Source organism: Rhinoderma darwinii, chromosome 11, assembly GCF_050947455.1.
Source record: "Rhinoderma darwinii isolate aRhiDar2 chromosome 11, aRhiDar2.hap1, whole genome shotgun sequence".
Lineage (NCBI taxonomy): Eukaryota > Metazoa > Chordata > Amphibia > Anura > Rhinodermatidae > Rhinoderma > Rhinoderma darwinii.
Genome location: NC_134697.1, coordinates 90,242,424 through 90,314,512, shown reverse-complemented (window position 1 = coordinate 90,314,512; position 72,089 = coordinate 90,242,424). Strand labels below are relative to the sequence as shown.

Below are 72,089 nucleotides of genomic sequence, written 5' to 3'. Positions count from 1 at the left end.
CCCTGAACTACATACACCCAGCTCTCCACTATATACACACCCAGCTCTGAACTACATACACCCAGCTCTCCACTATATACACACCCAGCTCTGAACTACATACACCCAGCACTCCACTATATACACCCAGCACTCCACTATATACACCCAGCAATACACTATATACACCCAGCAATACACTATATACACCCAGCAATACACTATATACACCCAGCAATACACTATATACACCCAGCAATACACTATATACACCCGGCAATACACTATATACACCCGGCAATACACTATATACACCCGGCAATATACTATATACACCCGGCAATACACTATATACACCCGGCAATACACTATATACACCCGGCAATACACTATATACACCCGGCGCTCCACTATATACACCCGGCGCTCCACTATATAAACCCAGCGCTACACTATATACACCCAGCGCTACACTATATACACCCAGCGCTACACTATATACACCCTAGCGCTCCACTATATACACCCAGCGCTCCACTATATACACCCAGACCTCCACTATATACACCCAGCCCTCCACTATATACACCCAGCTCTCCACTATATACACCCAGCTCTCCACCATATACACCCAGCACTCCACCATATACACCCAGCACTCCACCATATACACCCAGCACTCCACCATATACACCCAGCACTCCACTATATACACCCAGCACTACACTATATACACCCAGCACTACACTATATACACCCAGCACTACACTATATACACCCAGCACTCCACTATATACACCCAGCACTCCACTATATACACCCAGCACTCCACTATATACACCCAGCACTCCACTATATACACCCAGCACTCCACTATATACACCCAGCACTCCACTATATACACCCAGCACTCCACTATATACACCCAGCACTCCACTATATACACCCAGCACTCCACTATATACACCCAGCACTCCACTATATACACCCAGCACTCCACTATATACACCCAGCACTCCACTATATACACCCAGCACTCCACTATATACACCCAGCACTCCACTATATACACCCAGCACTCCACTATATACACCCAGCACTGCACTATATACACCCAGCACTACACTATATACACCCAGCACTACACTATATACACCCAGCTCTCCACTATATACACCCAGCAATATACTATATACACCCAGCAATATACCATATACACCCAGCACTCCACTATATACACCAAGCAATATACCATATACACCCAGCACTCCACTATATACACCCAGCAATATACTATATACACCCAGCACTCCACTATATACACCCAGCACTCCACTATATACACCCAGCAATGAACTATATACACCCAGCTCGCCACTATATATACCCAGCAATACACTATATACACCCAGCAATATACCATATACACCCAGCAATACACTATATACACCCAGCAATACACTATATATACACCCAGCAATACACTATATATACACCCAGCAATACACTATATACACCCAGCACTCCACTATATACACCCAGCACTACACTATATACACCCAGCTCTCCACTATATACACCCTGCACTCCACTATATACACCCAGCACTATACCATATACACCCAGCTCTCCACTATATACACCCAGCAATACACCATATACACCCAGCAATAAACCATATACACCCAGCAATACACTATATACACCCAGCAATATACTATATGCACCCAGCACTCCACTATATACACCCAGCAATATACCATATACACCCAGCACTCCACTATATACACCCAGCAATATACCATATACACCCAGCACTCCACTATATACACCCAGCACTCCACTATATACACCCAGCACTCCAATATATACACCCAGCAATGCACTATATACACCCAGCTCTCCACTATATACACCCAGCAATACACCATATACACCCATCACTCCACTATATAAACCCAGCAATACACTATATACACCCAGCTCTCCACTATATACACCCAGCACTCCACTATATACACCCAGCTCTCCACTATATACATCCAGCACTCCACTATATACACCCAGCACTCCACTATATACACCCAGCACTCCACTATATACACCCAGCACTCCACTATATACACCCAGCACTCCACTATATACACCCAGCACTCCACTATATACACCCAGCACTCCACTATATACACCCAGCACTCCACTATATACACCCAGCACTCCACTATATACACCCAGCACTCCACTATATACACCCAGCACTCCACTATATACACCCAGCACTCCACTATATACACCCAGCACTCCACTATATACACCCAGCACTCCACTATATACACCCAGCACTCCACTATATACACCCAGCATTCCACTATATAAACCCAGCGCTACACTATATACACCCAGCGCTCCACTATATACACCCAGCGCTCCACTATATACACCCAGCGCTCCACTATATACACCCAGCGCTCCACTATATACACCCAGCGCTCCACTATATACACCCAGCACTCCACTATATACACCCAGCACTCCACTATATACACCCAGCACTCCACTATATACACCCAGCACTCCACTATATACACCCAGCACTCCACTATATACACCCAGCACTCCACTATATACACCCAGCACTCCACTATATACACCCAGCACTCCACTATATACACCCAGCACTCCACTATATACACCCAGCACTCCACTATATACACCCAGCACTCCACTATATACACCCAGCACTCCACTATATACACCCAGCACTCCACTATATACACCCAGCACTCCACTATATACACCCAGCACTCCACTATATACACCCAGCACTCCACTATATACACCCAGCACTCCACTATATAAACCCAGCATTCCACTATATAAACCCAGCGCTACACTATATACACCCAGCGCTACACTATATACACCCAGCGCTACACTATATACACCCAGCGCTCCACTATATACACCCAGCGCTCCACTATATACACCCAGCGCTCCACTATATACACCCAGCGCTCCACTATATACACCCAGCAATACACTATATACACCCAGCGCTCCACTATATACACCCAGCAATACACTATATACACCCAGCAATACACTATATACACCCAGCAATACACTATATACACCCAGCTCTCCACCATATACACCCAGCGCTACACCATATACACCCAGCGCTACACTATATACACCCAGCGCTACACTATATACACCCAGCGCTACACTATATACACCCAGCGCTACACTATATACACCCAGCGCTACACTATATACACCCAGCGCTACACTATATACACCCAGCGCTACACTATATACACCCAGCGCTACACTATATACACCCAGCGCTACACTATATACACCCAGCGCTACACTATATACATCCAGCGCTCCAATATATACACCCAGCGCTCCACTATATACACCCAGCTCTCCACTATATACACCCAGCAATACACTATATACACCAAGCCCTGAACTACATACACCCAGCTCTCCACTATATACACCCAGCACTCCACTATATACACCCAGCACTCCACTATATACACCCAGCACTCCACTATATACACCCAGCACTACACTATATACACCCAGCACTCCACTATATACACCCAGGACTCCACTATATACACCCAGCACTCCACTATATACACCCAGCACTCCACTATATACACCCAGCACTCCACTATATACACCCAGCACTCCACTATATACACCCAGCACTCCACTATATACACCCAGCACTCCACTATATACACCCAGCACTCCACTATATACACCCAGCACTCCACTATATACACCCAGCACTCCACTATATACACCCAACACTCCACTATATACACCCAGCAATATACTATATACACCCAGCGCTCCACTATATACACCCAGCTCTCCACTATATACACCCAGCAATATACTATATACACCCAGCTCTCCACTATATACACACAGCAATGTACCATATACACCCAGCACTCCACTATATACAACCAGCGCTCCACTATATACACCCATCAATATACCATATACACCTAGCACTCCACTATATACACCCAGCTCTCCACTATATACACCCAGCAATACACTATATACACCCAGCCCTCCACTATATACACCCAGCTCTCCACTATATACACCCAGCTGTCCACTATATACACCCAGCACTACACTATATACACCCAGCACTACACTATATACACCCAGCACTACACTATATACACCCAGCACTACACTATATACACACCCAGCACTACACTATATACACCCAGCTCTCCACTATATACACCCAGCAATATACTATATACACCCAGCAATATACCATATACACCCAGCACTCCACTATATACACCAAGCAATATACCATATACACCCAGCACTCCACTATATACACCCAGCAATATACTATATACACCCAGCAATATACTATATACACCCAGCACTCCACTTTATACACCCAGCAATACACTATATACACCCAGCTCTCCACTATATATACCCAGCTCTCCACTATATACACCCAGCAATATACCATATACACCCAGCAATAAACTATATATACACCCAGCACTCCACTATATACACCCAGCACTCCACTATATACACCCAGCACTCCACTATATACACCCAACTCTCCACTATATACACCCAGCAATACACCATATACACCCAGCACTCCACTATATACTCCCAGCAATATACCATATACACCCAGCTCTCCACTATATACACCAAGCAATATACCATATACACCCATCAATATACTATATACACCAAGCAATATACCATATACACCCAGCAATATACCATATACAACCAGCACTCCACTATATACACCCATCAATATACTATATACTCCCAGCAATACACCATATACACCCAGCAATATACCATATACACCCAGCAATATACTATATGCACCCAGCACTCCACTATATACACCCAGCAATATACTATATACACCCAGCAATATACTATATGCACCCAGCACTCCACTATATGCACCCAGCACTCCACTATATACACCCAGCACTCCACTATATACACCCAGCACTCCACTATATACACCCAGCACTCCACTATATACACCCAGCACTCCACTATATACACCCAGCACTCCACTATATACACCCAGCACTCCACTATATACACCCAGCACTCCACTATATACACCCAGCTATATACCATATACACCCAGCACTCCACTATATACACCCAGCAATACACTATATACACCCAGCACTCCACTATATACACCCAGCTCTCCACTATATACACCCAGCACTCCACTATATACACCCAGCACTCCACTATATACACTCAGCACTCCACTATATACACCCAGCACTCCACTATATACACCCAGCACTCCACTATATACACCCAGCACTCCACTATATACACCTAGCACTCCACTATATACACCCAGCACTCCACTATATACACTCAGCACTCCACTATATACACCCAGCACTCCACTATATACACCCAGCACTCCACTATATACACCCAGCACTCCACTATATACACCTAGCACTCCACTATATACATCCTGAAATATACCATATACAACCAGCACTCCACTATATACATCCAGCAATTATGTCCCTGTTCCTTCATATTACCGGCTTTATGTTCCTGTTTCTTCATATTACCGGCTTTATGCCCCTGTTCCCTCATGTTACCGGCATTATGTCCCTGTCCCCTCATATTACCGGCATAATGTCCCTGTTCCCTCATATTACCGGCATAATGTCCCTGTTCCCTCATATTACCGGCATAATGTCCCTGTTCCCTCATATTACCGGCATAATGTCCCTGTTCTCTCATATTACTGGCATTATGTCCCTGTTCCTTCATATTACCGGCATAATGTCCCTGTTCCCTCATAATCCCGGCATTATGTCCCGTGTAGGAGGGCACGTTGTCACGTTTGGTGCTCGCTAATTTAAACTGTGGAGTTTAAGGAATCTCCCTCTTCCTCACCTTTAACCCCAGCAAGGAGGTATTGATTTTCCCGTTCGGATTCCTAGGTTGCAGTCCCGAGAGTTATGACAAATTGACAGCGGAGCGTTGCATAGGGATGTTAGTGGCAAGATCAGAGGCGCAGTCCGGAACAGAGCTAAGGGTCATCACTAAGAGAGCAATGAGGATATGACAAGACGAGGACGTAGTCACAGTACAGACCAGGGGTCAAAACCCGGAGTAGTGAAAGCCCGGAGTAGTGAAAGCCCGGAGTAGTGAAAGCCCGGAGTAGTGACAGCCCGGAGTAGTGACAGCCCGGAGTAGTGACAGCCCGGAGTAGTGACAGCCCGGAGTAGTGAAAGCCCGGAGTAGTGAAAAGCCGGAGTGGTGACAACCCGGAGTGGTGACAGCCCGGAGTGGTGAAAGCCCGGAGTGGTGAAAGCCCGGAGTAGTGAAAGCCCGGAGTAGTGAAAGCCCGGAGTAGTGAAAGCCCGGAGTAGAGCTACATGTACCAGACAAGAAATCAAAAGGAGCGAGAGAGAGGCAGAATACAGCAACAAGCTGATGATTGACGTCCAGAACAACCAGTGAAACACAAGGAAGTGCCTTCATTTGCAGGTAAGGGATGGCAGGTTGGATCCCTCTTTAAATGGGCCGCTGGGCTTGTTTCAATGGCAACTTAATGTGGCTGGAAGCATGGAACTGTGGCCCCTAGCAGGAAGACATTGCTAGTGTGAGTTGGGTTGCTTGGCAACCTGCTGTAACTACAAATAGAAATCCAACACGAATCGGGACACATGAGTAACAGTCCCGACCCTCTGAGGTCCCCTCTAGGAAAGAGTTCTGGGAGACCTGACAGGATGCTTTGAGTAAGTTGTGGAGCCTGAACTTTCTTCAGATTCCAAGTTTTCTGATGAAATAAAGTAAGTTGTGGGTCAGAGCTAGCCGCGCTGTGTGATGGTCGCCTGATTCCAGAGCTCTTCACCAACATGCCGCAATCCTCCAGCTAAACGGGTAAAACCCGGCCACGAAGGGTGGAATCGGTGACAAACGGAGAACTACTGGGCCGCACAAAACCCAACCTAAAAATGGATACGTTCCTCAGAAGGGAAAACATTTTTTCTCACCGGACGAATCCCATTCTCCATCAGCAGACGACTCCGAGTGTACAGGAGCTGTCATTTCCAGACACAGTCCTCTCACATGTCAATCTCTAGAGCATTCTTTCATAGTATGACATGAAGCAGATAGACCAGAGGGTGATGGGACTGGAGGACATAATGCCTGTAATAAGAAGGAACAGGGACATAATGATTGTAATATAAAGGAACAGGGACATAATGCCTGTAATATGAAGGAACAGGGACATAATGATTGTAAGATGAAGGAACAGGGACATAATGCCGGTAATATGAAGGCATAGGGACAAAATGCCGGTAATAAGAAGGAACAGGGACATAATGCCTGTAATAAAAAGGAACAGGGACATAATGCCTGTAAGCTGAAGGAACAGGGACATAATGGCTGTAATATTAAGGAATAGGGACATAATGTCGGTAATAAGAAGGAACAGGTACAAAATGCCTGTAAGATGAGGGAACAGGGACATAATGCCGGTAATATGAACGAACAGGGACAAAATTCCTGTAAGATGAAGGAACAGGAACATGATGCCTGTAATATGAAGGAACAGGGACATAATGCCGGTAATATGAAGGAATAGGTACAAAATGCCTGTAATATGAAGGAACAGGGACATAATGCCTGTAATAAGAAGGAACAGGGACATAATGCCGGTAATATGGAGGAACAGGGACGTAATGCCTGTAATAAGAAGGAACAGGTACAAAATGCCTGTAATATAAAGGAACAGGGACGTAATGCCTGTAATATGAAGGAATAGGGACGTAATGCCGGTAAGATGAGGGAGCAAGGACATAATGCCAGTAATATGAAGGAACAGGGACATAATGCCTGTAAGATGAGGGAACAGGGACATAATGCCGGTAATATGAAGGAACAGGGACATAATGCCTGTAAGATGAGGGAACAGGGACATAATGCCGGTAATATGAAGGAACAGGGACATAATGCCTGTAATAAGAAGGAACAGGTACAAAGTGCCTGTAATATAAAGAAACAGGGACATAATGCATGCAAGATGAAGGAACAGGGACATAATGCCGGTAATATGAAGGAATAGGTACAAAATGCCTGTAATATAAAGGAACAGGGACATAATGCCTGTAAGATGAAGGAACAGGGACATAATGCCGGTAATATGAAGGAATAGGGACATAATGCCTGTTATATGAAGAAACAGGGACATGATGCCTGTAAGATGAGGGAACAGGGACATAATGCCTGTAATATGAAGGAACAGGGACATAATGCCTGTAATAAGAAGAAACAGGGACAAAATGCCGGTAATATGAAGGAATAGGGACATAAAGTCTGTAATAAGAAGGAACAGGTACAAAATGCCTGTAATATTACGGAACAGGGACATAATGCCTGTAAGATGAAGGAACAGGGACATAATGCCTGTAAGATGAAGGAACAGGGACATAATGCCGGTAATATGAAGGAATAGGGACGTAATGCCGGTAAGATGAGGGAGCAAGGACATAATGCCGGTAATATGAAGGAACAGGGACATAATGCCTGTAAGATGAGGGAACAGGGACATAATGCCGGTAATATGAAGGAACAGGGACATAATGCCTGTAATAAGAAGCAACAGGTACAAAATGCCTGTAATATAAAGGAACAGGGACATAATGCCTGTAATATGAAGGAACAGGGACATAATGCCGGTAATATGAAGGAATAGGTACAAAATGCCTGTAATATGAAGGAACAGGGACATAATGCCTGTAATAAGAAGGAACAGGGACATAATGCCGGTAATATGGAGGAACAGGGACGTAATGCCTGTAATAAGAAGGAACAGGTACAAAATGCCTGTAATATAAAGGAACAGGGACGTAATGCCTGTAATATGAAGGAATAGGGACGTAATGCCGGTAAGATGAGGGAGCAAGGACATAATGCCAGTAATATGAAGGAACAGGGACATAATGCCTGTAAGATGAGGGAACAGGGACATAATGCCGGTAATATGAAGGAACAGGGACATAATGCCTGTAAGATGAGGGAACAGGGACATAATGCCGGTAATATGAAGGAACAGGGACATAATGCCTGTAATAAGAAGGAACAGGTACAAAGTGCCTGTAATATAAAGAAACAGGGACATAATGCCTGCAAGATGAAGGAACAGGGACATAATGCCGGTAATATGAAGGAATAGGTACAAAATGCCTGTAATATAAAGGAACAGGGACATAATGCCTGTAAGATGAAGGAACAGGGACATAATGCCGGTAATATGAAGGAATAGGGACATAATGCGTTATATGAAGAAACAGGGACATGATGCCTGTAAGATGAGGGAACAGGGACATAATGCCTGTAATATGAAGGAACAGGGACATAATGCCTGTAATAAGAAGAAACAGGGACAAAATGCCGGTAATATGAAGGAACAGGGACATAATGCCTGTAAGATGAAGGAACAGGGACATAATGCCTGTAAGATGAAGGAACAGGGACATAATGCCGGTAATATGAAGGAATAGGGACGTAATGCCGGTAAGATGAGGGAGCAAGGACATAATGCCGGTAATATGAAGGAACAGGGACATAATGCCTGTAAGATGAGGGAACAGGGACATAATGCCGGTAATATGAAGGAACAGGGACATAATGCCTGTAATAAGAAGCAACAGGTACAAAATGCCTGTAATATAAAGGAACAGGGACATAATGCCTGCAAGATGAAGGAACAGGGACATAATGCCGGTAATATGAAGGAATAGGTACAAAATGCCTGTAATATAAAGGAACAGGGACATAATGCCTGTAAGATGAAGGAACAGGGACATAATGCCGGTAATATGAAGGAATAGGGACATAATGCCTGTTATATGAATTAACAGGGACACGATGCCTGTAAGATGAGGGAACAGGGACATAATGCCTGTAATATGAAGGAACAGGGACATAATGCCTGTAATAAGAAGGAACAGGGACATAATGCCTGTAAGATGAAGGAAAAGGGACATAATGCCTGTAGTAAGAAGGAACAGGTACAAAATGCCTGTAATATAAAGGAACAGGGACATAATGCCGGTAATATGAAGGAACAGGGACATAATGCCTGTAATATAAAGGAACAGGGACATAATGACGGTAATAAGAAGGAACAGAGACATAATGCCGGTAATATGAAGGAATAGGGACATAAAGCCTGTAATAAGAAGGAACAGGTACAAAATGCCTGTAATATTAAGGAACAGGGACATAATGCCTGTAAGATGAAGGAACAGGGACATAATGCCTGTAAGATGAAGGAACAGGGACATAATGCCGATAATATGAAGGAACAGGGACGTAATGCCGATAATATGAAGGAGCAGGGACGTAATGCCGTTAATATGAAGGAACAGGGACGTAATGCCGATAATATGAAGGAGCAGGGACATAATGCCGGTAAGATAAGGGAACAGGGACATAATGCCGGTAATATGAAGGAACAGGGACGTAATGCCGGTAATATGAAGGAACAGGGACGTAATGCCGGTAATATGAAAGTACAAGTAGAAGCGGGAAAAGAGCGGCCGGTATTGTAAAATGAGCTTGCAATTCAAAATCTGAGTTAAGCCAATCAACGGGAGGGGGAGGGATTGGTAATGTAAATTAGCTGAGAGAAACGCCCCGAAAGTGACATGAATAACAGTTCTCTCTCTGGTCCACCCAAGGTCTATATAAAGACGCGCTCCGCGGTTCTCGGTACAATATTTCTCTTTAGCTCCAGCTTACAGGATGTCTGGTCGCGGTAAAGGAGGAAAAGGCCTCGGAAAGGGCGGTGCCAAGCGGCACAGGAAGGTGCTCCGTGATAACATCCAGGGCATCACCAAGCCTGCCATCCGCCGTCTAGCTCGCAGGGGAGGCGTCAAACGCATCTCCGGTCTCATCTATGAAGAGACTCGCGGCGTCCTGAAGGTTTTCCTGGAGAACGTCATCCGTGACGCCGTCACCTACACCGAGCACGCTAAGAGGAAGACTGTCACCGCTATGGACGTGGTGTACGCGCTCAAGCGCCAGGGCCGCACTCTCTACGGCTTCGGAGGTTAATTCCGCTCCTGTTCTGCTCCATCTTACACAACACAAAGGCTCTTCTCAGAGCCGCCACATCCTCTATAGATCAGCTATGATGTCTGCTGGTGACCGCTCGTGTTTAATCTGAGCAGTGACCTTCTACTTCTATATACACGGGGGTAGGGGCTTCAGTATCACGTCGGTCTTCCAGTGAGGTGCCGGATATGTGGACTGCAGTGTGTCCCCTAATAGCGTCCTAGAAGCAGCAGACTGAATTGGGTCTTGGACCAGGGAATGTTAATGTGAAGGGAAAGAGTACCTTAGTGCTATACTTGCTGGCGAGTGATCCTCCGGCAGGAAAACACATCCTCGTAGCGGCGCTGTCGGACGCCGTTTGTGCCGATGCCTGCACGTACAGGAGTGGCAGAAACTCACCGCTGAATATCCGCTCAGTTGCTCATAGCGCTGTATAAGCGCACGAGCAGTGGATCAAACAGCGGACTTGCGGTGTTGCTTCTTCGGCGTCCAGCTTGCTGCTGGGCAACGTGCTTTCCGCAATCCTTGGAGAGAGGGCCAGTGTTTTCTTAGCTGCTGTCACTGCTACTAATGTTACCAGATTCTTACAACAAACAATAAATCTGTTACTGGGACCAACTTTGACACAAGTATCGGCTCGGCCCGTATCTCATTCTGCCGGACGGCTGGGATTAATAAGGCTGCTGGCAATAAATCTGTTAACCTCTAGTACTAATAATGAATCTGTCTGCTGTCCCTATATAGGACTCACTTTATTACAGTAACGCGTGCAGTTTCTTGCAGAGCAACATTTAGTGAGACGCATTCAATGATTGAAAAAGGACAAAACTGATGCAGCTGATACGGCATTTTTCAAGATCAAAACCCAATGTTGGAGGGGCCGTGTTTTCCAAGCTTCTCTCATTGCTACAAATGTTACGAGATTTTCAAAACAAACTAGCAATTTGTAGCACCAAGTTCCACATAAGTATGGACTTGCATTGTCTTGTATGTCACTTTGCCAGACTGCTGGTATAATCGCGCTGCTGGCAATACAATGACAGGAAACAGAATGCACCTATTTCTACTTCGTACTAACACTGTGCGTTGTCTATACTTAGGACTGACCTCATCCCACTAACGCATGAAGTTGCTGCAGAGTAACATTTACTGAGACGCATTCGAAGAATCCAGTGAGACTGGAAGATATAATTTAAGATATTATGTAGTCGGGGGCGGGTTGTAGATCGTGAACATGAATCACTGGAGTAGTTGTACTATTAATGTGTCCTGTACAGTATAGTTAGTGCACCAATGAGGACAGCGCCACCATCTGCACGAGGCAGTAGTGAATGTATAGGTCATGAGTAACGCGGTTCTACACCCACCCACCGTACGGCTTCCTCTTCAATGTGAAACCCCGCGGTATATGAATTCATATGGGTAGATCTCTGTACAAGCAGAGCCACTTATCTGGCGCAGAACGTTTACATATCGGAGATCAGCGGTGAGAGCTCTGTTCTAAGGATCACGTGGGCGGCTCTTAAAAGAGCCTTTGTGGTTAAATGTGGGATAAGCGGCGCTCACTTGCTCTTGGCGCTTTTGCTGCTCTCGGTCTTCTTGGGCAGCAGAACGGCCTGGATGTTGGGCAGGACGCCTCCCTGAGCGATGGTCACACCACCCAGCAGCTTGTTGAGCTCCTCGTCATTGCGCACGGCCAGCTGCAGGTGACGGGGGATGATTCGGGTCTTCTTGTTGTCCCGGGCGGCATTTCCGGCCAGTTCCAGGATCTCAGCGGTCAGATATTCAAGCACAGCGGCCATGTAAACCGGAGCGCCGGCACCGACCCTCTGAGCGTAGTTGCCCTTGCGGAGAAGTCTGTGCACACGACCGACAGGGAACTGCAGTCCTGCCCGGGATGAGCGGGTCTTGGCTTTAGCCCGCACTTTGCCTCCTTGCTTTCCTCTTCCAGACATGTCTATTATCTGATCAGATCTAACGGCTGCGCTCCCACCGTCACTTCTTATACCCGGATGGAGCAGAGAGCTTCTTCTCTGATTGGCCGCATCTAAAACTGATATTCAACGCCAGACACTATAGCCAATGAGGAAGTAGAATATTTCTATAGACTCGCAGATAACACCACGCCCCCTCCTCTGTCTCTACCAATAGGAACATCTCCCGCCTGAACTCGAATGGAGCAGGAATAAAGCAGCAGCGGCGGATTCTTCTCATTAGGCGCCAAGTAATGTGCCCCGTCCCCGCAGGAAGGACCCAAAGGCTCTTCTAAGAGCCCCCCACCAAGTCTACAACAGAGCTGCCGCCTCCATCTTGTGCTTATTCGTGCGCATGTCTTTATTCCCGCTGGTCTCCCATGTCTGGAAGAGTCGTTCAGTCCGTGCAGCCGCTCCTTCATGCTGCAGGATATGGGGGGACATTCCCGGGTGTGATAGCGCAGAGCTGCTGCTGCATTAGGGTCTTATCTGCGGGCTGCACGGGCTGATTCTTCTCCATCCAACGATACCGTGAAACGCACAATTCCAACGTACCAATCTCCAGTATAAAGGTGGTGACGTACAAACATGTAACACGTCTTTATTACATCCGTATCGTTCCCGAATTACCGGCATTATGTCCCTGTTCCCTCATATAACTGGCATTATGTCCTATGTAGGAGGGTACAGGGACACAATGCCGGTAACATGTCCCTGTTCCCTCATCTTCCAGACATTATGTCCTTGTTCCTTATTATTACCGGCATTACGTCCCTGTTCCTACTTATTACCGGCATTATGTCCCTGTTCCTTCATATTACCGCATTATGTCCCTATTCTATTACAACGTGTAGAAGAAACCAGAGACTGCTCCAATAACCAGGCATAGACACCAGAGTCTGCTCCACCTGTATTAAAAGAAGCCCTCACAGACAAGAAATAGAGTCTGCTCCTCCTGTATTACAATACCCGGCAGAGGAGACACCAGAGTCTGCTCCTCCTGTATTACAACACCCGGCACAGAGGAGACACCAGAGTCTGCTCCACTTGTATTACAATACCCGGCACAGAGGATACACCAGAGTCTGCTCCCATGGCCGCCATCAGGGAGGTACTGCCGGTACTGCTGTCAGGGGCCCGGTCAAAATTTGAAAAAACGGGGGCCCGTGCTCCACTGCCGGAATGCATTTGCTCACGGGCCCTTATGATTTCACTTTGGTGAAAGGAACAGGTCCCATCACGGAGCCGGGGCCCGTTGTTTGCATCAGAGTAAAATCATAAGGGCCCGCTGTTCACATAGAGCCCGCCCCTCCTCCTCCTCTACAGCGGCGTGACAGCGCGTGTGGAGGAGACGTCATGAAGGTGGCGGGAGGTTTGAATGCAGTGGAGGCGACAAGAAGCAGCAGCAGAAGAAGACTCCTGACACAGTGAGAGTACAATATGTAATGTCTGTGTCAGTATGTAATGTCTGTCAGGCTACTGCTGCCCGGAGCCTCCTCACATCACATCCCCACAATAAAAAATCAGTGTTAACCATGTCACACTATACACTCTCAGCTCTGCTTCATATCCTTGTATCGCTAGTAGCATTTCTTACCACTTATCTCCCGGGCTGTGTATCAGAGGGAGAAGACAGGTTTATTGTCCCGTTATACGCAGCCCAGGAGATAAGAGCCATCGCAGAGCTGCTACTAGTGATACAATGCAGTGCTTCAGTGTCCGGAGGATCATACAGACCTGGGGAAGACACTTGCTTTCTACGGGGGGGACGGGGAGATGATGGTGTAGTGGGTAGGAGATAATGGAGGGCGGATGACACTGAAGGAGACATTATACTAGGGGGATGATAACTGGGGGAAAAGAGGATATCTGAAAGGAGGGGTAGAGGAAGGAGAGAGGATACGTGGGGGAGGGGGAGAGATCTTTAAGGCTATGTACACCTCTTTTTTTTTTTTATACAAAAAAGTTTATTAGTGTGTGTTATGAAACTTTGTAAATACTTTTTATTAAAAATAATTTTTACTTTATGTGATACAGCTGCTTTGTATCCTGTATACAGAGCAGCTGTATCGTGTGCAGAGACCTGTATCTGTCAGGTCCGGGGGACTGACGGGTTCAGTGTTGGCGGGCCAGGATCCACCTGTTATCGATCAAATCTAAATTATGAACAGGGACACGCAGGACCCGCTGACCTGACAGATAAAGGTTTCAGTGCATGATATAGCTGCTCTGTATCTCATAAAGTAAAAATATATTTTTTTAAAAAGTATTTACAAAGTAGCACCAAACAGACTGGTAAAACAACAAATACCACACTCACTTTACATAGCCTTCAAACCTGTGGTGGGTAGAGACAGGGCCGGCCTTAGGATAGATGGCGCCCCGTGCAAAATTATCTTTCGGCGCCCCACCCCATTATAAAAAAAATGGGCCATAAAAAAATGTATAATGCCCCTTTAGTTCCTCCCATACAGTATAATAATAATATATTATAACCCCTTCAAGGACACAGTATTTTGTCCTCTAATTGTGCCCACAGTATTATGTCCCCGAAGTGCCACACACAGTATATTGCCCCCTGTAGTGTCCCTACACAGTATAATGTCCGCTTAGTGGCCCCCATACAGTATAATGCCCCCCTCCCCTTCCTGCCACACACAGCCCCCCTGTAGATAGTGCCCCCTGTAGATTATGCGATACAGCCTTCCTTTAGTCAGTGCCATACAGCCCCCACCTCACCCTTGTAGATCATGCCATACAGCCCCCACCTCACCCTTGTAGACAGTGCCATACATCCCCCACCTCCTCCTTGTAGACAGTGCCATAAAGCCCCACACCTCCCCCTTGTAGACAGTACCATACAGCCCCCACCTCCCTCATGTAGACAGTGCCATACAGCCTCCCCACCTACCTCATGTAGACAGTGCCATACAGCCCCCACCTCCTCCTTGTAGACAGTGCCATAAAGCCCCACACCTCCCCCTTGTAGACAGTACCATACAGCCCCCACCTCCCTCATGTAGACAGTGCCATACAGCCTCCCCACCTACCTCATGTAGACAGTGCCATACAGCCCCCACCTCCTCCTTGTAGACAGTGCCATAAAGCCCCACACCTCCCCCTTGTAGACAGTACCATACAGCCCCCACCTCCCTCATGTAGAAAGTGCCATACAGCCCCCACCTCACCCTTGTAGATCATGCCATACAGCCCCCACCTCACCCTTGTAGACAGTGCCATACATCCCCCACCTCCTCCTTGTAGACAGTGCCATAAAGCCCCACACCTCCCCCTTGTAGACAGTACCATACAGCCCCCACCTCCCTCATGTAGACAGTGCCATACAGCCTCCCCACCTACCTCATGTAGACAGTGTCATACAGCCCCCACCTCCTCCTTGTAGACAGTGCCATAAAGCCCCACACCTCCCCCTTGTAGACAGTACCATACAGCCCCCACCTCCCTCATGGAGACAGTGCCATACAGCCCCCACCTCCCCCTTGTAGATCGTGCCATACAGCCTCCCAACTCCCTCATGTAGACAGTGCCATACAGCCCCCCACCTCCCCTTGTAGATCGAGCCGTACAGCCCCCCCCCACCCCTTCCTTGTAGACAGCGCCCCCAAACAAACAAAACAAGTTGAACTCCATTAGGCCCCGTTCCCACGATGAACTGAGCTGCTCCACGACGGGATCCTTGCGTTGGCCGGGGTGATCCTGTAGCCTAGTACAGAGTTTCCCAACATTTTCGGACTCGAGGCACCACTGGAAAAAGAAAATTTCCTCAGGGCACCCCTACTTTAGAGAAAGACAGAAAATGGCTAAAAACAAGCACTCCACTCGTAGAATATGTTCACACAGCGTTTTTTGTAAGGCAAAAAAAAATCTGCCTCAAAATTCCTTCAGGAACTGACAGCGTTGTTTGGCCTTTTTTTTTTTTTTTTTGCGTTTTTTTTAAGCTGTTGAAGCGAATGCAAAAGATGCAAGAAAAAAAAGCTCCAAACGATATTTACTACCTCCTATTAATTTCAATTGGAGCTGAGAGGTGGAAACCACTTGAAGAACATCAGCTCCCCACTCCCAGTAAAATAATCATCGGCCCCCACTCACAGTGAAATGACCATCAGCCCCCCCACTCACAGTAAAATGACCATCAGCCCCCCCCCCCTCACAGTAAAATGACCATCAGTCCCCCCCTCACAGTAAAATAACCATCAGCCCGTCACTCACAGATTCCCCCTGTAGATAGTGCCACACAGGCTCATGTAGGTAGTGCCACACAGCCCCCTGTAGATAGTGCTACACAGCCCCCTGTAGATAGTGCCACACAGCCACATGTAGATAGTGCCACACAGCCCCCTGTAGATAGTGCCACACAGCCCCCTGTAGATAGTGCCACACAGCCCCCTGTAGATAGTGCCACACAGCCCCCTGTAGATAGTGCCACACAGCCCCGTTGTAGGTAGTGCCACACAGCCCCGTTGTAGGTAGTGCCACACAGCCCCCTGTAGGTTGTGCCACACAGCCCCCTTGTAGGTTGTGCCACACAGCCCCCTGGTAGGTAGTGCTACAAAGCCAAGTGGTAGGTATTGCCACACAGCCCCATGGTAGGTAGTGCCATACAGCCCCCTTGCAGGTAGTGCCCCACAAAACCCCTCTTATAGATAGCACCCCTACTTCCTGTAGATAGCTGCACTGTAGCTCCCTGAAAGAGCGGAATCCCCCTGTGGCCAGGAATTCCGCTCCTGGAGCGCTCCACTTGATGTCTCTGTCCGTATATGGACAGTGACATCAGGGGCAACTCCTGAAGCAGAATCCCAGTCCACAGCGTTGCCGACGCTGTGACCGGGGATTCTACTCCAGGAGAAGCCCCTGTCGTCTGTGTCCATTTATGGACAGTGAGAAAAAGAAAAAAACACGGCGCCACATAGTGCAGGTTACCCAGGTATGGAGTGGTGTAAAAGAAGAGTGGTACTCACCTGGTAACGGATGATAGAAGGCAATAAAGAATAAAGGTACAGCTGCTGCCAGGACTCGGGACCGGTGATTCAAATGAACGACCGCGAAGGTTATGCTGGTTTGGCAGAAAAAGGAGTCACCACGGGCGCTGCTGCACTTCAATGGAACCAAAATGCTTGGAAGGTTCAGATCGTTGGTAATAATGTGCGGAAGAGTATGAGAATAAATGGAATTTATTGATAATATGACTACGCGTTTCAATGCCGTACTGGCATCTTCATCAGGTCATGGATGAACAAACAAAAGTCACTGTTTAAATAGCCATGTTAATGTTGAAAAAAACCCGCCAATGTGAACGGGGTCAAGGTGTTTAAGTGACGTCATAGATCAAAGTTCAAAATACACAGGACCGGAAAAACACACAAAAACAGTAAAAGTATGTCATATAATAAAACCAATAAAAATGAATAGAGAAAGAAGAGTTTAAAATGTATGAAAAGAGAACATGATGAAAACCATGTAATTAAGAAGACTTGAAATGTAGTACGTAATGTGTGCCGAAGCGACACGGAAAAAAAGGCTGCCCGATAATATAGAATAATAATGTAAGTGAATACAGATATAGGTATGGACTACAAAATCGGTGTATGGTAAAAAGGTACTAACCCTTATGTACCAAAAACTATATAATTTACAGAATAATAACCTTAATGTCGGCAATAATTCATAGCGGCGATATGCATATAAGGAAATGGGAATAAAACTCTATTCATTTTTATTGGTTTTATTATATGACATACTTTTACTGTTTTTGTGTGTTTTTCCGGTCCTGTGTATTTTGAACTTTGATCTATGACGTCACTTAAACACCTTGACCCCGTTCACATTGGCGGGTTTTTTTCAACATTAACATGGCTATTTAAACAGTGACTTTTGTTTGTTCATCCATGACCTGATGAAGATGCCAGTACGGCATTGAAACGCGTAGTCATATTATCAATAAATTCCATTTATTCTCATACTCTTCCGCACATTATTACCAACGATCTGAACCTTCCAAGCATTTTGGTTCCATTGAAGTGCAGCAGCGCCCGTGGTGACTCCTTTTTCTGCCAAACCAGCATTTATGGACAGTGACGTCAAGGGCTTCTCCTGGAGTGGAATCGCCGGTCACAGAGTCGGCGACGCTGTAAACGGGGATGCCCCTTCAGGAGTTGCCCTGATGTCACTGTCCATATACGGACAGAGACATCAAGCGGAGCACTCCAGGAGCGGAATCCCCGGCCACACAGGGATTTCGCTCCTTCAGGGAGCTACAGTGGTGCTAGTAGATTACAGTGCAGGGAGATACCTCCCTGCTCTGCTATAGTTCGCCGCCGGCCATGGGGGGGCCTTTTCCAACGGGCGGCACGGGCGCCCTCATGCCCGGTGTCACCACCCATGCCACTTTCTGTTCTCCCAGAAATCCCCTCCTCCTTCCCCCGCTGAGCCCTGGCACTTAGTCTCTCCACCTTGCCCCCTGATACCCACCAGCTAGCTCTGCCCTGCCCCTCCAAAGAGATCTCCTACTAGTTTGCTTTTCACCGCTGCCTTACCTCCGACCACTTTACTTTGTGCCCGCCCCAATAGTGAGGGGGGGCCCAGACTCCTTGGCTGTATGGGGCCCAGAAATTTCTGATGGCGGCCCTGTCTGCTCCACCTGTATTACAATAACCACCTTTTATCCAGTCCTCGCCAGTGTGATTGCTTGTTCTCTATCGTCGACAAGCAGTTTCCCTGGCATCTATGTTATAAATCTGACTACTACCCTCATCATTGTTATTTACAGATGTCCCATGCTTCCTTCCGTCTCCTAATGTACAATGTTCCGTTTCTTCTGGACAGTGTGATATTATGACGGGTCATCTGCCCGCAGGATCCGTGTCCCGGCTTCCTCACACGCGGCAATGTCCCTCCCTGTCCGGCAGCCACATAATGTATGAAGCAGCATCTGCACCGACACGAGAGCGGCCGCACATTGAACAGGGAGACTAGCGGGAGGCCAGACAATAGCAGGCACAGCTCTGTTGTAGACAAGGTGGGTGGCTCTTAGAAGAGCCTTTGTGTTCTTACTGCAGGGACGGGTCACATTACTTGGCGCTGGTGTACTTGGTGACGGCCTTGGTGCCCTCGGACACGGCGTGCTTGGCCAACTCTCCAGGCAGCAGCAGGCGCACGGCAGTCTGGATCTCCCGGGAGGTGATGGTGGAGCGCTTGTTGTAGTGTGCCAGGCGGGAGGCTTCCCCTGCGATGCGCTCGAAGATGTCATTGACGAAGGAGTTCATGATGCCCATAGCCTTGGACGAGATGCCGGTGTCAGGGTGGACCTGCTTGAGCACCTTGTACACGTAAATGGCGTAGCTCTCCTTCCTGCTCTTTCTCCGCTTCTTGCCATCCTTCTTCTGTGTCTTGGTCACGGCTTTCTTGGAGCCCTTCTTGGGCGCCGGGGCAGACTTGGCTGGCTCAGGCATGATAACACACTGCGATCTGCTCACAACTGAGATAATGGAATGCTTCACCCTCCCACCGCTGCTGTATTTATACACGGGCTATGCAAATGAGCAACGCTGCCTGACCACTGTTCTACTGGAAGAGCAAGTCATGTGACATATGGAATCGTCATAAGCCACTCCCAGTGCAGCTAATTGGTGGTTTCCACGAGTCTGTTCTCTGTTGGTGGATTTAAAGGGGTTGTCCCAAGTTGACTCAAATTTTTTTTTTTATACATTCTAAGCAGGAAATGAATTTTAAAACATTTGGTGTTAAAAAAATATTTAAAATTAATTTCCTAAGTGCCTTTTTTTAACACTTGATAACTCAGCAAGTGCTGGTTATCTTTTCTAAAAAGGGGCGTGAGCGGCTCGATGTCAATCAAGCCGCTCCGCTCTGCAGTGTGCGCGCTCCCGATGTTGCTAGATACTGTAGTTCTAGCAACATCGGGAGAATGTTCGTCTCAAGCGGGCATGGTAAGCCCGATTGAGACTAACTTACCGTGTAGTGTAGTGTAGTGTATTGTAGATACACTACATTCACCCCGTTTCGGCAAACAACTTCCCCCCCCCCCCCCAACCCTGTCACTACATGTAATGTTTGTACCCGCCGCATCGGTGCTGCATCAGCACCCGGCGAACAACTAAAAATATATTAAAAAAATAAACTCACCTAAGACGTTCTAACGGCGCTCTGAACGGTCCCGTCACTTGCCATCTTCCTTCTTCTTGGCGCCGCTCGCATTCATAGTAACAATGCGTTGTGGCGCTGATGATGTAATCATATCAGGCCCATGTGATTACGTCATCTGCGCCCACCGCTATGTTATTGTGAATGGGAGAAGAAAAGTGACGGGACCGTTCAGCTCTTCGTGGGAACGTCTTAGGTGAGTTTATTTTTGTATTTATGTTGTCATGCATGTGTATATGTGCATGTATGTATGTATGTTTGCATGTATGTATGTATGTTTTCTTGTATGTATGTTGACATGTTTGTATGTGTATATGTTCATGTATGTGTATATGTGCATGTATGTTTGCATGTATGTATGTTTGCATGTATGCATGTATGTTTGCTTGTATGTATGTTTGCTTGTATGTATGTTGTCATGTTTGTATGTGCATGTATGTATGTATGTTTGCATGTATGTATGTTTGCATGTATGTATGTTTGCATATATGTATGTATGTTTGTTTGCTTGTATGTATGTATGTTTGTTTGCATGTATGTTTGCATGTATGTATGTTTGCATGTATGTATGTTTGCATGTATGTTTGTATGTTTGTTTGCTTGTATGTATGTATGTTTGTTTGCATGTATGTTTGCATGTATGTATGTTTGCATGTATGTATGTTTGCATGTATGTTTGTATGTATGTATGTTTGCTTGTATGTATGTTTTCATGTATGTATGTTGTCATGTTTGTATGTGTATATGTGCATGTATGTTTGCATGTATTTATGTTTTCATGTATGTATGTTTTCATGTATGTATGTTTGCTTGTATGTATGTTTGTATGTATGTTTTCTTGTATGTATGTTGTCATGTTTGTATGTGTATATGTGCATGTGTGTATATATGCATGTATGTTTGCATGTATGTATGTTTGCTTGTATGTATGTTTGCTTGTATGTATGTATGTTTGCTTGTATGTATGTTGTCATGTTTGTATGTGTATATGTGCATGTATGTTTGCTTGTATGTATGTTTGCTTGTATGTATGTTTGCTTGTATGTATGTTTGCTTGTATGTATGTATGTTTTCTTGTATGTATTTTGTCATGTTTGTATGTGCATGTATGTATGTATGTTTGCATGTATGTATGTTTGCATGTATGTATGTTTGCATGTATGTATGTTTGCATGTATGTTTGTTTGCTTGTATGTATGTATGTTTGTTTGCATGTATGTTTGCATGTATGTATGTTTGCATGTATGTATGTTTGCATGTATGTTTGTATGTTTGCTTGTATGTATGTTTTCATGTATGTATGTTGTCATGTTTGTATGTGTATATGTGCATGTATGTTTGCATGTATGTATGTATGTTTGCTTGTATGTATGTTGTCATGTTTGTATGTGTATGTATGTGTATATGTGCATGTATGTTTGCATGTATGTATGTTTTCATGTATGTATGCATGTTTGCATTTATGTATGTTTGCATGTATGTTTGCATGTATGTATGTTTGCTTGTATGTATGTTTTCTTGTATGTATGTATGTTGTCATGTTTGTATGTGTATATGTGCATGTATGTTTGCATGTATGTATGTTTGCATGTATGTATGTTTTCATGTATGTATGTTTGCATGTATGTATGTTTGCATGTATGTATGTTTGCATGTATGTATGTTTGCATGTATGTATGTTTGCATGTATGTATGTTTGCATGTATGTATGTATGTTTGTTTGCTTGTATGTATGTATGTTTGTTTGCATGTATGTTTGCATGTATGTATGTTTGCATGTATGTATGTATGTTTGCATGTATGTTTGTATGTATGTATGTTTGCTTGTATGTATGTTTTCATGTATGTATGTTGTCATGTTTGTATGTGTATATGTGCATGTATGTTTGCATGTATTTATGTTTTCATGTATGTATGTTTTCATGTATGTATGTTTGCTTGTATGTATGTTTGTATGTATGTTTTCTTGTATGTATGTTGTCATGTTTGTATGTGTATATGTGCATGTGTGTATATGTGCATGTATGTTTGCATGTATGTATGTATGTTTGCTTGCATGTATGTATGTTTGCTTGTATGTATGTTGTCATGTTTGTATGTGTATGTATGTGTATATGTGCATGTATGTTTGCATGTATGTATGTTTTCATGTATGTATGCATGTTTGCATTTATGTTTGCATGTATGTATGTTTGCTTGTATGTATGTTTTCTTGTATGTATGTATGTTGTCATGTTTGTATGTGTATATGTGCATGTATGTTTGCATGTATGTATGTTTGCATGTATGTATGTTTGCATGTATGTATGTTTGCATGTATGTATGTTTGCATGTATGTATGTTTGCATGTATGTACGTATGTATGTTTGCTTGTATGTATGTTTGCTTGTATGTATGTTTGCATGTATGTATGTTTGCATGTATGTATGTTTGCATGTATGTTTGTATGTATGTATGTTTGCTTGTATGTATGTTTGCATGTATGTATGTTTGCTTGTATGTATGTTTTCTTGTATGTTGTCATGTTTGTATGTGTATATGTTTATGTATGTTTGCATGTATGTATGTTTGCATGTATGTATGTTTGCTTGTATGTATGTATGTTTGCTTGTATGTATGTTTGCTTGTATGTATGTTTGCATGTATGTATGTTTGCATGTATGTATGTTTGCATGTATGTATGTTTGATTGTATGTATGTATGTTTGCTTGTATGTATGTTTGCATGTATGTATGTTTGCATGTATGTATGTTTGCATGTATGTATGTTTGCATGTATGTATGTTTGCATGTATGTATGTTTGCATGTATGTATGCATGTTTGCTTGTATGTATGCTTGTATGTATGTATGTTGTCATGTTTGTATGTGTATATGTGCATGTATGTATTTATGTATGTTTGTTTGTATAAATGTCGGTATGGCCATGTATGATACTGTCTGCTGGCGCCCTGTATCTAAGCCAACTTTGCCGCAGGCTTCTATACATGGTATAACAGTCAGTATCACACATGAAAGTGAAACTAAGCCTACGACATGTTTTATTTCATTTTTTTTTTATATTTTTGATTTTTTACAGGTTTGGTGTTTGGACTACGTCGGTTTCGAGGACTACTTAGATGACGCTTTTTTTTTCATCAATAAAATGGTTAATGAGGGTTGTGTTGGGGGTGCTTTATTTCAATAAAATATTTTATCTATATCTTTGTGTTTTATTTTCAAGTTTTATTACTATCACTTTAGTAATGGCCGCTGTCTGAGTGACAAGGTCCATTACTAAGGGGAGGCATAGTGTTAGCCGGTACAGAGGCTAACGCTAAACACCATTATAACCCCGGTACCCACCACCACCAGGGGTGCCGGGAAGAGCTGGGTACGATCCAGTACCCGACCATCTGTTGTGATGGTCGGGCTCTGGGGCGGCCGCAGGCTGGTATTATGAGGCTGGGAAGGGCCAAAAACAGTGGACCTTCCCATCCTTGTAATGCTAGGCTGCTGCTGCTGTGTTGTATCTGGCTGGTTATAAAAATGGGGGGGACCCCACGTCATTTTTTTAAATTATTATTTATTTATTATTTTTATTAAAAAGACATGGGGTTCCACCCAATTTATCATAACCAGCCACCAACAACACAGTGTTATTAGCCTGGGAATGTACTAAACCAGTGGCCCCTCCCACCCATGTAATGCCAGGCTGCTGCGGCCTTGTATATGGCTGGTTATTAAAAATGTGGGGGACCCAACGTCTATTGTTAAATTTAAAAAAAAAAACGACGTGGGGGTCCCCCACATTTTTATAACCAGCCCGATACAACACAGCAGCAGCAGCCTAGCATTACAAGAATGGGAAGGTCCACTGTTTTTGGCTCTTCCCAGCCTCATAATACCAGCCTACGGCCGCCCCAGTGCCCGACCATCACAACAGATGGTCGGGTACTGGATCATACCAAGCTCTTCCCGGCACCCCTGGTGGTGGTGGGTACCGGGGTAATAATGGGTGGTTAGTGCTAGCCTCTGCACCGGCTAACACTAAGTAACGCCTTAATAATGGACGCTGTCAATCAGCCAACTACCATTATCTAGGCACTAATAAAGTTTGAAGAAAAACCACAAAGACAATTTTTTTTTATTGAAATAAGAAATCCCCAACAAAACCCTCGTTAACCATTTTATTAAAATTTTCAAAAAACGTAGATCTACGCAGTAGTCCAACGAATCGAAGACATAGTCCAATTGGTACATCAAAATCTGCAACAACATAAAAAAAAAGTTATCAATGTGAACAATACCGATACTTATACTCTCCTACACACACACAAACAACCACACACAAACATATACACAAACACATATAAACACACACCCATATATTACACAAACACACACATACACACAAACATATACACAAACACACACACACACATGTACACAAACACCCATATATACACAAACACACAAACATACACACAAACATATACACAAACACACATATACACAAACACACACACACATATACACAAACACGCACACATATACACAAACACATATACACAAACACATATACACAAACACACACATATACACAAACACCCATATATACACAAACACACACATATACAAAAACACACAAACATATACACATGCACAAACACACCCATATATACACAAACACACACACATAAACTCCAAAAAACACACATACACACACAAACCTATACACAAACACATGTACACAAACACACAAATATACATATACAAAAGTACACAAACATATACACACAAACATATACACATATGCACAAACACACCCATATATACACACACACACAAACACATATACACACACAAACATATACACAAACACACGTACACAAACACACCCAAATATACACAAACACACATACACAAACACACACACAAACATATACACAAACACACCCATATATACACAAACACGGCCATATATACACAAACACGTCCATATATACACAAACACACACATATATACACAAACACACACACATATACACAAACACACGTATACAAAAACACACACAAACATACACACAAACCTATACACATATGCACAAACACACCCATATATACACAAACACACACATATACACACACACACATATACACACACACATATACACACAAACATATGTACACAAACACACCCATATATACACAAACACAAATCCACACATATACAAAAACACACACACACAAACATACACACAAACACATGTACACAAACACACCCAAATATACAAACACACATACACAAACACACACACACAAACACACCCATATATACACAAACACGCCCATATATACACAAACACACCCATATATACACAAACACACCCATACATACACAAACACACCCATATATACACAAACACATATACACAAACACACACGTATACAAAAACACACAAACATACACACAAACCTATACACATATGCACAAACACACCCATATATACACAAACACACACATATACACACAAACATATACACATATACACACAAACATATGTACACAAGCACACCCATATATACACAAACACAAACCCACACATACAAAAACACACACACACGCACACAAACATATACACACAAACATATACACAAACACACCCATATAATCAGGAAGACGGATAGAATAATTTGTCGCCAAGACCGCCTCAACCGAATGGTTTGCTGTCTCCCTGGTGCCAGGGTTCGGCATGTGGTGGAACGGGTGGACAAATTGCTGGGAGGGGCTGGTGATGATCCAGCTGTCGTGGTCCATGTCGGTACCAACGACAGAATAAATGGTAGGTGGAGGAGCCTTAAGAATAATTTTAAAGAACTAGGCTACAAGCTGAAGGGAAGGACCTCCAAAGTAGTATTCTCAGGAATACTGCCTGTGCCATGCGCATCACAGGAAAGACAGCGGGAGCTCAGGGAGTTAAATGCATGGCTGAAGTCTTGGTGTAGAGGAGAAGGATTTGGGTTCCTAGAGCACTGGGCTGACTTTTCATTGGGGTACAAACTGTATTCTGCAGATGATTTGCACCTAAATGGAAGGGGGTCTGCTGTGCTGGGGGAGAGAATTCTAGCTGGGGTGGCGGAGTGTTTAAACTAGGGCTGAGGAGGGAGGCCAATGTAGGAAATAAAGGGGTAGTTAGGTTAGAGAGGGGTCAGACTATATTGGTGGGGGGAGAAACAGACGGTGGGGAGAAGACTAGGCAACAAGATAAGGAGATCCTTTCGTTACAAAACAGCAGTGAAAATAAAAAGGCCCAAATGTCAAATAATCACATTTCTGATAGTGAAATTGAAACATTTAAAGGCAAGTTAAAGTGTATGTTCACAAATGCCAGAAGTCTAGCAAGCAAAATGGGGGAGCTGGAGGCCTTGATACTGGAAGAAGATATAGATATAGTTGGTGTTGCTGAAACATGGCTGGACTCTTCACATGACTGGGCTGTAAATCTACAGGGTTTTACACTGTTTCGGAAAGACAGGGCAAATAGGAAAGGTGGTGGTGTATGTCTGTATGTGAGAAGCGATATGAAGGTGAGTGTAAATGAGACATTAGAGGGTGAAGACTGTGAGGAGGTTGAAACCTTGTGGGTGGAATTACAAAGGGAAGTAAACACTGAAAAAATTACTTTTGGTGTAGTCTATAGACCCCCCAATATAACTGAAGAGATGGAAGGTCAGATATATAAACAGATGGAGCGGGCTTTACAGGCGGGTACTGTAGTGATAATGGGAGATTTTAATTTCCGGGATATTAATTGGTGTCATGGTTCGGCTTCAACTGCAAAGGGGAGACATTTTCTCAACCTGTTGCAGGAAAATTTTATGGGCCAGTTTGTGGAAGACCCGACTAGAGGTGAAGCTCTGTTGGATCTGGTCATTTCTAATAATGCAGATCTTGTTGGGAATGTCAATGTTCGTGAAAACCTCGGTAGCAGTGATCATAATATAGTTATATTTTACCTATACTGTAAAAAACAAACGCAGGCTGGGAGGGCAAAAACATTTAATTTTAAGAAAGCCAATTTCCCCAGGATGAGGGCTGCAATTCAGGATATAGACTGGGAAGAACTAATGTCAAATAATGGGACAAATGATAAATGGGAGATTTTCAAATCTACCTTGGGTAATTATAGTGCAAAATTTATTCCTACAGGTAACAAGTATAAACGACTCAAATTAAACCCCACATGGCTTACACCTTCTGTGAAAGGGGCAATACATGACAAAAAAAGGGCATTTAAAAAATACAAATCTGAGGGTACATCTGCAGCCTTTGTAAAATATAAAGAGCTTAATAAAATCTGTAAAAATGTAATAAAATCAGCAAAAATACAAAATGAAAGGCAGGTGGCCAAGGATAGTAAAACAAATCCTAAAAAATTCTTCAAGCATATAAATGCAAAAAAGCCAAGGTCTGAACATGTAGGACCCCTAGATAATGGTAATGGGGAGTTGGTCACAGGGGATCAAGAGAAGGCAGAGTTACTAAATGGGTTCTTTAGCTCTGTATATACAACAGAAGAAGGAGCAGCTGATGTAGCCGCTGCCAGTGCTGTTAATATATCAGTTGATATACTGAATTGGATGAATGTAGATATGGTCCAAGCTAAATTAAATAAAATAAATGTACACAAGGCCCCGGGACCAGATGGGTTACACCCTAGAGTTCTTAAAGAGCTTAGTTCAGTTATTTCTGTCCCCCTCTTCATAATATTTAGAGAGTCTCTCATGAGTGGTATAGTGCCAAGGGACTGGCGCAGGGCAAATGTGGTGCCTATTTTCAAAAAGGGCACTAGGTCTTCGCCGGGTAATTATAGACCAGTAAGCTTAACATCAATTGTGGGGAAAATGTTTGAGGGGCTATTGAGGGACTATATACAGAATTATGTGACAATAAATAGTATTATAAGTGACAGCCAGCATGGTTTTACAAAGGACAGAAGCTGTCAAACCAACCTGATTTGTTTTTATGAAGAGGTAAGCAGAAGCCTAGACAGAGGGGCCGCTGTGGATATAGTGTTTTTGGACTTTGCAAAGGCATTTGACACTGTCCCCCATAGACGCCTAATGGGTAAATTAAGGACTATAGGTTTAGAAAGTATGGTTTGTAATTGGATTGAGAATTGGCTCAAGGACCGTATCCAGAGAGTTGTGGTCAATGATTCCTTCTCTGAATGGTCACCGGTTATAAGTGGTGTACCCCAGGGTTCAGTGCTGGGACCACTATTATTCAACTTATTTATTAATGATATAGAGGATGGGATTAATAGCACTATTTCTATTTTTGCAGATGACACCAAGCTATGCAATATAGTTCAGACTATGGAAGATGTTTGTGAATTGCAGGCAGATTTAAACAAACTAAGTGTTTGGGCGTCCACTTGGCAAATGAAGTTTAATGTAGATAAATGTAAAGTTATGCATCTGGGTACGAAAAACCTGCAAGCATCATATGTCCTAGGGGGAGCTACACTGGCGGATTCACTTGTTGAGAAGGATCTGGGTGTACTTGTAAATCATAAACTAAATTTCAGCATGCAGTGTCAATCAGCTGCTTCAAAGGCCAGCAAAATATTGTCGTGTATCAAAAGAGGCATGGACTCGCGGGACAGGGATGTAATATTACCACTTTACAAAGCATTAGTGAGGCCTCATCTAGAATATGCAGTTCAGTTCTGGGCTCCAGTTCATAGAAAGGATGCCCTGGAGTTGGAAAAAATACAAAGAAGAGCAACGAAGCTAATAAGGGGCATGGAGAATCTAAGTTATGAGGAAAGATTAAAAGAACTAAACCTATTTAGCCTTGAAAAAAGACGACTAAGGGGGGACATGATTAACTTATATAAATATATGAATGGCGCATACAAAAAATATGGTGAAATCCTGTTCCATGTAAAACCCCCTCAAAAAACAAGGGGGCACTCCCTCCGTCTGGAGAAAAAAAGGTTCAAGCTGCAGAGACGACAAGCCTTCTTTACAGTGAGAACTGTGACTCTATGGAATAGCCTACCGCAGGAGCTGGTCACAGCAGGGACCGTAGATGGCTTTAAAAAAGGCTTAGATAATTTCCTAGAACAAAAAAATATTAACTGCTATGTGTAGACATTTTTTACTTCCCCTTTCCCATCCCTTGGTTGAACTTGATGGACATGTGTCTTTTTTCAACCGTACAAACTATGTAACTATGTAACTATGTAATATACACACACACACACACACACACACACACACACACACACACAAACACACATATACACAAAAATATACACAAACACACCCATATATACACTCACACATAAACACACACACACACACACACACACACACACACAAACACATATACACAAACACACCCATATATACACTCACACATAAACACACACACACACACACACACACACACACACACACAAACATATACACACTTACCTTTAGCGGAGCGCAGACTTCTCCTTGCGACGGGTGCCTTCCACTGCATCTTCTGCGCATGCACCGAGATGCGCGTTCACGAGCAAATGACATCCTCTGCTCAGGGCGCAGAGGATGTCATTACGCATGCGCGGCCACCGCTAAAGGTAAATAGCGGTGGCCGGGAACCTAGGCAACGAGCAGGATACAAAGAGGGACCGACCGCAACTTCAATCAACGATATCATGAAAACGACATCGCTGGACGACGGACAGGTAATTAGAATTCTTCTTATTTTTACATGGGGGAGCTTTATAGCTCCATTTATCAACTTGGGACAACCCCTTTAAATCTATCCGATCACAGGAGCTGGTGAGCGGTGCAGTAGTTAACTACTGCCTCGTGCAGATGGTGGCGCTGTCCTCATTGATGCACTAACTATACTGTACAGAACACATTAATAGTACAACTACTCCAGTGATTCGTGTTCATGATCTACAACTCGCCCCCGACTACATAGTGTCTTAAATTCTATCTTCCAGTCTCAAGAGCTTTGTCACAGTTCGGTCCTCCTGGAGTATAACCACCATCATCCCAGGTGTTTAGGCTAAGATTCTATCCCCGCGTCATGTACCGATAAGAGCAGTTCCTAAACTACAAAGGAGAAGTCCTACGAGGGGTCTGCGGCAATGCTTTATATACACAGGAGACGCTATTAGGGTAACAAACCATTCCTCTCAAGGACTCTCATTGCTTCTAATTCTGCCCTGGTGTACACCACCAACTAAATGTGAACAAATGAAAAAGAGAGGGGAAGAGAAGGGCAAGAAGCGCACGGATCAAAGGATCTCTTGAATTAAGAAAAATTATCGATCAATAAAACAACGAGCTTATAGGTATATTCTACCTAACAGGGAAGGGGTGAACGGTCCCTATGTAGAGAACACCCCATTTAATGAACAAATCCCATTCAGCATTGTGACTTATCGTAGATGAAGGGGAATAAAAGGGAAAGGTACATAAATCAAATATCAAAAGTGGGGGCATAAAGGGGACAAACTGGGCTGTAATGTTCGTCTCCCTCAAGTACCGCACTATTGGAGCTCTGATATTAGATGTTACTTCTGAATAGAGCTGCATCAATTTGTCCTTTTCATTCTCTGAATGCGTCTCAGTAAATGTTACTCTGCAGCAACTTCATGCGTTAGTGGGATGAGGTGAGTCCTAAGTATAGACAACGCACAGTGTTAGTACGAAGTAGAAATAGGTGCATTCTGTTTCCTATCATTGTATTGCCAGCAGCGCGATTATACCAGCAGTCTGGCAAAGTGACATACAAGACAATGCAAGTCCATACTTATGTGGAACTTGGTGCTACAAATTGCTAGTTTGTTTTGAAAATCTCGTAACATTAGTAGCAATGAGAGCAGCTTGGAAAACACGGCCCCTCCAACATTGGGTTTTGCTCTTGTAAAATGCCGTATCAGCTGCATCAGTTTTGTCCTTTTTCAATCATTGAATTCGTCTCACTAAATGTTGCTCTGCAAGAAACTGCACGCGTTACTGTAATAAAGTGAGTCCTATATAGGGACAGCAGACAGATTCATTATTAGTACTAGAGGTTAACAGATTTATTGCCAGCAGCCTTATTAATCCCAGCCGTCCGGCAGAATGAGATACGAGCCGAGCCGATACTTGTGTCAAAGTTGGTCCCAGTAAATGTATTGTTTGTTGTGAGAATCTGGTAACATTAGTAGCAGTGACAGCAGCTAAGAAAACACTGGCCCTCTCTCCAAGGATTGCGGAAAGCACGTTGCCCAGCAGCAAGCTGGACGCCGAAGAAGCAACACAGCAAGTCCGCTGTTTGATCCACTGCTCGGGCGCTTATACAGCGCTATGAGCAACTGAGCGGATATTCAGCGGTGAGTTTCTGCCACTCCTGTACGTGCAGGCATCGGCACAAACGGCGTCCGACAGCGCCGCTACGAGGAGGTGTTTTCCTGCCGGAGGATTACTCGGCAGCAAGTATAGCACTAAGGTACTCTTTCCCTTCACATTAACATTCCCTGGTCTAAGACCCAATTCAGTCAGCTGCTTCTAGGACGCGATTAGGGGACACACTGCAGTCCACATATCCGGCACCTCACCGGAAGACGGACGTGATACTGAAGCCCCTACCCCCGTGTATATAGAAGTAGAAGATCACTGCCTGTAATAAGAAGGAACAGGTACATAATGCCTGTAATATGAAGGAACAGGGTCATAATGGCTGTAAGATGAAGGAACAGGGACATAATGCCGGTAATATGAAGGAATAGGGACGTAATTCCAGGAAGATGAGGGAGCAGGGACATAATGCCGGTAATATGAAGGGACAGGGACATAATGCCTGTAAGATGAGGGAACAGGGACATAATGCCGGTAATATGAAGGAACAGGGACATAATGCCTGTAATAAGAAGGAACAGGTACAAAATGCCTGTAATATAAAGGAACAGGGACATAACGCCTGTAAGATGAAGGAACAGGGACATAATGCCGGTAATATGAAGGAACAGGGACATAATGCCTGTAAGATGAGGGAACAGGGACATAATGCCTGTAATATGAAGGAACAGGGACGTAATGCCGGTAATATGAAGGAACAGGGACATAATGCCGATAATATGAAGGAACAGGGACGTAATGCTGGTAATATGAAGGAATAGGGACATAATGCCTGTAAGATGAGGGAACAGGGACATAATGCCGGTAAGATGAGGGAAGAGGCACATAATGCCGGTAATATGAAGGGACACGGATATAATGCCTGCAATATGAAGGAACAAGGACATAATGCCTGTAATATGAAGGAACAGGGACATAATGCCTGTAAGATGAGGGAACAGGGACATAATGCCGGTAAGATGAGGGAACAGGGACATAATGCCGGTAATATGAAGGGACACGGATATAATGCCTGCAATATGAAGGAACAAGGACATAATGCCTGTAATATGAAGGAACAGGGACATAATGCCTGTAAGATGAGGGAACAGGGACATAATGCCGGTAATATGAGGGGACAGGGACATTATGCCGTGTCCCTGTCTCCTGACCGCCTCTTGGCAATCGGCTGTCCCTGACTCATGTCCGTCTCTCTGCACTTGGCTCTTCCTGCCTCCTGACCCACTCTCTGCCCTCGGCTGTCCCTGGCTCCTGACCGTCTCTCTGCACTCGGCTATCCCTGGCTCCTGACGGTCTCTCTGCACTCGACTGTCCCTGGCTCCTGATCGTCTCTCTATACTCGGCTTTCCCTGACTCCTGACAGTCTCTCTATACTCGGCTGTCCCTGACTCCTGAACATCTCTCTATACTTGGCTGTCCCTGGCTCCTGACCGTCTCTCTGCACTCGGCTGTCCCTGACTCCTGACCGTCTCTCTGCACTCGGCTGTCCCGGACTCCTGACCGTTTCTCTGCACTTGGCTGTCCCAGGCTCCTGACCGTGTCTCTATACTCGGCTGTCCCTGACTCCTGACAGTCTCTCTGCACTCGGCTGTCCCTGGCTTCTGACCGTCTCTCTGCACTTGGCTGTACTTGGCTACTGACCGTCTCTCTGCACTCGGCTGTCCCTGGCTCCTGACCGTCTCTCTGCACTCGGCAGTCCCTGGCTCCTGACCGTGTCTCTGCACTCGGCTGTCCCTGGCTACTGACCGTCTCTCTGCACTCGGCTGTCCCTGTCTCCTGACCGTCTCTCTGCACTCGGCTGTCCCTGGCTACTGACCGTCTCTCTGATTCCGGCTGTCCCTGTCCTGTACTGTATGTGCTGGGACTTGGTTTCTTGTAATACAGGTGGAGCGTACTCTAATGTCTTGTCTGTTACAGTACACTAGAATCTGTTCCATCTGTAATACATCAATACGTATGTGCTGGGTTTTATTTATACAGGTGAAGTAGACTCTGGTGTCTATTCTGTGCGGGTTTATTGTATTACATGTGAATCAAACTATAGTTGCTTGTCTTTTCCGGATTATTATAATACAGGTGGAGCAGACTATAGCTTCTTGTCTGTGCCGGGTAATTGTATTACAGGTGAAGTAGACTATAGTTGCTTGTCTGTGCCGGGTTATTGTAATACAGGTGGAGCAGACTATAGCTTCTTGTCTGTGCCGGGTTATTGTATTACAGGTGAAGTAGACTAGAGTTGCTAGTCTGCTCCGTGTTATTGTAATACAGGTGAAGTAGACTAGAGTTGCTAGTCTGTTCCGGGTTATTGTATTACAGCTGGAGCAGACTATAGTTGCTTGTCTGTGCCGGGTTATTGTATTACAGGTGAAGTAGACTAGAGTTGCTAGTCTGTTCCGTGTTATTGTAATAAAGGTGGAGCAGACTATAGTTGCTAGTCTGTTCCGGGTTATGGTAATACAGGTGGAGCAGACTATAGCTTCTTGTCTGTGCCGGGTTATTGTATTACAGGTGAAGTAGACTAGAGTTGCTAGTCTGCTCCGTGTTTTTGTAATACAGGTGGAGCAGACTATAGTTGCTAGTCTGTTCTGGGTTATTGTAATACAAACTTTTGTTGTTTCTTTTTTTGGTGCAAGGTTATTGTAGCCGCAAACTCTAGTGTGTTTAGTCGTTATTGTAATTGCCTGTTTATTGGAGGAGCAGTCTCTGGTTTCTTCTACACGCTGTAATAGAATGGGGACACAATGCGGTAATAGGAGGGAACAGGGACATAATGCAGGTAATAAGTAGGAACAGGGACATAATGCCGGTAAGATGAGGGAACAGGGACATAATGCCGGTAATATGAAAGTACAAGGACATAATGTCGGTAAGATGAAGGAACAGACACATAATGCCGGTTCAGATGAGGGAACAGGGACATAATGCCGGTAATATGAAGAAACAGGGACATAATGCCTGTCTCGAAGGAACAGGAATATAATGCTGCTAATATGAAGGAACAGGGATATAATGCTGCTAATATGAAGGAACAGGGACGTAACGCCAGTCATATGAAGTAACAGGGACATAATGCCTCGAAGAAGAGGGAACAGGGACATATTACCGGCATTATGTCCCTGTGCCCTCCTACACTGGACATAATGCCAGTAATATGAGGGGACAGGAACATAATGCCGGTAAGATGAGGGAGCAGGGACAAAATGCCGGTAAGATGAGGGAACAGGGACGTAATGCCGATAATATGAAGGAGGCGGGACGTAATGTCGGTAATATGAAGAAACAGGGACGTAATGCCGGTAATATGAAGGAATAGAGATAGAATTCCGGTAAGATGAAGGAACAGGGACAAAATGCCTGTAATATGAAGGAACAGGGACATAATGCCGGTAATATGAAGGAACAGGGACATAATTCCGGTAATATGAAGGAACAGGGAAATAATGCCGGTAATTAGAAGGAACAGGGCGATAATGGCAGTAAGATGAGGGAACAGGGACATAATGTCTGTAAAATGAGGAAGCAGGTACATAAAGCTGGTAATATGAATGAACAGGGACATAATGCCTGTAAGATGAGGAAACAGGGACATATTACCGGCATTATTTCCCTGTACCCTCCTACAGGGGACATAATGCCAGTAATATGAGGGAACAGGGACATAATGCCGGTATTATGAAGGAACAGGGACATAATGCCGGTATTATGAAGGAACAGGGACATCATGCCTATAAGATGAGGGAATAGGGACATAATGCCTGTAATATGAGGGAACAGGGGCATAAAGCCGGTAATATGAAGGAACAGGGACATGAAGCCTGTAATATGAAGGATCAGGGACATAATGCCTGTAATATGAAGGAACAGGGACATAATGCCTGTAATATGAGGGAACAGGGGCATAATGCCTGGTAGATGAGGGAACAGGGACATAAAGACGGTAATATGAAGGAACAGGGACATAAAGCCTGTAATATGAAGGAACAGGGACATAAAGCCTGTAATATGAAGGAACAGGGACATAATGCCTGTAATATGAGGGAACAGGGGCATAATGCCTGGTAGATGAGGGAACAGGGACATAAAGCCGGTAATATGAAGGAACAGGGACATAATGCCTCGAAGGTGAGGGAACAGGGACATATTACAGGCATTGTGTCCCTGTACCCTCCTGCAGGGGACATAATGGCAGTAATATGAGGGGACAGGGACAATACTACGGTGTCTTGTCTTTTGCCGGCTTAATGTAGGACGAGAGGAACACACAGTGTCTGTTCCCTCCTCTGTGCTATAGTTATACAGGTGGAGAAGTCTCTAGTGTCCTGTCTGTGTCCGGGTAATGTACTGCTGGAGGAGCAGGTTTTGGGGTCTGGCCTGTGTCAGGTTAGTTTAGTAAAGGAGGAGCAGACTTGTGTCTTTTATGTGCTGGGAAGTTGTAATACAGGTGGAGCAGACGCTGGTGTCTTGCCTGTGACGACTTATTGTAACATAGGTAGAGCAAACTCTGGTGTTTCCTCTGTGCTGGGTTATTGTAACACAGGTGGAGCAGTTTCTGGTGTCTCCTCTGTGCCAAGTTACAGTAAGACAGGCGGAAGACACTCCGACATCGCGTCTGTGCCGGGTTACCCTTCTGGGCTCTCTGCAGCTCCAGGTCGCCCCCGCATCGGACAATCAGCTTCCCGCACGTTAGACATTGTGGTAAAGAACCCTGTGATAGTGACAAGTGCCGGGAATAGAGGGAACGAGCTCCCGCAAACGCATTTATCTTGTCCGATCACAGCGACGTGCAGATCGGCAGAACTATGGCAGAGATCCCGGGGCCTCCTCCCGGCTCCTTCCCAGCATCTCTGCCAGTGAAGGCTAGAAATGAGTAGGGGGAATGTCAGGGAGGGGGAAGTCACGTAGAGTGCCCGCTCGCCCGGCCGCTTCTAGTCGGTAAAGGGCTCTTATCCCGGGCAGGGAAGCACAAGGGGAGAGCGGAGCTTCACTCCTGTCAGATGAGGAAAGGGAGGACATGTGATCAGTGTCAGCCAATAGACGCTCAGGACAATCGCAGCCAATCACCGAGCAGCCGCTGTACATATAAAAGGCGCCCCCCATCTCTGTTCTCAGTGTTTTTCCCTCGCAGAATAATTGTTTTAGTGGATTCCCGTGTTATACGATGGCAGAGACCGCACCAGCCGCCGCTGTCCCTCCCACCGAGCCGGCCGCCAAATCCAAGAAGCAGCCGAAAAAATCTGCAGCAGGGGGCGCCAAGAAAACCAAGAAACCCTCCGGTCCCAGCGTGTCCGAGCTCATCGTGAAAGCCGTGTCCGCCTCCAAAGAGCGCAGTGGGGTTTCTCTGGCCGCCCTGAAGAAGGCTCTGGCTGCTGGAGGATACGATGTAGACAAGAACAACAGCCGCCTGAAGATGGCGCTCAAGACTCTGGTGACCAAGGAAACCCTGCTCCAGGTGAAAGGCAGCGGCGCCTCCGGCTCCTTCAAGCTGAACAAGAAGCAGCTGGAGACTAAGGACAAAGCGGTCAAGAAGAAGCCGGCGGCTGCTGCCAAATCCCCGAAGAAGACTCCGGCCAAGAGCCTGACAAAGGCCAAGAGGCCTTCCGCTGCCAAGAAGGTGGCGAAGAGCCCCAAAAAGCCAAAACCTGCCCCCAAGAAAATAACAAAGAGCCCAGCAAAGAAGGCGGCCAAGCCCAAAGCTGCCAAGAGTCCGGCTAAGAAAGCTGCCAAGAGTCCGGCTAAGAAAGCTGCCAAGAGTCCGGCTAAGAAAGCTGCCAAGAGTCCGGCTAAGAAAGCTGCCAAGAGTCCGGCTAAGAAGGCATCTAAGTCCAGGAAGACCGTGACGAAGAAATAACCGAGAGCCGCCCGCTACTTGTCCCACAAAGGCTCTTTTCAGAGCCACCACCTTCTCCCCGGCAGAGCTGTATGATCACTGGCCGCTGTTTCCTCCGGTACAGACAGCAGCGCGATCCTGAGATAAAGGAGGCGCTATCATCGCGTGTGCACAGAGGAGCTTCATGTCCCTGTTACTCTATGACAAGGGTCATTTCTGGTCATTGCGCTGGACGCCATAGCTGCTGTATCCGGACCTCCACAGTGTCCGTCCCGTCACTATGGTGTAACATCCAGGCAGAGTTTATCAGGTCACAGTCCACCAGGTGTAATGTGTGAATAAGGACCGGGGCAGCAATAGACTTGTAGATTACAGCTCAGGATCCACGTGAAGGAGGCCGATGGTTTACACTCTCTCCGGTGTAAATAGAGCACAATGTCCCCTGCTCCTCATTACACGTGGTGGATGGTGACCCTTATATGCTGCCTCTGGATGTGGGGCACAGTGTCCTGTGTAAGGATGGGGTGGGGGATTGTTCCTTTGTGTGATCTATAAAACCACTGCAGCGGCGGATGATGGGGAAGTAGTCTCTTATATAACGCTGTGTACGTGATCTGCGGACATGGAAATACAGTGAGCTGTTACTGATGATAGCTAATTCGCAGAGAGCTGGAGAAATGATCTCATTAACGCCCCCTGCTGTACAAGCTGCGTGTGGACGTCATGTAAACCGGTGTCCGCCTCTTCGGAACGGTGATTGGTCGCGAATATCACATTTGCTTTGTCGGTCGCATATTTTTTTTATGAAGAAGCCAATAGAATGTAGGGGTGTGCCTTTCATGGACCAATGAGGACACCCTCAAGTGTATAAATACTCTTTCCTCTCCTCGTATCAGTCTACAAGTGTGCACGTTGTTGGAGAGCTATGGCCAGAACAAAGCAGACTGCGCGTAAATCCACCGGCGGGAAAGCGCCCCGCAAGCAGCTGGCTACTAAAGCTGCACGGAAGAGCGCTCCTGCTACCGGCGGAGTGAAGAAGCCTCATCGTTACCGCCCTGGCACAGTCGCTCTCCGTGAAATCCGCCGCTACCAGAAGTCCACCGAGCTTCTTATCCGTAAGCTGCCCTTCCAGCGCCTGGTGCGAGAGATCGCTCAGGACTTCAAGACCGATCTGCGCTTCCAGAGCTCGGCAGTCATGGCTCTGCAGGAGGCCAGCGAGGCTTATCTGGTCGGACTGTTTGAGGATACCAACCTGTGCGCCATCCACGCCAAGAGGGTCACCATCATGCCCAAAGACATTCAACTGGCCCGCAGGATCCGTGGGGAGAGGGCTTAGGTCTGAACCCGGCACCGACTACAACACAAAGGCTCTTTTCAGAGCCACCAAATCCTCCCTCAAACGAGCTGAATCCTTTTCCTCCGTTAATTCTACCGCGACTCTCCCGCTGGCTTCTCGGTGCTCTGCTATTAATATGTGGAGGTGCCATGTTAACCCTTTCAGTGCTTAAATAGCGCTATTTACACTATAACCAGTCCCCGTCTCTAGCACTCACGTTATCCGGCCCTTTCAGCAGTCCTGTCATGTGTTATGCCTGATGTCTGCGCTGTATTCCTCACCTCCCTCTCCGGCTGTATCGCAGTGATAACCCGCCCCACTCCTCACTGATGACTGCACATCGCTCTTCCTATAATAACCTCCGCTGCTGCTGCGAGGAATGACGCCGTTATGTGCAGCTAATGATCCACCGCTGACCAGTGTGTGCGGAGTCCTTGTTCCCTACTCCTTGTAAAGGCAAACCAGGCGCAGCGTGTAGGGTGGGGGAGCAGGTATCCTCCGCCCGGTGTGAACACAAGCGCAGGGGAATTCTACTCTTATTCTGTGAGGTCACGATCATCGGGTGTAGTTCTGGTCACCGTTGTAAATCAGAGATCTAAACGCATTAACACTGCCCGAGTCCTCTCCTCCCTATTCATTCTATAAAGCCGTTGTGCTGGTGGCCTGAGGGGTGATCTGCGGGCACACAAATCCTGAACCTGACGGCAGATAACGAGCAGCCGCCATACTAATCCAAGACGTCACGCTTGTTCCTTGTTTCCCTTAACATTACTCTTTAGATTTGGGGCAGATAGAGATTACACAGCAGTCGCGCTATAAACGGGAAAAGAGCGGCCGGTATTGTAAAATGAACGTGAAATTCAAAATCTGAGTTAAGCCAATCAAAAGGAGGGGGAGGGATTGGTAATGTAAATTAGCTGAGAGAAACGCCCCGGACGTGACATGTATTACAGTTCTCTCTCTGGTCCACCCAAGGTCTATATAAAGACGCGCCCCGCGGTTCTCGGTACAATATTTCTCTTTAGCTCCAGCTTACAGGATGTCTGGTCGCGGTAAAGGAGGAAAAGGACTCGGAAAGGGCGGTGCCAAGCGGCATAGGAAGGTGCTCCGTGATAACATCCAGGGCATCACCAAGCCTGCAATCCGCCGTCTAGCTCGCAGGGGAGGCGTCAAACGCATCTCCGGTCTCATCTATGAAGAGACTCGCGGCGTCCTGAAGGTTTTCCTGGAGAACGTCATCCGTGACGCCGTCACCTACACCGAGCACGCTAAGAGGAAGACCGTCACCGCTATGGACGTGGTGTACGCGCTCAAGCGCCAGGGCCGCACTCTCTACGGCTTCGGAGGTTAATTCTGCTCCATCTTACACAACACAAAGGCTCTTCTCAGAGCCGCCACATCCTCTATAGATCAGCTATGATGTCTGCTGGTGACCGGTCGTTTATAATCTGAGCAGTGACCTTCTACTTCTATATACACGGGGGTAGGGGCTTTCACCTTTGTCTTCCAGTGAGAAGCCGGATATGTGGACTGCAGTGTGTCCCCTAATAGCGTCCTAGAAGCAGCTGACTGAATTGGGTCTTAGACCAGGGAATGTTAATCTGAAGGGAAAGAGTACCTTAGTGCTATACTTGCTGGCGAGTGATCCTCCGGCAGGAATACACATCCTCGTAGCGGCGCTTCTGGACGCCGTTTGTGCCGATGCCTGCACGTACAGGAGTGACAGAAACACCGCTCTGGCGCTTATACAGTTGCTCATAGCGCTGTATAAGCGCCCGAGCAGTGGATCAAACAGCGGACTTGCGGTGTTGCTGCTTCGGCGTCCAGCTTGCTGCTGGGCAACGTGCTTTCCGCAATCCTTGGAGAGAGGGCCAGTGTTTTCTTAGCTGCTGTCACTGCTACTATTGTTACCAGATTCTTACAACAAACAATAAATCTGTTACTGGGACCAACTGTGACACAAGTATCGGCTCGGCTCGTATCTCATTCTGCCGGACGGCTGGGATTAATAAGGCTGCTGGCAATAAATCTGTTAACCTCTAGTACTAATAATGAATCTGTCTGCTGTCCCTATATAGGACTCACTTTATTACAGTAACGCGTGCAGTTTCTTGCAGAGCAACATTTAGTGAGACGCATTCAATGAATGAAAAAGGACAAAACTGATGCAGCCGATACGGCATTTTACAAGAGCAAAACCCAATGTTGGAGGGGCCGTGTTTTCCAAGCTGCTCTCATTGCTACAAATGTTACGAGATTTTCAAAACAAACTACCAATTTGTAGCACCAAGTTCCACATAAGTATCGACTTGCATTGTCTTGTATGTCACTTTGCCAGACTGCTGGTATAATCGAGCTGCTGGCAATACAATGACAGGAAACAGAATGCACCTATTTCTACTTCGTACTAACACTGTTCGTTGTCTATACTTAGGACTAGAGATGAGCGAACTTATGAAAAGTTCGGTTCGGTAGGTTCGCCGAATTTCATGAAAAAGTTTGATTCTGACCGAACCTGTAATACAAGAAAGCCCCTAAAAATCGTGTATAACCCTGTTTAAAAGCCCTAGAATCCCTGTATAACACTCTTAGGTCACCCATGAGGGTATCCAAGTACTTTTGAGCTGTCTTTAAGGCAAAGTTAGTGTCAAAGTTACGCCAACATGTATGGCTCTAGGAAAACGGATGGGACACGGTGATAACTAACAGAAACCACTGCACTTGTGCATGTTGTATGCTTAATGTATTGTTAAAAAAGGTACAAAAATTAACCATTTTTGGCTGCAGATGCCTGCCGGGTTTCTTACATACATGGATGTAAAAGCAACAAGCAATGGCTTTTGACAAGCCCTCCAAAAATGGACCCTTTTTATTGGCAGATGCCTGCCGGGGTTCTTCCATACATGGATGTAAAAGCAACAAGCAATGGCTTTTGACAAGCCCTCCAAAAATTGACCCTTTTTATTGGCAGATGCCTGCCGGGGTTCTTCCATACATGGATGTAAAAGCAACAAGCAATGGCTTTTGACAAGCCCTCCAAAAATTGACCCTTTTTATTGGCAGATGCCTGCCGGGGTTCTTCCATACATGGATGTAAAAGCAACAAGCAATGGCTTTTCACAAGCCCTCCAAAAATTGACCCTTTTTTTTGGCAGATGCCTGCCGGGGTTCTTCCATACATAGATGTAAAAGCAACAAGCAATGGCTTTTCACAAGCCCTCCAAAAATTGACCCTTTTTATTGGCAGATGCCTGCCGGGGTTCTTCCATACATGGATGTAAAAGCAACAAGCAATGGCTTTTCACAAGCCCTCCAAAAATTGACCCTTTTTTTTGGCAGATGCCTGCCGGGGTTCTTCCATACATAGATGTAAAAGCAACAAGCAATGGCTTTTCACAAGCCCTCCAAAAATTGACCCTTTTTATTGGCAGATGCCTGCCGGGGTTCTTCCATACATGGATGTAAAAGCAACAAGCAATGGCTTTTCACAAGCCCTCCAAAAATTGACCCTTTTTATTGACAAGGGTGGTAGTAGTAGTAGTAGTAGCAGCACATTAAAAGACACTGGACGACAGTCACAGGACAAAGCCCTGTGGTGGGGCAGGCCTGCTTGTAGCAGACGGCACTGGGGGTGGATTGGTGGTAGAAGTAGTAGCAGCACCAACAGCGGCACATTAAAAAAAGAGTGGACTGGACAGAATCCCGTAGTAGCTGGCGGCAGTAACCGGCGGCAGCAGGGCCGCCATCAGGGGGGTATTAGGGCTAGTAGTGTAGGGGGCCCGGCCAAACTTAATTGAAAGGGGGGCCCGGCAACTGCCGCGACTTGCCTTTGGTAGAAAAAAACAGGCCCCTGCAATGGGGCCTGTTTTTTTCACCAAAACAATGTCGTGAGCTGCGGGCCCCCCTCTCGTGAAACACCGCCGTGAGCTGCGGGCCCCCCTCTTATCACCGCCCGCTTGCGCGCACGTACGAGCGAGCGCGCGACCGCGCGCGAACGACCGCAAGCGCGCGCGCGCCCACGCGCGAACGACCAGGCGCGCCGCCGAGAGGGAGGCGGTGCGCCCGCAACACAAGCTCTAGGGGGAAGGACAGCCACACTGGACAGCGGTGCAGTCTACTTACCTGCTGGCCCGCCTCCGACTCGTCCTCCTCGTCCGCCTCCGACTCCGCCTCCTCGTCCTTCCTGATGTGAACAGGCCCTAACACAAAAGTTTTGTGTTTTTTTAAGCTGGTTCACAAAAAAAAATAATTCCAAATTCTACTGGACCAACTGCCTATTTAGAGACCGGCAGCAGCTCCAGGAGCGACATCATAAGGGACACACTAGGCGGATATGCTGAGTAAAACTACACAGCTTATCCGCCCCGGTAGCCGCAGGGAATTCTGCCAGCAAAACCGCACCAAATAGTGGCGCAGGTTTCGGGAGGCATGTCCGCTGCGGGAATCCTGCAGGGAAAAAAAAGTTTCGACTTACCCCGGCCGTAGTTTAGGTGACGCATCTCTCTCTTCTGAACGTAGCCCCGCCTCCTGGGATGACGCTGTAGACCATGTGACCGCTGCAGCAGTCACATGGGATGAAACGTCATGACAGGAGGCGGGGCTGCGCTAAGAATAGAGGATCGCGTCACCAGGACTACGGCCGGGGGAAGTCTAGACTTTTTTATAAATTTAAAAAAGTGCCTTTTTTTTTTTTCTCATGTGTGATTTTTGCGGCAGAACCGCAGCATTTCCGCAACAGAGGAGCAGCGATTCCACAGAATACATTGACACGCTGCGGCTTAAAAAGCCAAAAGCCACACTGCAGGTCCATTATTTTTGCAGCGTGTGAATGAGATTTGTTCTAATCTCATCCTCTCTGCTGCGACTGTGATACGCTGCGGATTATCCACAATAAAATGTGTTGCATAAAATTCGCAGTGTTCATGCCTAGTGTGTTCCTACCCTAAGGCCGGATTTACACGAGCGTGTGCTTTTTGCGTGTGCAAAAACGTGGCGTTTTGCGCATGCAAAAGGTCCATAACAGCTCCGTGTGTCAGCAGCGTATGATGCGCGGCTGCGTGATTTTCGCGCAGCCGCCATCATTATGACACTCTGTTTGTAGCACGCGGTGCTTTTCTGTTTTCATTCATAGTTTATACTGCTGCGGAAGTGCTGGGCGTGATTTTCACGCACCCATTGACTTCAATGGGTGCGTGATTCGCGAACAATGCACAAATATCGGACATGTCGTGAGTTTTACACAGTGGACATACGGACACACGCTGCGTGAAAATCACTGACAGTTTGAACGGCCCTATAGAGTAACATAGGTCCGTGCGAGGCGCGTGAAAATCACGCACGTTGCACGGACGTATTACACGTTCGTCTGAATAAGCCCTAACAATAAGGCCCAGTTCACAGAGTTTTTGGGCCTTGATATTGACTCGGACACTGCGTCAGAATCAGCACCAAACAACTTCCAAAACCGCCTCCCATTGATTTCGATGGGAGGTCAGAGGCGGAACCGCGGCAAGAAAGGACGTGCTGCTTTTTCTTTTTTCCGCGACTGGCTCCCATTGATTTCAGATTAAATCAATGGGAGCCAGTCGCGGAAAAGAGAAAAAGCAGCACGTCCTTTCTTGCCGCTGTTCCGCCTCTGACCTCCCATCGAAATCAATGGTAGGCAGAAAATGCATTTTTCCCTGCGTTTTTTGTCTGCTGTCCTCAATCGCCGTGGGTAAAAAACGCGGCAAGATAGTGTGGGCAGGTCAAAATCTGCCTCAAAATTCGGTGCGCGGTTCCAGGCGGTCGCGGGTGCGCATGCGCGGGAGTTTGCGGGTGCGCGCGATCGGTTGCACGGGCGGCAGTGTTTGACGGCCCCCATGACGACCCCCATGCTACCCAGGGCCGCCATCAGGGGGGGTATTATGGGTACTGATGTGAGAGGCCCGGCCAAACCTAATTGAAAGGGGGGCCCGCAGCTCACGACATTCTTTTGGTGAAAAAAACGGGCCCCATTGCAGGGGCCTGTTTTTTTTCTACCAAAGGCAAGTCGCGGCAGTTGCCGGGCCCCCCTTTCAATTAGGTTTGGCCGGGCCTCTCACATCAGTACCCATAATACCCCCCCTGATGGCGGCCCTGGGTACCATGATATAGTGCTGGACGGAGTACCGTTAACAGGCGGTGCCACGGTAGGGGGGCCCAGAAAATTTAGGTGTAGGGGGCCCTGAAATTCCTGATGGCGGCCCTGGGCGGCAGTAGCAGGCGGCAGTAGCAAGTGGCAGTAGCAGGCGGCAGCGGCAGCAGCAGCAGCAGCAATGTCAGATCTAATCAGTGGCATCAGGCACAGGGGTTTTAAAATCCTCACCGATCCACGCTTGATTCATTTTCAGAAACGTGAGATTTTCCAAGCTGTTGGCGGACAATCTTGTTCGCTTAGGGGTGACGAAGCCCCCTGCCGCGCTGAATACCCTCTCTGACGCTACACTGGAGGGTGGACAAGACAGTACACCCATGGCAAACTGGGCCAGTTCTTGCCAATGATCCAATCTGCTGACCCAGAAGTCCATGGGGTCTGGGATCAGCATTTCTGACGGAGAAAGGGCACAGTCCAGGTACGAGTGAACCTGGTTGTTTAGGTGCTGCACCTGGTGATGGTGAACATCCCTTTGGTGACTACGATGTGTGTCAGGTCGGGGTATTGGATGTAAAAATGTTGTCATCATATTTTCCAAACTGAATTGGCTGCTGCTGCTGCCGCTGCTGCCACTGCTGCCGCCTATTGCAGAGGTAGCTCTGCCAGAGGCGGTGGAACGATGAGACAGTGGGGAGCGGAGAGTGGCCCCCCGGTCAGACATGCTTGCAGCGGGTGTTTGCCGTTTGAAAGCCGTGACAAGCTGGCTGCATAGCTTCTCTCGATAATAAGCCAATTTTGCCTCCCTCTCGGAAGGCGCAAAAAACTCCCCCATTCTGGCTTTATACCGAGGGTCTAAAAGTGTGGCTATCCAGTAGTCGTCTCTTTGCTTCATGCTAACAATACGACAGTCAGCGCGCAAGTAACGAAGCATACAGCTCGCCATCCTGGCCAGCGTTTCAGAGGGCTCGGTTGGTTCCATCTCCGCCCCATATTGCCATGGTTGTCCATCATCAAGGTCGTCGTCAGACTCGTCATCGCCACCATCACTGTCATGTTGTGCGGCTGCCTCGTCCCCTATCCCTTCCTGTGATTCCATCTCCAAATCCAGCTCCTCTTCAGGTCCTGTTTCCTCATCCTCATCCTCCTCCTCCTCCTCAACATCCATAGCCAGATGTGATCCTTCCTCCATCCTTTGCTGAATCATCGCTGTGAGCGTTTGCTCCATAATGAATATCAGCGGCATAACATCCTTCATTCCGCTAGCGTCACGGCTCACAAATCGTGTGGCCTCTTCAAAGGGCCTCAAAACGCGACATGCGTCTCTAACCAGCTGCCAGTGCCTGAGCTCGAAATTACACTGGCTCCAAACGCTGCCCGTCTGCTGCATCAGGAAATCATTCACGGCTTTCCGCTGTTCGTACAGACGGTCCAACATGTGCAGTGTGGAATTCCAGCGTGTTGGAACGTCGCAAATCAGGCTGTGTTCTGGGAGATTGTCCAGGAGGGCGTGCTTAAATGCATACGAACGTCTAAAGCGAACGCAAACCCTCCTGGACATGGCCAGCATGTAATATGACTTTAAGGACAATAATTACTGACACCGGGATTATATTCGTTTTGTCTTTACTGAACATGCAGAAAATATGACAACAGTCAAAAACTTGAGCTCTAGGCAAAATATAACTGGTGCTCGGTAAACAATACAGTCTCTGCTTTTATCCGGCACTTCAATATAACACAGTCTCTTATAATCCGTAATGATTAAAATATGTTCTCTTTATCCGGTGCCTTAGGATAATAAAGTCTCTTAGCTTCCAGGTTTAGTGTAATGTGATCTTTGAGGTCCGGCAATGTAATACAATGCACTCTCTGATGATCCGGCACTTAATGGCTCTATGTTACCTTATGCTCAAAATGGCGTCTTCAGCTTCTTGCTCTAAACACTCTCTTCTTAACTCAGCCGGATCTCCTTAACTTGGAACTCCAGTAAATGCGTGTCTGATACTTCACATTACTTATGCTCTGCTGCTGGCCAGAATGCTCTTTATCTTTTACAGTTATCTGAGTCACAATGTCTTCCTTACTTGCTACAGCTCTCTCAGTCCAGTCTCTGTCTCTTCCTGTCCAGCGCTTCTCAGACCTCTCTCTAGACACTTCCTCACTAGACCTCTCTTGTATATCACTCCACACACTAAACACTGTCGATGTACTAACCTCACAGCGCCCTCTAGTGGCCGGCCACCACCTCCCATTTCTCAATGCCATACAATCCTTTTGCTGGGTTACATCTTTTCCCCCAGGTTTATCAGTTGCCGTCCCGGCAACTTGCTGTGGCGTCACAAATCCTTCAAACCTAGAAGGAAGTCTTCCAAAATTGGATCGCTGAGAATGACGTACCTGTGACAACTCTTCTTCCACAGGAGTAACATTCTCTTCTTGTACTTCACTGGTACTTTCTTGTCTCTCTGGTACTTGAACCGGCGGACTCCACCAACCTTCATCTACGGGAACGGGTGTTGCAACAGGAGGATCTCTAGTGTTTGCTTCTGGTTCACGACTTATAAATGTGCAGGGTCTCAGCATATTTCTGTGTACGGTTTTCAAAGGGCCACTACTACCCTCCGGCTTGATCACAAATACAGGAATATATGGATTGGGCTGACGCACCACCTCATACGCCAAGGTTTCCCACTTCCATTGCAGCTTTCCTGCTCTTCTTGCACCCTGGTTTCGCACGATTACTCTATCACCCACTTGCAAAGGTAGTTCCTTCAATTTCTGATTTACTGTAAGATCATGAGGCCCCAGTCTCTGCGCCACTAAATTATACATTTCTTGTACCTTGCGTCGATGACCCCACATCCAGGTCTGCGGAATCCACTCTTCTGTTCTTCCGGGATAGGCATCATTAAATTTAGGGGACATCGTCCATTTCTTCCGAACATTAACAGAAAAGGAGAATATCCAGTAGTGGCATGTACAGTGTTATTATAGATCCAGATTAATTCTGCAATGTAGTCAGGCCATCTCTCTTTTTTTTGTTTCTCCAGTGTTCGCAACAACTGCAATATGGTCCGATTCATCCTTTCACAGGCCCCGTTCCCTTGAGGGTGATACGGGGTCGAGCGGGTCTTTTTAATCTGGTACAATCTGCATAATTCTTCTATTACTCGCCCCTCAAAACAAGCTCCTTGATCAGAGTGAAGCTGTGAAGGACATCCATAGGGTAAGATGAAATGAGTACACAATCCCTGTGCCGCAGATTCAGCCGTTTGATCTCTGGTAGGTACGGCCACTGTGAATTTGGTGAAGTGGTCTATCACAACCAATAAATATCTGTACCCTTGTAAAGACTCATCTACTGTCAAATAGTCCATCATGACCAACTGTAATGGATAATGCGTCTGTATATGCCCCACCGGAGCTTGTTGTTCAGCCGCTCTGGCCAGGGTGCAATTTCTACAGTTCTGACACACTTTCTGTGCCACTGCAAACAGCAAAGGATGATAGTAGAATTGTTGCAACCAACGGAAAGTCTTTTCAGGACCATAATGCCCCTTTTTCTCATGCATCCACTTAACCGTACTTTCTAACTCTCGCTCCGGCAACACAGTTTGCCAGACGGGTCCTTCCATGGTCGGTAGGAATACTCGGCGGTACAATATCCCTTGTTTTACTGCCAATCTATCTCGTTGGCGATATATTCTCTGTCCCACTCCAGACAATCGCAATCGCTCTCGTTGATTGGGTCGGTATCTCTCTAGCACCCATCTTCTTACAGTCCGAATTTGAATATCTTGCAACTGCTGTTTCTTCCATTCTTCAGCAGTCCATTGATCGATGGTTTCTCTTATGGGCTCCCCAGTATGCACCGGAGCACTTTGAATATTCTCACCTGGCATCTGATCATGTACTTCATTGGCAAGGAAATTAGGAGTCTCTGTTTCCTCTAACTCCTCTTCAGTCAGTCCTTCAGGCAAATCTACTGGATTACGGGACAGGGCATCTGCATTCCCATTAGCTCGTCCTGGGCGGTACTTCACAGTAAATTTAAATTTGCTAAGTCGTGCTCGCCAACGTTGCTCCATAGCACCCAATTTGGCCGAGTCTAAATGAACCAATGGATTATTGTCAGTCCATAACACACACTCTGCGCCCAGCAAGATATCTGCAAATCGCTCGGTAACCGCCCATACGACTGCCAAAAGTTCCAACCGGAATGAGCTATAGTTGTCCGGATTATTTTCCCCATCTCTCAGCGTCCGACTGGCATAAGCAATGACACGTTCCCGTCCATTCTGCACTTGAGAAAGAACAGCTCCTAATCCTTTTAAACTTCCATCGGTACACAAAACAAATGGTAGAGAGTAATCTGCATACGCCAAGACAGGAGCACCAGTTAGTCGTCTTTTTAACTCTTGGAAGGCTTGTTCAGCCTCTATTCCCCAAGTGATACTTCTCTTATGATCGACTCCCGGTTTGGTTCCATTCAGTAACACATATAGGGGAGCAGCCACCTTAGCAAAATTCTGTATGAACCGTCTGTAATATCCAATCAGTCCTAGGAAACTTCTAAGCTCTGTTACTGTCTTTGGTACCGGCCATTGTTGCACGGCTCGTACTTTGGCATCCATTGGTTGTACACCGTCTCTAGTAACCACGTGTCCCAGGTACTCAATTCTTTCTTTAAACAAGTGACATTTGCCCGGTTTTAGTTTTAGACCATGTTCTTCGATACGCGTAAGTACCACTTTCAATCTTTCCAAATGTTCTGTGAAAGTGGCTGAGAAGATAATGATGTCATCTAGGTAGATGAGCAAACATTCAAAGTTTAAATCTCCCAAACAAGCTTCCATCAAGCGCTGAAATGTAGCTGGTGCATTGGTTAGACCGAACGGCAGTCTCAAAAATTCGTATAACCCCATAGGGGTGATGAATGCAGTCTTTTCTCGATCTTCTTCTGCAACTGGTACTTGCCAGTACCCACTGGCCAAATCCAGGGTAGAGAAGTATTTGGCCTTACCCAAAGCCAGCAAAGAGTCTTCTATTCGTGGTAAAGGGTATGCATCTCTGACGGTGCAGGCATTCAATCGCCGGTAATCTACACAGAACCGCAAGCTTCCATCTTTCTTCTTTACTAATACTATGGGAGAAGCCCATGGACTTTTACTGGGTCGGATAACATGACTGTCTAGCATGCGTTTTAGCAACACTTTGGCTTCTTGATAAAAAGCGGGCGGAATGGTACGGTATCGTTCTCGTACCGGGTGAGCATTTCCCGTATGTATTTCATGTTCTAAAGTTGTTGTCAACCCAAAGTCTGCTTCATTCTTGGAAAAAGCCTTGGAGTGCTCTCCTAACACTCCCGCCACTTCATCTATTTGTCTGGTAGTCAAATCCGTTCCTTCTAAAGGTATTTGCTCCAGTAATCGCCTCCCAATGGTGTCATTAGCTTGAGTGGTGGCTCGACACACTGTAACCACAGCTACACTTTCACAAGGATAACTCACTTGCCAATCTGAACGGCTTTCCACTTGTTCCTCCCTCACCGGAAACACTTCAGCTACTAGTTCCCGGGGAAATAAGGTTACATTTTGTTTCGTGATATTAACCACTCGTAATAATACTTGTCCAGCCTGTACCTTGCATATCGACCGGGCCACGGCTACTCCTTCTTTCTGCAGAGCTGATTCAATTAACACAGTGGTGCCCTTTAACACTTTATTAGTACCCACTGGCAAGGGTAACAACATTTCATGGCCTGCTGGTACTTGTATACTTCGAGAGGCTGGTATCTTAACCAGTCCTACCCTTCCAGGCCAATTTAACAGTTCTCCATTAATGCGACAATGTTTTAAAGTGCGCTGTAAAGCCATTTGAGAAGGTCGTTGAGTGGGTATTTGTTTCCAGTATTTTGGGCCCAGCTCTTGTGACATTACTCCATCTAAGTCCCGCAATATATTCATTCCTAGAATCACGGGAATTTCAGAGTCCATAGCTTTTTCTACTATGATAACCCCCTTTTTGTTCAAATCACGATTCCATATTGAAATGTCCATTTGTATAACTCCCAGGATAGGGATAGGTAAACTATTAGCTGCCTTGAGTCTTATCCAAGTGTCACTCTTCTCACATAACAAGGAAGGGAAATAAGTTTCAAACACAACTTTATCCATAGTGGTCACTTGAGATCCAGTATCGATTAAACATGACAACTCAACGCCATTGAATTTTGCTACGACGACGGGACATTCCCCCACTATATCTGTAGCATCTAACGCAGGGCATGTATCCGTGGACTCCCCTGTAGTTTGCCCCTCAACTACAGGTCGTTCTAGTTTAAATTCCTGCGATTGCTCTGATAGTGAGAACGCATGCAATTTCTAGCAATGTGTCCTGCTCGGCCACAATTATAGCAGATGGTAGGGTCTGGAGCATTCCTACCTTGCTTCCTCCTATCTGCAAACGACTGTCTCTCTTGTGAGTATCGAACTGGAGTTCCAGGGTCAGGCTTATTAGTAATAGCGGCTTTCAACTCTCTCATGGCACCTTCCAATGACTCCATCCTTGCCTCCATGTCGGGGTTCTTCTTGGTTACAATTTCTGCTTGCCTGACCACCGTATCAGTGCTGGCCGATTCCTCTTTTTCCAATGCGATAGCTTCCGTCAATAATTGATGAATCGTCATATCTGGTTCTTTCTTTAACTTTTCCTTCAGAGTTCTCCTTAACGGTGGATTCTTGAGACCTATTACAAACTGATCCCGCAATACTACGTGTACATTGGTAAAGGACCCGGCTGATTGTTCTTCTTTACGTTGCAACATTGCCATTATTTCCTGTAATCCATTTGCAAACTGCGCCAGTGTCTCTTCTTCTTTCTGCTGGCGGGCAAAGAATCGCTTCCTTATCATGCCCTCAGAGGACGTATCCCCATACACATCATCTAATAGCTGCCGAATTTGTTCGAAGGTTTGTCGGTGTCGTGCTGGCTGTAACAAAACGGTTTTCCTAGCTTCTCCTTCTAAGGTACTTAGCGCCAATTCTACTTTTAAATGTGGAGCGACATTACAGAGCCGTGCCGCTCCTTCCAGCCGTTCACTCCAATCTTCCAACAATAGATCAGATCCATTAAACTTTGGCAAATGATTTAAGAGGGCTCCCACCGGTATCATTGGATGGGTCACACTGGATGATAATGTTGTCTCGTCCATTGTATCTGCATCCATCCTGCCGACTACGCCAAGTTGTAATATGACTTTAAGGACAATAATTACTGACACCGGGATTATATTCGTTTTGTCTTTACTGAACATGCAGAAAATATGACAACAGTCAAAAACTTGAGCTCTAGGCAAAATATAACTGGTGCTCGGTAAACAATACAGTCTCTGCTTTTATCCGGCACTTCAATATAACACAGTCTCTTATAATCCGTAATGATTAAAATATGTTCTCTTTATCCGGTGCCTTAGGATAATAAAGTCTCTTAGCTTCCAGGTTTAGTGTAATGTGATCTTTGAGGTCCGGCAATGTAATACAATGCACTCTCTGATGATCCGGCACTTAATGGCTCTATGTTACCTTATGCTCAAAATGGCGTCTTCAGCTTCTTGCTCTAAACACTCTCCTCTTAACTCAGCCGGATCTCCTTAACTTGGAACTCCAGTAAATGCGCGTCTGATACTTCACATTACTTATGCTCTGCTGCTGGCCAGAATGCTCTTTATCTTTTACAGTTATCTGAGTCACAATGTCTTCCTTACTTGCTACAGCTCTCTCAGTCCAGTCTCTGTCTCTTCCTGTCCAGCGCTTCTCAGACCTCTCTCTAGACACTTCCTCACTAGACCTCTCTTGTATATCACTCCACACACTAAACACTGTCGATGTACTAACCTCACAGCGCCCTCTAGTGGCCGGCCACCACCTCCCATTTCTCAATGCCATACAATCCTTTTGCTGGGTTACAAGCACACCCTTCAAACCAACATATGACTTTAAGAAGCGTGTTATGACCAGATTGATCACATGTGCCATGCAAGGAGCGTGTGTCAGGTGACCTAGACGCAGTGCAGCCACAACGTTCTTGCCGTTATCAGAGACAACATTGCCCAGTGTGAGTTTCAGAGGAGACAGCCAGCGTGCGATTTCCTCCTTGATGCACAGCAGCAGCTCCTGCCCTGTGTGGCTTTTCTCGCCCAGGCTCAGCAGGTGTAAGACAGCATTGTGACGCTTCACCTTGCACCTATGAAAAGAGGAGGGAGGAGGAGTGGAAGATACGCTGTGTCCTGTCGGGGACGGGAAGACCTCCATTGAGGAGGGCAAGGAGGAGGAGGAGGAGTAGGAGGAGGAGGATGGCAGGCGCCTGGTGTCCGGAGTTGAACCAGAAAGATACAAGCGTGGAGGTGGTAATGCCTGGCATTGCTGCGGTGGTGCATCGGACTGCAAAATATTGACCCAGTGGGCCGTGAAAGACATGTACTGTCCCTGCCCATAGTTGCTGCTCCACGTGTCGACGGTGGCATGTACCCTGCTGCACACGGATAATTGCAAGGACTGGCACACCTTTTCCTCCACATGCTTGTGCAAGGCAGGGACAGCTGTTTTGGAGAAGTAATGTCGGCTAGGTATTCGCCACCTAGGCTGAGCGCACGCCATCAATTGCTTGAAGCCGGCGGAGTCGACCAGGTGGTACGGCAGCGACTGCACCACCAACAACTTAGCCAGGTGTGAATTAAGCCGCACGACAAGTGGATGACTGGGTATATATTGTTGCTTATTGGACAACGATTCCGTAATGGATAACTGACGGGACGTAGGAGGAGCACTAGATGACAGTGATGATGATGATGATGACAACGACATGGTGGATAAGGCCTGGCTACTACTTAGATGACAGGGACTCGGAGCAGCAGCAGCAGCGGCAGAGGGGTCTTCATTAGATGTACATGATGATGGTGGGGCATGTCGATTGTCCCACATGGCCTTGTGATGCCGCTCCATGTGTTTACGTAGAGCGGTAGTTCCTACATTGCTGCCCTGCCCACGCCTTACTTTCTGCTTGCAGATACGGCACTGTGCCATGTTTTAGTCCTCCGGGAAGGTACAGAAAAATTGCCACACGGCAGAGTACCTTAAAGAGGTAGTACCACGTCCACCACCACCACCCGAGCTTGCCCCTTGTCTGGCAGGCTTTTTTTCGGGAGCCTACACCAGCATCTGTGTCGCCGTCACCGGCTCCTGAGCTGACCCTACCGCTGCAACGTTTTGCAGATTGACTTCTGCCCCTACCTCGGCTTGGCTGTTTATCACGTCCAGTGCCGCCACTACTACCCTTCTCCTCTGACGCCGTCATCACCTCGTCACCTGGTTCCCATGTCCTGTCTAAAACAACATCATCATCATAGCCTTCCTCATCATCCCCGCCACTTCTGTCACTGTGTTGTGAATGTGATGTGACATCATGGCGGGCTCCATGCCCCCCCTCATTACTGCGCCTGCCACCACGGCTACCACCACCAACACCCCCACTACCGCAGCTTTGCGTCTCGGACACCGATTCCACCTCCACCACCGCCGCAACACACTCCGTTGGCTGACTCGCGGAAAACAAATCATCATCACTATGTTGTTCAGTATCTTCCTTCGCACCTGAGGAGATGTCTCTTAGGACTCTCAGGAAAGATGGCTTCCCGCTAGGAAGGGGGAGCGAAGACATAGATGATGGAATGGAAACGCTAGAAATACCTATATTACTACTGTCACCGTGCCAAGGAACTGTAGAGGATCTGGAATCCAACGAAACCTGGCTTGAAGCCAGATCGTCAGAGTCTTCCTGCTGAGATGACCGCGAGCCAGCCAACCAGTCCACAATGGCCGTATTGTCTAAAGTAACCCGCCCACCGGAGGAGATGGACAAGTCTGGCTTGCTGATACTACTACCAGCAGGCACATGGCAGCTGCTACTAGTGGAACTGGGCACATGTCTTGTGCCACAAATGCTGGTACTGGGTGTGGCACCAACAGATCCAACATTTGGACTGGAAGAGGAGACGGCATGGGTGTTTTTTCCTCTACCCCGTCCTTTCACAAACTTTTTTTTCCCAGACATTTCAGAGCCCCTTCTAAAAGCGTATTCACACACTGACACTGGCAATGAATGAGAATTTCTATCAGCCACGCCGCAGTGCACTCAGGGAATGCTGGGCCTTGTAGTACTACTACGTCTACTACAAAGGCTGCCTGTATTGCAAGTTGGATGCAACGGGGATGAGCCCCTTATAAAAGCGTATTCACACACTGGCTGAGTAGTGAGTAGTGGATGAGCCCCTTCGATTTCTGGATTCCTGCCTTTTAGATTCCTAAAGCTTTCCCTTACTGCACAGAGATGCTCTCCCTACAGCTCCTGTCTGTAAAATGGCCGCTGAGCTCCGTGCATAGACTTTTATTGCAGGCTTGAGCCCGCCCCTATGCTGCCTCCCGATTGGCTGGGAGAGCCGTTTGCAAGGCATTATGGGGTAGCCTGATGTCAGGTGATCTTGTGAAATCCTCCATTTTAGATGTAACATGTGGCAGGCGCCAAAATGTAGCCGGGTTCGGTCAAAACGGGTTCGGCCGAACCCGGTGAAGTTCGGATTCGCTGCGAACCAAACTTTTCCGGAAGTTCGGACCGAAACCGGGTTTGGTTGTCCCGGTTCGCTCATCTCTAATAGGGACAGCAGACAGATTCATTATTAGTACTAGAGGTTAACAGATTTATTGCCAGCAGCCTTATTAATCCCAGCCGTCCGGCAGAATGAGATACGGGCCGAGCCGATACTTGTGTCAAAGTTGGTCCCAGTAACAGATTTATTGTTTGTTGTGAGAATCTCGTAACATTAGTAGCAGTGACAGCAGCTAAGAAAACACTGGCCCTCTCTCCAAGGATTGCGGAAAGCACGTTGCCCAGCAGCAAGCTGGACGCCGAAGAAGCAACACCGCAAGTCCGCTGTTTGATCCACTGCTCGGGCGCTTATACAGCGCTATGAGCAACTGAGCGGATATTCAGCGGTGAGTTTCTGCCACTCCTGTACGTGCAGGCATCGGCACAAACGGCGTCCGGCAGCGCCGCTACGAGGATGTGTTTTCCTGCCGGAGGATCACTCGGCAGCAAGTATAGCACTAAGGCACTCTTTCCCTTCAGATTAACATTCCCTGGTCTAAGACCCAATTCAGTCAGCTGCTTCTAGGACGCGATTAGGGGACACACTGCAGTCCACATATCCGGCACCTCACTGGAAGACGGACGTGATACTGAAGCCCCTACCCCCGTGTATATAGAAGTAGAAGGTCACTGCTCAGATGATACACGAGCGGTCACCAGCAGACATCATAGCTGATCTATAGATGATGTGGCGGCTCTGAGAAGAGCCTTTGTGTTGTGTAAGATGGAGCAGAACAGGAGCGGAATTAACCTCCGAAGCCGTAGAGAGTGCGGCCCTGGCGTTTGAGCGCGTACACCACGTCCATAGCGGTGACAGTCTTCCTCTTGGCGTGCTCGGTGTAGGTGACGGCGTCACGGATGACGTTCTCCAGGAAAACCTTCAGGACGCCGCGAGTCTCTTCATAGATGAGACCGGAGATGCGTTTGACGCCTCCCCTGCGAGCTAGACGGCGGATTGCAGGCTTGGTGATGCCCTGGATGTTATCACGGAGCACCTTCCTGTGCCGCTTAGCACCGCCCTTTCCGAGTCCTTTTCCTCCTTTACCACGACCAGACATCCTGTAAGCTGGAGCTAAAGAGAAATATTGCAGCGACAACCGCGGGGCGCGTCTTTATATAGAACTTGGGTGGACCAGAGAGAGAACTGTAATGCATGTCACTTCCGGGGCGTTTCTCTCAGCTAATTTACATTATCAATCCCTCCCCCTCCCGTTGATTGGCTTAACTCAGATTTTGAATTGCAAGCTCATTTTACAATATCGGCCGCTCTTTTCCCGCTTCTACTTGTACTTTCATATTACCGGCATTATGTCCCTGTTCCCTCATCTTACCGGCATTACGTCCCTGTTCCCTCATCTGAACCGGCATTATGTCCCTATTCCCTCATCTGAACCGGCATTATGTGCCTGTTCCGTCATCTTACCGGCATTACGTCCCTGTTCCTTCATATTACCGGCATTATGTCCCTGTTCCTTCATATTACCGGCATTATGTCCCTGTTCCTTCATTTTTTTGGCATTATGTCCCTGTTCCCTCATCTTACCGACATTTTGTCCCTGTTCCCTCATCTTACCGGCATTATGTCCCTGTTCCTTCATCTTACCGGCATTACATCACTGTTCCTCCATATTACCGGAATTACGTCCCTGTTCCTTCATATTACCGGCATTACGTCCCTGTTTCTTAATATTATCGGCATTACGTCCTTGTTCCTTCATATTACCGGCATTACGTCCCTGCTCCTTCATATTATCGCCATTACGTCCCTGTTTCTTCATAATACCAGAATTGCGTCCCTATTCCTTCATATTACCGGCATTATGTCCCTGTTCCTTCATATTACCAGCATTATGTCCCTGTTTCTTCATATTACAGGCATTTTGTCCCTGTTCCTTCATATTACAGGCATTATGTCCCTGTTCCCTCATCTTACCGGCATTATGCCCCTGTTCCCTCATCTTACCGGCATTACGTCCCTGTTCCTTCATATTACCGGCATTACGTCCCTGTTCCTGCATATTAATGGCATTATGTCCCTGTTAGCATATCTTACCGGCATTACATCCATGTTCCTTCATATTTTTGGCATTATGTCCCTGTTCCCTCATCTTACCGGCATTATGTCCCTGTTCCTTCATCTTATCGGCATTACGTCCCTATTCCTTCATATTACCGGCATTACGTCCCTGTTCCTTCATATTACTGGCATTACGTCCCTGTTCCTTCATATTACCGGCATTAGGTCCCTATTCCTTCATATTACCGGCATTATGTACCTGTTCCTTCAGATTACCAGCATTACGTCACTGTTACTTCATATTACCGAAATTGCGTCCCTATTCCTTCATATTACTGCCATTATGTCCCTGTTCCTTCATATTACCGGCATTATGTCCCTGTTCCTTCATTTTTTTGGCATTATGTCCCTGTTCCCTCATCTTACCGACATTTTGTCCCTGTTCCCTCATCTTACCGGCATTATGTCCCTGTTCCTTCATCTTACCGGCATTACGTCACTGTTCCTCCATATTACCGGCATTACGTCCCTGTTTCTTAATATTATCGGCATTACGTCCCTGTTCCTTCATATTACCGGCATTATGTCCCTGTTCCTTCATATTACACGCATTATGTCCCTGTTCCTTCATATTACAGGTATTATGTCCCTGTTCCTTCATATTACCGGCATTACGTCCCTGCTCCTTCATATTATCGGCATTACGTCCCTGTTTCTTCATAATACCAGAATTGCGTTCCTATTCCTTCATATTACCGGCATTATGTCCCTGTTCCTTCATATTACCAGTAATATGTCCCTGTTTCTTCATATTACAGCCATTTTGTCCCTGTTCCTTCATATTACAGGCATTGTGTCCCTGTTCAATCATCTTACCAGCATTATGTCCCTGTTCCTTCATATTACAGGCATTATGTCCCTGTTCCTTCATATTACCGGGATTGTACGATCTACAACCCGCCCCCGACTACATAGTATCTTAAATTATATCTTCCAGTCTCACTGGATTCTTCGAATGCGTCTCAGTAAATGTTAGGGTATGTTCACACGAGGGCGTCCGTAACGGCTGAAATTACGGTGATGTTTCAGCCTGAAAACATCCCCGTAATTTCAGCTGTACCGGCATGTGCAGGCGCTTGAATGCCGCGTCCATTACGGCCGTAATTAGCGCTGCTATTCATTGGAGTCAATGATTAGCGGCTCCAATTACGGCCAAAGAAGTGACAGGTCACTTCTTCTACGCGGGCGTCTATTTACGCGCCGTCATTTGACAGCGGCGCGTAAATATACGCCTCGTGTGAACAGACAAACGTCTGCCCATTGCTTTCAATGGGCAGATGTTTGTCAGCGCTATTGAGGCGCTATTTTCGGGCGTATTTTCGGGGCAAAAACGCCCGATTTACGTCCGTAAATAGGCCGTGTGAACATACCCTAACTTGGCACAGAGGAGACACCAGAAACTGCTCCACCTGTGTTACAATAACCCAGCACAGAGGAAACACCAGAGTTTGCTCTACCTATGTTACAATAACTCGTCACAGGCAAGACACCAGCGTCTGCTCCACCTGTATTACAACTTCCCAGCACATAAAGACACAAGTCTGCTCCTCCTTTACTAAACTAACCTGACACAGGCCAGACCCCAAAACCTGCTCCTCCAGCAGTACATTACCCGGACATAGACAGGACACTAGAGACTTCTCCACCTGTATAACTATAACCTAGCACAGAGGAGGGAACAGACACTGTTTGTTCCTCTCGTACTACATTAAGCCGGCAAAAGACAAGACACCGTAGTATTGTCCCTGTCCCCTCATATTACGGCCATTATGTCTCCTGCAGGAGGGTACAGGGACACAATGCCGGTAATATGTCCCTGTTCCCTCATCTTCGAGGCATTATGTCCCTGTTCCTTCATATTACCGGCTTTATGTCCCTGTTCCCTCATCTACCAGGCATTATGCCCCTGTTCCCTCATATTACAGGCATTATGTCCCTGTTCCTTCATATTACAGGCTTTATGTCCCTGTTCCTTCACATTACAGGCTTTATGTCCCTGTTCCTTCATATTACCGTCTTTATGTCCCTGTTCCCTCATCTACCAGGCATTATGCCCCTGTTCCCTCATATTACAGGCATTATGTCCCTGATCCTTCACATTACAGGCTTTATGTCCCTGTTCCTTCATATTACCGTCTTTATGTCCCTGTTCCCTCATCTACCAGGCATTATGCCCCTGTTCCCTCATATTACAGGCTTTATGTCCCTGTTCCTTCATATTACCGTCTTTATGTCCCTGTTCCCTCATCTACCAGGCATTATGCCCCTGTTCCCTCATATTACAGGCATTTTGTCCCTGTTCCTTCAAATTACCGGCTTTATGCCCCTGTTCCCTCATATTACAGGCATTATGTCCCTGTTCCCTCATCTTACAGGCATGATGTCCCTGTTCCTTCATAATACCGGCATTATGTCCCTGTACCTTCATAATACCGGCATTATGTCCCTGTTCACTCATAGTACCGGCATAATGTCCCTGTTCCCTCATTACTGGCATTATGTCCCCTGTAGGAGGGTACAGGGACATAATGCCGGTAATATGTCCCTGTTTCCTCATCTTACAGGCATTATGTCCCTGTTCCTTCATATTACCAGCTTTATGTCCCTGCTTCCTCATTTTACAGACATTATGTCCCTGTTCCCTCATCTTACTGCCATTATCTCCCTGTTCCTTCTAATTACCGGCATTATTTCCCTGTTCCTTCATATTACCGGCATTATGTCCCTGTTCCTTCATATTACCGGCATTATGTCCCTGTTCCTTCATATTACCGGCATTATGTCCCTGTTCCTTCATATTACAGGCATTTTTTCCCTGTTCCTTCATATTACCGGCATTATGTCCTTGTTCTTTCATGTTACCGGTATTATGTCCCTGTTCCTTCATATTACAGGCATTATGTCCCTGTTCCCTCATCTGAACCGGCATTATGTGCCTGTTCCTTCATCTTACCGGAATTATATCTCTATTCCTTCATATTACCGGCATTACGTCCCTGTTTCTTCATATTACCGACATTACGTCCCGCCTCCTTCATATTATCGGCATTACGTCCCTGTTCCCTCATCTTACCGGCATTTTGTCCCTGCTCCCTCATCTTACCGGCATTATGTCCCTGTCCCCTCATATTACTGGCATTATGTCCAGTGTAGGAGGGCACAGGGACATAATGCCGGTAATATGTCCCTGTTCCCTCTTCTTCGAGGCATTATGTCCCTGTTACTTCATATTACTGGTTACGTCCCTGGTCCTTCATATTAGCAGCATTATATCCCTGTTCCTTCGAGACAGGCATTATGTCCCTGTTTCTTGATATTACCGGCATTATGTCCCTGTTCCCTCATCTGAACCGGCATTATGTGTCTGTTCCTTCATCTTACCGGCATTATATCTCTATTCCTTCATATTACCGGCATTACGTCCCTGTTTCTTCATATTACCGACAATACGTCCCGCCTCCTTTATATTATCGGCATTACGTCCCTGTTCCCTCATCTTACCGGCATTTTGTCCCTGTTCCCTCATCTTACCGGCATTATGTCCCTGTTCCTTCATCTTACCGACATTATGTCCTTGTACTTTCATATTACCGCCATTATGTCCCTGTTCCCTCATCTTACCGGCATTACCTCCCTGTTCCTTCATATAACAGGCATTACGTCCCTGATCCTTCATATTACAGGCTTCATGTCCCTCTTTGTTCATATTACAAGCATTATGTCAATGTCCTCTCATATTACCGGCATAATGTCCCTGTCCCCTCATATTACTGGCATTATGTCCAGTGTAGGAGGGCACAGGGACATAATGCCGGTAATATGTCCCTGTTCCCTCATCTTCGAGCATTATGTCCCTGTTCCTTCATATTATTGGCGTTACGTCCCTATTCCTACATAATAGCAGCATTATATCCCTGTTCCTTCATATTACAGGCATTATGTCCCTGTTCCTTCATATTACCGGCATTACGTCCCTATTCCTTCATATTACAGGCTTTATGTCCCTTTTCCCTCATATTACAGGCATTATGCCATATGTAGGAGGGAAAATGGACATAATGCCGGTAATATGAAGGAACAGGGACAAAATGCCTGTAATATGAAGGAACAGGGACATAAAGCCGGTAATATGAAGGAACAGGGATATAATACCTGTAAGATGAGGAAACAGGGACATGTCCCTGTTCCTTCATATTACCGGCTTTAAGTCCCTGTTCCCTCATATTACCAACATTATGTCCCTGTTCCTTCATATTACAGGCATTTTGTCCCTGTTCCTTCATATTACCGGCATTATGTCATTGTTCTTTCATATTACCCGTATTATGTCCTTGTTCCTTCATATTACAGGCATTATGTCCCTGTTCCCTCATCTGAACCGAAATGATGTGCCTGTTCTTTCATCTTACCGGCATTATGTCCCTGTTCCTTCATATTATCGGTATTATGTCCCTGTTCCTTCATATTATCGGCATTACGTCCCTGTTACTTCGACCGGCATTACGTTCCGGTTTCTTCATATTATCGGCATTGCGTCCCTGTTCCCTCATCTTACCGGCATTATGTCCCTGTTCCCTCATCTTACCGGCATTATGTCCCTGTTCCTTCATCTTACCGACATCATGCCGGTAATATGAAAGTACAAGGACATAATGCCAGTAATATGAAAGTACAAGGACATAATGTCCCTGTTCCCTCATCTTACCGGCATTATACCCCTGTTCCTTCATATTATCGGCATTACCTCCCTGTTCCTTCATATTACAGGTATTATGTCCCTGTTCCATCATATTACCGGCATTATGTCCCTGTTCCTTCATATTACAGGCATCATCTCCCTGTTCCCTCATCTTACAGGCATGATGTCCCTGTTCCTTCATAATAACGGCATTATGTCCCTGTTCCCTCATATTACCGGCATAATGTCCCTGTTCCCTCATATTCCTGGCATTATATCCCCTCTAGGAGGGTACTGGGACATAATGCCGGTAATATAATGTCTGTAATATGAGGGAACAGGGACATAAACCCGGTAATATGAAGGAACAGGGATATAATGCCTGTAAGATGAGGAAACAGGGACATGTCCCTGTTCCTTCATATTACAGACATTATGTCCCTGTTCCCTCATATTACCGGCATTACGTCCCTGCTCCTTCATATTACCGGAATTACGTCCCTATTTCTTCAAATTACCGGCATTATGTCCCTGTTCCTTCATATTACCAACATTATGTCCCTGTTCCTTCATATTGCAGGCATTTTGTCCCTGTTCCTTCATATTACCGGCAACATGTCCTTGTTCCTTCATATTACAGGCATTATGTCCCTGTTACTTCATCTTACCGGCATTATGTCCCTGTTCCCTCATCTGAACCGGAATTATGTGCCTGTTCTTTCATCTTACCGGCATTATGTCCCTGTTCCTTCATATTATCGGCATTACGTCCCTGTTCCCTCATCTTACCGGCATTATGTCCCTGTTCCCACATATTACCGGCATTATGTCCCTGTTCCTTCATATTACAGGCATTATGTCCCTGTTCCTTCATATTAGAGGCATTATGTCCTTGTTCCTTCATATTACCGGCATTATGTCCTTGTTCCCTCATGTTACCGGTATTATGTCCCTGTTCCCTCATCTGAACCGGCATTATGTCCCTGTTCCTTCATCTTACCGGCATTATATCTCTATTCCTTCATAATATTGGCATTGCGTCCCTGGTTCCTTCATATTACCGGCATTACGTCCCTGTTTCTTCATATTACTGACATTACGTCCCGCCTCCTTCATATTATCGGCATTACGTCCCTGTTCCCTCATCTTACCGGCATTTTGTCCCTGTCCCCTCATATTACTGGCATTATGTCCAGTGTAGGAGGGCACAGGGACATAATTCCGGTAATATGTCCCTGTTCCTTCATCTTCGAGGCATTATGTCCCTGTTCCTTCATATTATTGGCGTTACGTCCCTGTTCCTTCATATTAGCAGCATTATATCCCTGTTCATTCATATTACAGGCATTATGTCCCTGTTCCTTCATATTACCGGCATTACGTCCCTATTCCTTCATATTACAGCCATTGTGTCCCTGTTTCTTCATATTACAGGCTTTATGTCCCTTTTCCCTCAACTTACCGGCATTATGTCCCTGTTCCTACTTATTACCGGCATTATGTCCCTGTTCCCTCCTATTACCGCATTATGTCCCTATTCTATTACAGCGTGTAGAAGAAACCAGAGACTGCTCCTCCACTAACCAGGCAATTACAATAACGACTAAACACACTAGAGTTTGCGGCTACAATAACCTTGCACCAAAAAAAGAAACAACAGAGTTTGTATTACAATAACCCAGAACAGACTAGCAACTATAGTCTGCTCCACCTGTATTACAAAAACACGGAGCAGACTAGCAACTCTAGTCTACTTCACCTGTAATACAATAACCCGGCACAGACAAGAAGCTATAGTCTGCTCCACCTGTATTACCATAACCCGGAACAGACTAGCAACTATAGTCTGCTCCACCTGTATTACAATAACACGGAACAGACTAGCAACTCTAGTCTACTTCACCTGTAATACAATAACCCGGCACAGACAAGAAGCTATAGTCTGCTCCACCTGTATTATAATAATCCGGAAAAGACAAGCAACTATAGTTTGATTCACATGTAATACAATAACCCCGCACAGAATAGACACCAGAGTCTACTTCACCTGTATAAATAAAACCCAGCACATACGTATTGATGTATTACAGATGGAACATATTCTAGTGTACTGTAACAGACAAGACATTAGAGTATGCTCCACCTGTATTACAAGAAACCAAGTCCCAGCACATATAGTACAGGACAGGGACAGCCGGAATCAGAGAGACGGTCAGTAGCCAGGGACAGCCGAGTGCAGAGAGACGGTCAGGAGCCTGGGACAGCCAAGTGCAGAGAGACGGTCAGGAGTCAGGGACAGCCGAGTGCAGAGAGACGGTCAGGAGCCAGGGACAGCCAAGTATAGAGAGATGGTCAGGAGTCAGGGACAGCCGAGTATAGAGAGACTGTCAGGAGTCAGGGAAAGCCGAGTATAGAGAGACGATCAGGAGCCAGGGACAGCCGAGTGCAGAGAGACCGTCAGGAGCCAGGGACAGCCAAGTGCAGAGAGACGGTCAGCAGACAGGGACAGCCGGAAACAGAGAGACGGTCAGGAGCCAGGGATAGCCGAGTGCAGAGAAACGGTCAGGAGCCAGGGACAGCCGAGTGCAGAGAGACGGTCAGGAGCCAGGGACAGCCGAGGGCAGAGAGTTGGTCAGGAGACAGGAACAGGCAAGTGCAGAGAGACGGACATGAGTCAGGGACAGCCGATTGCCAAGAGACGGTCAGGAGACAGGGACACGGCATAATGTCCCTGTTCCCTCATATTACCGGCATTATGTCCCTGTTCCTTCATATTACAGCCATTATGTCCTTGTTCCTTCATATTACAGGCATTATATCTGTGTCCCTTCATATTACCGGCATTATGTCCCTGTTCCCTCATCTTATCGGCATTATGTCCCTGTTCCCTCATCTTACAGGCATTATGTCCCTATTCCTTCATATTACCGGCATTACGTCCCTGTTCCTTCATATTATCGGCATTACGTCCCTGTTCCTTCATATTACCGGCATTACGTCCCTGTTCCTTCATATTACAGCCATTATGTCCCTGTTCCCTCATCTTACAGGCATTATGACCCTGTTCCTTCATCTTACAGGCATTATGTCCCTGTTCCTTAATATTACAGGCATTTTGTACCTGTTCCTTCTTATTACAGGCAGTGATCTTCTACTTCTATATACACGGGGGTAGGGGCTTCAGTATCACGTCGGTCTTCCAGTGAGGAGCCGGATATGTGGACTGCAGTGTGTCCCCTAATCGCGTCCTAGAAGCAGCTGACTGAATTGGGTCTTAGACCAGGGAATGTTAATCTGAAGGGAAAGAGGATCACTCGCCAGCAAGTATAGCAGTAAGGTACTCCGGCAGGAAAACACATCCTCGTAGCGGCGCTGTCGGACGCCGTTTGTGCCGATGCCTGCACGTACAGGAGTGGCAGAAACTCACCGCTGAATATCCGCTCAGTTGCTCATAGCGCTGTATAAGCGCACGAGCAGTGGATCAAACAGCGGACTTGCGGTGTTGCTTCTTCGGCGTCCAGCTTGCTGCTGGGCAACGTGCTTTCCGCAATCCTTGGAGAGAGGGCCAGTGTTTTCTTAGCTGCTGTCACTGCTACTAATGTTACCAGATTCTTACAACAAACAATAAATCTGTTACTGGGACCAACTTTGACACAAGTATCGGCTCGGCCCGTATCTCATTCTGCCGGACGGCTGGGATTAATAAGGCTGCTGGCAATAAATCTGTTAACCTCTAGTACTAATAATGAATCTGTCTGCTGTCCCTATATAGGACTCACTTTATTACAGTAACGCGTGCAGCTTCTTGCAGAGCAACATTTAGTGAGACGCATTCAATGAATGAAAAAGGACAAAACTGATGCAGCTGATACGGCATTTTACAAGAGCAAAACCCAATGTTGGAGGGCCCGTGTTTTCCAAGCTGCTCTCATTGCTACAAATGTTACGAGATTTTCAAAACAAACTAGCAATTTGTAGCACCAAGTTCCACATAAGTATGGACTTGCATTGTCTTGTATGTCACTTTGCCAGACTGCTGGTATAATCGAGCTGCTGGCAATACAATGACAGGAAACAGAATGCACCTATTTCTACTTCGTACTAACACTGTGCGTTGTCTATACTTAGGACTCACCTCATCCCACTAACGCATGAAGTTGCTGCAGAGTAACATTTACTGAGACGCATTCGAAGAATCCAGTGAGACTGGAAGATATAATTTAAGACACTATGTAGTCGGGGGCGAGTTGTAGATCATGAACATGAATCACTGGAGTAGTTGTACTATTAATGTGTCCTGTACAGTATAGTTAGTGCACCAATGAGGACAGCGCCACCATCTGCACGAGGCAGTAGTGAATGTATAGGTCATGAGTAACGCAGTTCTACACCCACCCACCCTACGGCTTCCTCTTCAATGTTTATCCCCGCGGTATATGAATTCATATGGGTAGATCTCTGTACAAGCAGAGCCACTTATCTGGCGCAGAACGTTTACATATCGGAGATCAGCGGTGAGCTCTGTTCTAAGGATCACGTGGGCGGCTCTTAAAAGAGCCTTTGTGGTCTCATGTGGGATAAGCGGCGCTCTCTTGCTCTTGGCGCTTTTGCTGCTCTCGGTCTTCTTGGGCAGCAGAACGGCCTGGATGTTGGGCAGGACGCCTCCCTGAGCGATGGTCACACCACCCAGCAGCTTGTTGAGCTCCTCGTCATTGCGCACGGCCAGCTGCAGGTGACGGGGGATGATTCGGGTCTTCTTGTTGTCCCGGGCGGCATTTCCGGCCAGTTCCAGGATCTCAGCGGTCAGATATTCCAGCACAGCGGCCAGGTAGACCGGAGCGCCGGCGCCGACCCTCTGAGCGTAGTTGCCCTTGCGGAGAAGTCTGTGCACACGACCGACAGGAAACTGAAGTCCTGCCCGGGATGAGCGGGTCTTGGCTTTAGCCCGCACTTTGCCTCCTTGCTTTCCTCTTCCAGACATGTCTATTATCTGATCAGATCTAACGGCTGCGCTCCGACCGTCACTTCTTATACCCGGATGGAGCAGAGAGCTTCTTCTCTGATTGGCCGCATCTAAAACTGATATTCAACGCCAGACACTGTAGCCAATGAGGAAGTAGAATATTTCTATAGACTCGCAGATAACACCACGCCCCCTCCTCTGTCTCTACCAATAGGAACATCTCCCGCCTGAACTCGAATGGAGCAGGAATAAAGCAGCAGCGGCGGATTCTTCTCATTAGGCGCCAAGTAATGTGCCCCGTCCCTGCAGGAAGGACCCAAAGGCTCTTCTAAGAGCCCCCACCAAGTCTACAACAGAGCTGCCGCCTCCATCTTGTGCTTATTCGTGCGCATGTCTTTATTCCCGCTGGTCTCCCATGTCTGGAAGAGTCGTTCAGTCCGTGCAGCGGCTCCTTCATGCTGCAGGATATGGGGGAACATTCCCGGGTGTGATAGCGCAGAGCTGCTGCTGCATTAGGGGCTTATCTGCGGGCTGCACGGGCTGATTCTTCTCCATCCAACCATACCGTGAAACGCACAATTCCAACGTACCAATCTCCAGTATAAAGGGGGTGACGTACAAACATGTAACACGTCTTTATTACATCTGTATCGTTCCCGAATTACCGGCATTATGTCCCTGTCCTCTCATGTGACCGGCATAATGTCCTATGTAGGAGGGTACAGGGACACAATGCCGGTAACATGTCCCTGTTCCCTCATCTTCCATACATTTTGTCCCTGTTCCTTCATATTACCGGCATTATGTCCCTGTTCCCTCATCTTACCGGCATTATGTCCCTGTTCCCTCATACTACCGGCTTTATGTCCCTGTTCCTTCATATTACAGGCATTATATCCGTGTCCCTTCATATTACTGGCATTATGTCCCTGTTCCCTCATCTTACCGGCATTTTGTACCTGTTCCCTCATTATGTCCCTTTTCCTTCATACTACAGGCAATATGTCCCTGTTCCCTCATCTTACCAGCATTATATCCCTGTTCCTTCATCTAACCGACATTATGTCCCTGTTCCTTCATATTACAGGCATTATGTCCCTGTTCCTTCATATTACAGGCATTATGTCCCTGTTCCCTCATATTACAGGCATTATGTCACTGTTCCTTCATATTACCGGCATTATGTCCCTGTTCCTTCATATTACCGGCATTATGTCCCTGTTCCTTCATATTACCGACATCATGTCCTTGTTCCTTCCTATTACCGGAATTACGTCCCTGTTCCTTCATATTACAGGCATTATGTCCCTGTTCCTTCATATTACAGGCATTTTGTCCCTGTTTCTTCTTATTACAGGCATTATGTCCCTGTTCCTACATATTACCGGCATTATGTCCCTGTTCCTTCATATTACAGACATTATGTCCTTGTTCCTTCATATTACAGGCATTATGTCCCTGTTCCTTCATATTACAGGCATTACGTCCCTGTTCCCTCATCTTACCAGCATTATATCCCTGTTCCTTCATCTAACCAGCATTATGTCCCTGTTCCTTCATATTACAGGCATTATGTCCCTGTGCCTTCATATTACAGGCATTATGTCCCTGTTCCTTCATATTACCGGCATTATGTCCCTGCTCTCTCATCTTATAGGCATTATGCCCCTGTTCCTACATATTACCGGCATTATGTCCCTGCTCCCTCATCTTACCGGCATTATGTCCCTGTTCCTTCATATTACCGGCATTATGTCCCTGCTCCCTCATCTTACTGGCATCACGTCCCTATTCCTTCATATTACCGGCATTATGTCCCTGTGCCTTCATATTACAGGCATTATGTCCCTGTGCCTTCATATTACAGGCATTATGTCCCTGTTCCTTCATATTACCGGCATTATGTCCCTGCTCCCTCATCTTACCGGCATTATGTGCCTGTTCCTACATATTACCGGCATTATGTCCCTGCTCCCTCATCTTACCGGCATTATGTCCCTGTTCCTTCATATTACCGGCATTATGTCCCTGCTCCCTCATCTTACTGGCATCACGTCCCTATTCCTTCATATTACCGGCATTATGTCCCTGTTCCTTCATATTACAGGCATTATGTCCCTGTTCCTTCATATTACAGGCATTATATCCGTGTCCCTTCATATTACAGGCATTATGTCCCTGTTCCCTCATATTACAGGCATTATGTCACTGTTCCTTCATATTACCGGCATTATGTCCCTGTTCCTTCATATTACCGGCATTATGTCCCTGTTCCTTCATATTACCGACATCATGTCCTTGTTCCTTCCTATTACCGGAATTACGTCCCTGTTCCTTCATATTACAGGCATTATGTCCCTGTTCCTTCATATTACAGGCATTTTGTCCCTGTTTCTTCTTATTACAGGCATTATGTCCCTGTTCCTACATATTACCGGCATTATGTCCCTGTTCCTTCATATTACAGACATTATGTCCTTGTTCCTTCATATTACAGGCATTATGTCCCTGTTCCTTCATATTACAGGCATTACGTCCCTGTTCCCTCATCTTACCAGCATTATATCCCTGTTCCTTCATCTAACCAGCATTATGTCCCTGTTCCTTCATATTACAGGCATTATGTCCCTGTGCCTTCATATTACAGGCATTATGTCCCTGTTCCTTCATATTACCGGCATTATGTCCCTGCTCTCTCATCTTATAGGCATTATGTCCCTGTTCCTACATATTACCGGCATTATGTCCCTGCTCCCTCATCTTACCGGCATTATGTCCCTGTTCCTTCATATTACCGGCATTATGTCCCTGCTCCCTCATCTTACTGGCATCACGTCCCTATTCCTTCATATTACCGGCATTATGTCCCTGTGCCTTCATATTACAGGCATTATGTCCCTGTGCCTTCATATTACAGGCATTATGTCCCTGTTCCTTCATATTACCGGCATTATGTCCCTGCTCCCTCATCTTACCGGCATTATGTGCCTGTTCCTACATATTACCGGCATTATGTCCCTGCTCCCTCATCTTACCGGCATTATGTCCCTGTTCCTTCATATTACCGCCATTATGTCCCTGCTCCCTCATCTTACTGGCATCACGTCCCTATTCCTTCATATTACCGGCATTATGTCCCTGTTCCTTCATATTACAGGCATTATGTCCCTGTTCCTTCATATTACCGGCATTATGTCCCTGCTCCCTCATCTTACAGGCATTATGTCCCTGTTCCTTCATATTACCGGCATTATGTCCCTGCTCCCTCATCTTACAGGCATTATGTCCCTGTTCATTCATATTATCGGCATTATGTCCCTGTTCCTTCATATTACAGGCATTTTGTCCCTGTTTCTTCTTATTACAGGCATTATGTCCCTGTTCCTACATATTACCAGCATTATGTCCCTGTTCCTTCATATTACAGGCATTATATCCGTGTCCCTTCATATTAACGGCATTATTTCCCTGTTTCTTCATATTACAGGCATTTTGTCCCTATTCCTTCATATTACAGGCATTATTTCCCTGTTCCCTCAAATTACAGGCATTATGTCCCTGTTCCTTCATCTTACCGGCATTTTGTCCCTGTTCCCTCATCTTACAGGCATTATGTCCCTGTTCCCTCATTATGTCCGTTTTCCTTCATATTACAGGCATTACGTCCCTGTTCCCTCATCTTGCCAGCATTATATCCCCGTTCC

The 72,089-nt window shown here is 46.3% G+C and overlaps 7 protein-coding genes across 7 annotated transcripts; 3 read left to right on the top strand and 4 right to left on the bottom strand.

Moving 5' to 3' along the window:
• Positions 1-10,833: 10,833 nt before the first annotated feature.
• Positions 10,834-11,145, top strand: LOC142663799 (histone H4). Its single transcript, XM_075842633.1, has one exon. The coding sequence runs from the start codon at positions 10,834-10,836 to the stop codon at positions 11,143-11,145; it is 312 nt and encodes a 103-aa protein (XP_075698748.1).
• A 1,562-nt stretch (positions 11,146-12,707) lies between these two features.
• Positions 12,708-13,100, bottom strand: LOC142663016 (histone H2A type 1-like). The gene has a single exon (XM_075841311.1). The coding sequence runs from the start codon at positions 13,098-13,100 to the stop codon at positions 12,708-12,710; it is 393 nt and encodes a 130-aa protein (XP_075697426.1).
• Positions 13,101-20,206: 7,106 nt separating this feature from the next.
• On the bottom strand, positions 20,207-20,587 carry LOC142663015 (histone H2B 1.1). Its single transcript, XM_075841310.1, has one exon. The coding sequence runs from the start codon at positions 20,585-20,587 to the stop codon at positions 20,207-20,209; it is 381 nt and encodes a 126-aa protein (XP_075697425.1).
• Positions 20,588-37,821: 17,234 nt separating this feature from the next.
• LOC142663750 (histone H1A-like) lies at positions 37,822-38,554 on the top strand. Its single transcript, XM_075842574.1, has one exon. It carries the CDS (start codon positions 37,847-37,849, stop codon positions 38,534-38,536), a length of 690 nt encoding a protein of 229 aa, XP_075698689.1. The 5' UTR covers positions 37,822-37,846; the 3' UTR covers positions 38,537-38,554.
• Positions 38,555-39,440: 886 nt separating this feature from the next.
• Positions 39,441-39,851, top strand: LOC142663014 (histone H3). Its single transcript, XM_075841309.1, has one exon. The coding sequence runs from the start codon at positions 39,441-39,443 to the stop codon at positions 39,849-39,851; it is 411 nt and encodes a 136-aa protein (XP_075697424.1).
• Positions 39,852-57,413: 17,562 nt separating this feature from the next.
• LOC142663796 (histone H4) lies at positions 57,414-57,725 on the bottom strand. The gene has a single exon (XM_075842630.1). The coding sequence runs from the start codon at positions 57,723-57,725 to the stop codon at positions 57,414-57,416; it is 312 nt and encodes a 103-aa protein (XP_075698745.1).
• A 10,111-nt stretch (positions 57,726-67,836) lies between these two features.
• On the bottom strand, positions 67,837-68,403 carry LOC142663013 (histone H2A type 1-like). The gene has a single exon (XM_075841308.1). It carries the CDS (start codon positions 68,401-68,403, stop codon positions 67,837-67,839), a length of 567 nt encoding a protein of 188 aa, XP_075697423.1.
• Positions 68,404-72,089: the final 3,686 nt, after the last annotated feature.

Coding starts and splice junctions, on each gene's coding strand:
- LOC142663799 (XM_075842633.1), top strand. CDS start 10,834: ATGTCTGGTCGCGGTAAAGGAGGAAAAGGCCTCGGAAAGGGCGGTGCC.
- LOC142663016 (XM_075841311.1), bottom strand. CDS start 13,100: ATGTCTGGAAGAGGAAAGCAAGGAGGCAAAGTGCGGGCTAAAGCCAAG.
- LOC142663015 (XM_075841310.1), bottom strand. CDS start 20,587: ATGCCTGAGCCAGCCAAGTCTGCCCCGGCGCCCAAGAAGGGCTCCAAG.
- LOC142663750 (XM_075842574.1), top strand. CDS start 37,847: ATGGCAGAGACCGCACCAGCCGCCGCTGTCCCTCCCACCGAGCCGGCC.
- LOC142663014 (XM_075841309.1), top strand. CDS start 39,441: ATGGCCAGAACAAAGCAGACTGCGCGTAAATCCACCGGCGGGAAAGCG.
- LOC142663796 (XM_075842630.1), bottom strand. CDS start 57,725: ATGTCTGGTCGTGGTAAAGGAGGAAAAGGACTCGGAAAGGGCGGTGCT.
- LOC142663013 (XM_075841308.1), bottom strand. CDS start 68,403: ATGTCTGGAAGAGGAAAGCAAGGAGGCAAAGTGCGGGCTAAAGCCAAG.